Raw genomic sequence first — 69,536 nt, forward strand, 5'->3', positions numbered from 1 at the left:
TCTCCCCTCCCCCGTCCCTTCTCTCCCCTCCGCCGTCCCTTCTCTCCCCTCCCCGTCCCTTCTCTCCCCTCCCCCGTCCCTTCTCTCCCCTCCCCCGTCTGTCCCCTCCCCCCGTCTGTCCCATCCCCTCCCCCCGTCTGTCCCTCCTCTCCCCGTCCCTTCTCTCTCCTCCCCCCGTCCCTTCTCTCCCCCCGTACCTTCTCTCCCCCTGTCCCTTCTCTCCCCCGTCCCTTCTCTCCCCCCGTCCCTTCTCTCCCCCGTCCCTTCTCTCCCCCGTCCCTTCTCTCCCCCCGTCCCTTCTCTCCCCCGTCCCTTCTCTCCCCCCGTCCCTTCTCTCCCCCCGTCCCTTCTCTCCCCCCGTCCCTTCTCTCCCCCGTCCTTCTCTCCCCCCGTCCCTTCTCTCCCCCCGTCCCTTCTCTCCCCCCATCCCTTCTCTCCCCCCGTCCCTTCTCTCCCCCGTCCCTTCTCTCCCCTCACCTCGTTCCTTCTCTCCCCTCACCTCGTCCCTTTTCTCCCCTCTCCTCGTCCCTTTTCTCCCCTCCCCTCGTCCCTTTTCTCCCCTCCCCGTCCCTTCTCTCCCCCCGCCCCTTCTCTCCCCCCCGCCCCTTCTCTCCCCCCCGCCCCTTCTCTCCCCCCGCCCCTTCTCTCACCTCCCCCCGCCCCTTCTCTCACCTCCCCCCGTCCCTTCTCTCCCCTCCCCCCGTTCCTTCTCTCCCCTCCCCCGTCCCTTCTCTCCCCTCCCCCCGTCCCTTCTCTCCCCTCCCCCGTCCCTTCTCTCCCCTCCCCGTCCCTTCTCTCCCCTCCCCACCGTCCCTTTTCTCCCGTCTTTCATCCCCCCGTCTTTCATCCCCCCCATCCGCCCGTCTTTTTCCCCCCTGTTCGTCTTTCCCCCCCCCGACCATCTTTCCCCCCCCGACCATCTTTCCCCCCCCTGTCCGCCCGTCTTTCCCCCCCCCCCGTCTGTCTTTCCCCCCCCCCCCGTCCGTCTTTCCCCCCCCCCGTCCGTCTTTCCCCCCCCCCGTCCGTCTTTCCCCCCCCCGTCCGTCTTTCCCCCCCCCGTCCGTCTTTCCCCCCCCCGTCCGTCTTTCCCCCCCCGTCCGTCTTTCCCCCCCCCCGTCCGTCTTTCCCCCCCCCCGTCCGTCTTTCCCCCCCCCCGTCCGTCTTTCCCCCCCCCCCCGTCCGTCTTTCCCCCCCCGTCCGTCCGTCTTTCCCCCCCCCCCCCGTCCGTCTTTCCCCCCCCGTCCGTCTTTCCCCCCCCGTCCGTCTTTCCCCCCCCGTCCGTCTTTCCCCCCCCCGTCCGTCTTTCCCCCCCCGTCCGTCTTTCCCCCCCCGTCCGTCTTTCCCCCCCCGTCCGTCTTTCCCCCCCCGTCCGTCTTTCCCCCCCCGTCCGTCTTTCTTCCCCCACCCGTCCGTCTTTCCCCCCCCGTCCGTCTTTCCCCCCCCGTCCGTCTTTCCCCCCCCGTCCGTCTTTCCCCCCCCGTCCGTCTTTCCCCCCCCGTCCGTCTTTCCCCCCCCCGTCCGTCTTTCCCCCCCCCGTCCGTCTTTCCCCCCCCCGTCCGTCTTTCCCCCCCCCCGTCCGTCTTTCCCCCCCCCCGTCCGTCTTTCCCCCCCCCCCGTCCGTCTTTCCCCCCCCCCCGTCCGTCTTTCCCCCCCCCCCGTCCGTCTTTCCCCCCCCCCCCCCCCCGTCCGTCTTTCCCCCCCGTCCGTCTTTCCCCCCCGTCCGTCTTTCCCCCCCGTCCGTCTTTCCCCCCCGTCCGTCTTTCCCCCCGTCCGTCTTTCCCCCCCGTCCGTCTTTCCCCCCCCGTCCGTCTTTCCCCCCCGTCCGTCTTTCCCCCCCGTCCGTCTTTCCCCCCCGTCCGTCTTTCCCCCCCGTCCGTCTTTCCCCCCCCCCCGTCCGTCTTTCTCCCCCCCCGTCCGTCTTTCCCCCCCCGTCCGTCTTTCCCCCCCCGTCCGTCTTTCCCCCCCCCCGTCCGTCTTTCCCCCCCCCGTCCGTCTTTCCCCCCCCGTCCGTCTTTCCCCCCCCCGTCCGTCTTTCCCCCCCCCGTCCGTCTTTCCCCCCCCGTCCGTCTTTCCCCCCCCCGTCCGTCTTTCCCCCCCGTCCGTCTTTCCCCCCGTCCGTCTTTCCCCCCCGTCCGTCTTTCCCCCCCGTCCGTCTTTCCCCCCCCCGTCCGTCTTTCCCCCCCCGTCCGTCTTTCCCCCCCCCGTCCGTCTTTCCCCCCCCCGTCCGTCTTTCCCCCCCCCGTCCGTCTTTCCCCCCCCCCGTCCGTCTTTCCCCCCCCCGTCCGTCTTTCCCCCCCCCCGTCCGTCTTTCCCCCCCCCCGTCCGTCTTTCCCCCCCCCGTCCGTCTTTCCCCCCCCCCGTCCGTCTTTCCCCCCCCCGTCCGTCTTTCCCCCGTCCGTCCGTCTTTCCCCCCCCGTCCGTCTTTCCCCCCCCGTCCGTCTTTCCCCCCCCGTCCGTCTTTCCCCCCCGTCCGTCTTTCCCCCCCCGTCCGTCTTTCCCCCCCCGTCCGTCTTTCCCCCCCCGTCCGTCTTTCCCCCCCCGTCCGTCTTTCCCCCCCCGTCCGTCTTTCCCCCCCGTCCGTCTTTCCCCCCCCCGTCCGTCTTTCCCCCCCCCGTCCGTCTTTCCCCCCCCGTCCGTCTTTCCCCCCCCGTCCGTCTTTCCCCCCCCGTCCGTCTTTCCCCCCCGTCCGTCTTTCCCCCCGTCCGTCTTCCCCCCCCGTCCGTCTTCCCCCCCCCCGTCCGTCTTCCCCCCCCCCCGTCCGTCTTCCCCCCCCCCCCGTCCGTCTTCCCCCCCCCCCGTCCGTCTTCCCCCCCCCGTCCGTCTTCTCCCCCCCGTCCGTCTTTTCCCCCCCGTCCGTCTTTCCCCCCCGTCCGTCTTTCCCCCCCCCCCGTCCGTCTTTCCCCCCCCCGTCCGTCTTTCCCCCCCGTCCGTCTTCCCCCCCCCGTCCGTCTTCCCCCCCCCCCCCGTCCGTCTTTCCCCCCCCCCCCCGTCCGTCTTTCCCCCCCCCCCCCCGTCCGTCTTTCCCCCCCCCCCCCCCGTCCGTCTTTCCCCCCCCCCGTCCGTCTTTCCCCCCGTCCGTCCGTCTTTCCCCCCGTCCGTCCGTCTTTCCCCCCGTCCGTCCGTCTTTCCCCCCGTCCGTCCGTCTTTCCCCCGTCCGTCCGTCTTTCCCCCCCGTCCGTCCGTCTTTCCCCCCGTCCGTCCGTCTTTCCCCCCGTCCGTCCGTCTTTCCCCCCCGTCCGTCCGTCTTTCCCCCCCCGTCCGTCTTTCCCCCCCCCCGTCCGTCTTTCCCCCCCCCGTCCGTCTTTCCCCCCCCCCCGTCTGTCTTTCCCCCCCCGTCTGTCTTTCCCCCCCCGTCCGTCTTTCCCCCCGTCTGTCTTTCCCCCCGTCTGTCTTTCCCCCCCCGTCCGTCTTTCCCCCCCCCGTCCGTCTTTCCCGTCCGTCCGTCTTTCCCCGTCCGTCCGTCTTTCCCCCCCCCGTCCGTCTTTCCCCCCCCCGTCCGTCTTTCCCCGTCCGTCTTTCCCCGTCCGTCTTTCCCCGTCCGTCTTTCCCCGTCCGTCTTTCCCCGTCCGTCTTTCCCCGTCCGTCTTTCCCCGTCCGTCTTTCCCCGTCCGTCTTCCCCCCCCCCGTCTTTCTCCCCCCCCCCCGTCTTTCTCCCCCCCCCCCGTCTTTCTCCCACCCCCGTCCTTCTCCCCACCCCCGTCCGTCCGTCTTTCCCATCCGTCCGTTTCCCCCCCTCCCCGTCCGTTTCCCCCGTCCGTTTCCCCCCCCCCTCTGTTCCCCCCCCGTCTGTTTCCCCCCCCGTCTGTTTCCCCCCCCCTGTCTGTTCCCCCCGATCGCGTACGTCTTTGCCCCCCGGTCCGGTACGTCTTTGCCCCCCGGTCCGGTACGTCTTTCCCCCCCGTCCGGTACGTCTTTCCCCCCCGTCCGGTACGTCTTTCCCCCCCGTCCGGTACGTCTTTCCCCCCCGTCCGGTACGTCTTTCCCTTCCCCCCCGTCCGTCTTTCCCTTCCCCCCCGTCCGTCTTTCCCTTCCCCCCCGTCCGTCTTTCCCTTCCCCCCCGTCCGTCTTTCCCTTCCCCCCCGTCCGTCTTTCCCTTCCCCCCCGTCCGTCTTTCCCTTCCCCCCCGTCCGTCTTTCCCTTCCCCCCCCGTCCGTCTTTCCCTTCCCCCCCGTCCGTCTTTCCCTTCCCCCCCGTCCGTCTTTCCCTTCCCCCCCGTCCGTCTTTCCTTCCCCCCCGTCCGTCTTTCCCTTCCCCCCCGTCCGTCTTTCCCTTCCCCCCCGTCCGTCTTTCCCTTCCCCCCCGTCCGTCTTTCCCTTCCCCCCCGTCCGTCTTTCCCTTCCCCCCCGTCCGTCTTTCCCTTCCCCCCCGTCCGTCTTTCCCTTCCCCCCCGTCCGTCTTTCCCTTCCCCCCCGTCCGTCTTTCCCTTCCCCCCCGTCCGTCTTTCCCTTCCCCCCCGTCCGTCTTTCCCTTCCCCCCCGTCCGTCTTTCCCTTCCCCCCGTCCGTCTTTCCCTTCCCCCCGTCCGTCTTTCCCTTCCCCCCGTCCGTCTTTCCCTTCCCCCCCGTCCGTCTTTCCCTTCCCCCCCGTCCGTCTTTCCCTTCCCCCCCGTCCGTCTTTCCCTTCCCCCCCCCGTCCGTCTTTCCCTCCCCCCCCCCCGTCCGTCTTTCCCTTCCCCCCCGTCCGGTACGTCTTTCCCTTCCCCCCGTCCGGTACGTCTTTCCCTTCCCCCGTCCCTTCCCCCCGTCCGTCTTTCCCTTCCCCCCCGTCCGTCTTTCCCTTCCCCCCCGTCCGTCTTTCCTTCCCCCCCCGTCCGTCTTTCCTTCCCCCCCGTCCGTCTTTCCCTTCCCCCCCGTCCGTCTTTCCTTCCCCCCCGTCCGTCTTTCCCTTCCCCCCGTCCCTTCCCCCCCGTCCGTCTTTCCCTTCCCCCCCGTCCGTCTTTCCCTTCCCCCCCGTCCGTCTTTCCCTTCCCCCCCCGTCCGTCTTTCCCTTCCCCCCCGTCCGTCTTTCCCTTCCCCCCCGTCCGTCTTTCCCTTCCCCCCCGTCCGTCTTTCCCTTCCCCCCCCGTCCGTCTTTCCCTTCCCCCCGTCCGTCTTTCCCTTCCCCCCCGTCCGTCTTTCCCTTCCCCCCCGTCCGTCTTTCCCTTCCCCCCGTCCGTCTTTCCCTTCCCCCCCGTCCGTCTTTCCTTCCCCCCCGTCCGTCTTTCCCTTTCCCCCGTCCGTCTTTCCCTTCCCCCCGTCCGTCTTTCCTTCCCCCCCGTCCGTCTTTCCCTTCCCCCCCGTCCGTCTTTCACTTCCCCCCCGTCCGTCTTTCCCTTCCCCCCCCGTCCGTCTTTCCCTTCCCCCCGTCCGTCTTTCCCTTCCCCCCCGTCCGTCTTTCCCTTCCCCCCCGTCCGTCTTTCCCTTCCCCCCCGTCCGTCTTTCCCTTCCCCCCCGTCCGTCTTTCCCTTCCCCCCCCGTCCGTCTTTCCCTTCCCCCCCGTCCGTCTTTCCCTTCCCCCCCGTCCGTCTTTCCCTTCCCCCCCGTCCGTCTTTCCCTTCCCCCCCGTCCGTCTTTCCCTTCCCCCCCGTCCGTCTTTCCTTCCCCCCCCGTCCGTCTTTCCCTTCCCCCCCGTCCGTCTTTCCTTCCCCCCCGTCCGTCTTTCCCTTCCCCCCCGTCCGTCTTTCCCTTCCCCCCCGTCCGTCTTTCCCTTCCCCCCCGTCCGTCTTTCCCTTCCCCCCCCGTCCGTCTTTCCCTTCCCCCCGTCCGTCTTTCCCTTCCCCCCCGTCCGTCTTTCCCTTCCCCCCCCGTCCGTCTTTCCCTTCCCCCCCGTCCGTCTTTCCCTTCCCCCCCGTCCGTCTTTCCCTTCCCCCCCGTCCGTCTTTCCCTTCCCCCCCGTCCGTCTTTCCCTTCCCCCCCGTCCGTCTTTCCCTTCCCCCCCGTCCGTCTTTCCCTTCCCCCCCGTCCGTCTTTCCCTTCCCCCCCGTCCGTCTTTCCCTTCCCCCCCGTCCGTCTTTCCCTTCCCCCCCGTCCGTCTTTCCCTTCCCCCCCGTCCGTCTTTCCCTTCCCCCCCGTCCGTCTTTCCCTTCCCCCCCGTCCGTCTTTCCCTTCCCCCCCGTCCGTCTTTCCCTTCCCCCCCGTCCGTCTTTCCCTTCCCCCCCGTCCGTCTTTCCCTTCCCCCCCGTCCGTCTTTCCCTTCCCCCCGTCCGTCTTTCCCTTCCCCCCCGTCCGTCTTTCCCTTCCCCCCCGTCCGTCTTTCCCTTCCCCCCGTCCGTCTTTCCCTTCCCCCCCGTCCGTCTTTCCCTTCCCCCCCGTCCGTCTTTCCCTTCCCCCCCGTCCGTCTTTCCCTTCCCCCCCGTCCGTCTTTCCCTTCCCCCCGTCCGTCTTTCCCTTCCCCCCGTCCGTCTTTCCCTTTCCCCCCGTCCGTCTCTCCCCCCCCCCGGATGTCCGTCTTTCTCCCCTCCCCGGATGTCCGTCTTTCTCCCCCCCCCCCGTCCGTCTTTCCCTTTCCCCCCGTCCGTCTCTCCCCCCCCCCCCCGGATGTCCGTCTTTCTCCCCTCCCCGGATGTCCGTCTTTCTCCCCCCCCCCACCGTCTTTCCACCCCCCCCCCCCCACCGTCTTTTCGCTTCCCCCCACCTCGTCTTTCCGCCCCCCCCCCCCCCCCACCGTCTTTTCGCTTCCCCCCCACCTCGTCTTTCCGCCCCCCCCCCCCACCGTCTTTTCGCTTCCCCCCCACCTCGTCTTTCCGCCCCCCCCCCCCCCCACCGTCTTTTCGCTTCCCCCCACCTCGTCTTTCCGCCCCCCCCCCCCCCACCGTCTTTTCGCTTCCCCCCACCTCGGCTTTCCACCCCTTCTCTTTCCACCATTCAAACCCCCTCCGTACGAACCCCCCTCTCATATACTTAATATCCCCCAGGTGAGTCACCACCCCCCTGCGGCCGCTCACCACGCTGACTCGCGTTACGGCTGGACCCTGCGCCAGGAGATAAAGATTACCAGCAAGTTCCGGGGAAAATACCTCTCCATCATGCCGCTGGGTGAGAGCGCGGCGCTGGCGCGTGCAGGGAGAGAGCGCGGCGCTGGCGTGCGCAGGGGGAGAGCGCGGCGCTGGCGTGCGCAGGGGGAGAGCGCGGCGCTGGCGTGCGCAGGGGGAGAGCGCGGTGCTGGCGGTGCGCAGGGGGAGAGCGCGGCGCTGGCTGTGCGCAGGGGGAGAGCGCGGCGCTGGCGTGCGCAGGGGGAGCGGCGGCGCACGCAGGGAGAGAGCGCGGCGCTGGCGTGCGCAGGGAGAGAGCGCGGCGCACGCAGGGAGAGAGCGCAACGCTGGCGTGCGCAGGGGGGAGCGCGCGGCGCTGGCGTGCGCAGGGGGAGAGCGCGGCGCTGGCGCGTGCAGGGAGAGAGCGCGGCGCACGCAGGGAGAGAACGCGGCGCTGGCGTGCGCAGGGGGAGAGCGCGGTGCTGGCGTGCGCAGGGGGAGAGCGCGGCGCTGGCGTGCGCAGGGGGAGAGCGCGGCGCTGGCGTGCGCAGGGGGAGAGCGCGGCGCACGCAGGGAGAGAGCGCGGCGCTGGCGTGCGCAGGGAGAGAGCGCGGCGCACGCAGGGAGAGAGCGCAACGCTGGCGTGCGCAGGGGGAGCGCGCGGCGCTGGCGTGCGCAGGGGGAGAGCGCGGCGCTGGCGCGTGCAGGGAGAGAGCGCGGCGCACGCAGGGAGAGAACGCGGCGCACGCAGGGAGAGAACGCGGCGCTGGCGTGCGCAGGGGGAGAGCGCGGTGCTGGCGTGCGCAGGGGGGAGAGCGCGGCGTGCGCAGGGGGAGAGCGCGGCGCTGGCGTGCGCAGGGGGAGAGCGCGGCGCTGGCGTGCGCAGGGGGGAGAGCGCGGCGCTGGCGTGCGCAGGGGGAGAGCGCGGCGCTGGCGTGCGCAGGGGGAGAGCGCGGCGCTGGCGTGCGCAGGGAGAGAGCGCGGCGCTGGCGTGCGCAGGGGGAGAGCGCGGCGCTGGCGTGCGCAGGGGGAGAGCGCGGCGCTGGCGCGCGCAGGGGGAGAGCGCGGCGCTGGCGCGCGCAGGGGAGAGCGCGGCGCTGGCGCGCGCAGGGGGAGAGCGCGGCGCTGGCGCGCGCAGGGGGAGAGCGCAGCGCACGCAGGGAGAGAGCGCAGCGCACGCAGGGAGAGAGCGCGGCGCTGGCGCACTCAGGGAGAGAGCGCGGCGCTGGCGCACGCAGGGAGAGAGCGCGGCGCACGCAGGGAGAGAGCGCGGCGCTGGCGTGCTCAGGGAGAGAGCGCGGCGCTGGCGCGCTCAGGGAGAGAGCGCGGCGCTGGCGCGCGCAGGTGGAGAGCGCGGCGCTGGCGCGCGCAGGGGGAGAGCGCGGCGCTGGCGCGCGCAGGGGGAGAGCGCGGCGCTGGCGCGCGCAGGGAGAGAGCGCGGCGCTGGCGCGCGCAGGGAGAGAGCGCGGCGCGCGCAGGGAGAGAGCGCGGCGCACGCAGGGAGAGAGCGCGGCGCTGGCGCACTCAGGGAGAGAGCGCGGCGCTGGCGCACGCAGGGAGAGAGCGCGGCGCACGCAGGGAGAGAGCGCGGCGCTGGCGCACTCAAAGAGAGAGCGCGGCGCTGGCGTACGCAGGGAGAGAGCGCGGCGCTGGCGCACGCACGGAGAGAGCGCGGCGCTGGCGTACGCAGGGAGAGAGCGGGGCGCTGGCGTACGCAGGGAGAGAGCGCGGCGCTGGCGCACGCAGGGAGAGAGCGCGGCGCACGCAGGGAGAGAGCGCGGCGCTGGCGCACTCAGGGAGAGAGCGCGGCGCTGGCGCACGCAGGGAGAGAGCGCGGCGCACGCAGGGAGAGAGCGCGGCGCTGGCGCACTCAGGGAGAGAGCGCGGCGCTGGCGTACGCAGGGAGAGAGCGCGGCGCTGGCGTACGCAGGGAGAGAGCGCGGCGCTGGCGTACGCAGGGAGAGAGCGGGGCGCTGGCGTACGCAGGGAGAGAGCGCGGCGCTGGCGCGCGCAGGGGGAGAGCGCGGCGCTGGCGCGCGCAGGGGGAGAGCGCGGCGCTGGCGCGCGCAGGGAGAGAGCGCGGCGCTGGCGCGCGCAGGGAGAGAGCGCGGCGCGCGCAGGGAGAGAGCGCGGCGCACGCAGGGAGAGAGCGCGGCGCTGGCGCACTCAGGGAGAGAGCGCGGCGCTGGCGCACGCAGGGAGAGAGCGCGGCGCACGCAGGGAGAGAGCGCGGCGCTGGCGCACTCAGGGAGAGAGCGCGGCGCTGGCGTACGCAGGGAGAGAGCGCGGCGCTGGCGCACGCACGGAGAGAGCGCGGCGCTGGCGTACGCAGGGAGAGAGCGGGGCGCTGGCGTACGCAGGGAGAGAGCGCGGCGCTGGCGCACGCAGGGAGAGAGCGCGGCGCACGCAGGGAGAGAGCGCGGCGCTGGCGCACTCAGGGAGAGAGCGCGGCGCTGGCGCACGCAGGGGAGAGAGCGCGGCGCACGCAGGGAGAGAGCGCGGCGCTGGCGCACTCAGGGAGAGAGCGCGGCGCTGGCGTACGCAGGGAGAGAGCGCGGCGCTGGCGTACGCAGGGAGAGAGCGCGGCGCTGGCGTACGCAGGGAGAGAGCGGGGCGCTGGCGTACGCAGGGAGAGAGCGCGGCGCTGGCGTACGCAGGGAGAGAGCGGCGCTGGCGCACGCAGGGAGAGAGCGGCGCTGGCGTACGCAGGGAGAGAGCGGCGCTGGCGTACGCAGGGAGAGAGCGCGGCGCTGGCGTACGCAGGGAGAGAGCGGCGCTGGCGCACGCAGGGAGAGAGCGCGGCGCTGGCGTACGCAGGGAGAGAGCGGCGCTGGCGTACGCAGGGAGAGAGCGGCGCTGGCGTACGCAGGGAGAGAGGCGCGGCGCTGGCGTACGCAGGGAGAGAGCGGCGATGGCGTACGCAGGGAGAGAGCGGCGCTGGCGTACGCAGGGATAGAGCGCCGCTGGCGTACGCAGGGAGAGAGCGGCGCTGGCGTACGCAGGGAGAGAGCGCGGCGCTGGCGTACGCAGGGAGAGAGCGGCGCTGGCGCACGCAGGGAGAGAGAGCGGCGCTGGCGCACGCAGGGAGAGAGCGCGGCGCTGGCGCACGCAGGGAGAGAGCGCGGCGCTGGCGTACGCAGGGAGAGCGCGGCGATGGCGTACGCAGGGAGAGAGCCGGCGCTGGCGTACGCAGGGAGAGAGCGGCGCTGGCGTACGCAGGGAGAGAGTGCGGCGCTGGCGTACGCAGGAGAGAGCGCGGCGCTGGCGTACGCAGGGAGAGAGCGGCGCTGGCGCACGCAGGGAGAGAGCGGCGCTGGCGTACGCAGGGAGAGCGCGGCGATGGCGTACGCAGGGAGAGAGAGCGGCGCTGGCGCACGCAGGGAGAGAGCGCGGCGCTGGCGTACGCAGGGCGGAGAGCGCGGCGCTGGCTTACGCAGGGAGAGAGAGCGGCGCTGGCGTACGCAGGGAGAGCGCGGCGATGGCGTACGCAGGGAGAGAGCGCGGCGCTGGCGCACGCAGGGAGAGAGCGCGGCGCTGGCGTACGCAGGGAGAGAGCGCGGCGCTGGCATACGCAGGGAGAGAGCGCGGCGCTGGCGCACGCAGGGAGAGAGCGGCGCTGGCGTACGCAGGGAGAGAGCGCGGCGCTGGCGTACGCAGGGAGAGCGCGGCGCTGGCGCACGCAGGGAGAGAGCGCGGCGCTGGCGCACGCAGGGAGAGAGCGCGGCGCTGGCGCACGCAGGGAGAGAGCGCGGCGCTGGCGCACGCAGGGAGAGAGCGCGGCGCTGGCGCACGCAGGGAGAGAGCGCGGCGCTGGCGCACGCAGGGAGAGAGCGCGGCGCTGGCGTACGCAGGGAGAGAGCGGCGCTGGCGCACGCAGGGAGAGAGCGGCGCTGGCGTACGCAGGGAGAGCGCGGCGATGGCGTACGCAGAGAGAGAGAGCGGCGCTGGCGTACGCAGGGCGGAGAGCGCGGCGCTGGCTTACGCAGGGAGAGAGAGCGGCGCTGGCGTACGCAGGGAGAGCGCGGCGATGGCGTACGCAGGGAGAGAGCGCGGCGCTGGCGCACGCAGGGAGAGAGCGCGGCGCTGGCGTACGCAGGGAGAGCGCGGCGATGGCGTACGCAGGGAGAGAGCGCGGCGCTGGCGCACGCAGGGAGAGAGCGCGGCGCTGGCGTACGCAGGGAGAGAGCGCGGCGCTGGCGTACGCAGGGAGAGAGCGCGGCGCTGGCGCACGCAGGGAGAGAGCGGCGCTGGCGTACGCAGGGAGAGAGCGCGGCGCTGGCGTACGCAGGGAGAGCGCGGCGCTGGCGCACGCAGGGAGAGAGCGCGGCGCTGGCGCACGCAGGGAGAGAGCGCGGCGCTGGCGCACGCAGGGAGAGAGCGCGGCGCTGGCGCACGCAGGGAGAGAGCGCGGCGCTGGCGCACGCAGGGAGAGAGCGCGGCGCTGGCGCACGCAGGGAGAGAGCGCGGCGCTGGCGTACGCAGGGAGAGAGCGGCGCTGGCGCACGCAGGGAGAGAGCGGCGCTGGCGTACGCAGGGAGAGCGCGGCGATGGCGTACGCAGAGAGAGAGAGCGGCGCTGGCGTACGCAGGGCGGAGAGCGCGGCGCTGGCTTACGCAGGGAGAGAGAGCGGCGCTGGCGTACGCAGGGAGAGCGCGGCGATGGCGCACGCAGGGAGAGAGCGCGGCGCTGGCGCACGCAGGGAGAGAGCGCGGCGCTGGCGTACGCAGGGAGAGCGCGGCGATGGCGTACGCAGGGAGAGAGCGCGGCGCTGGCGCACGCAGGGAGAGAGCGCGGCGCTGGCGTACGCAGGGAGAGAGCGCGGCGCTGGCGCACGCAGGGAGAGAGCGGCGCTGGCGTACGCAGGGAGAGAGCGCGGCGCTGGCGTACGCAAGGGAGAGCGCGGCGCTGGCGCACGCAGGGAGAGAGCGCGCCGCTGGCGCACGCAGGGAGAGAGCGCGGCGCTGGCGCACGCAGGGAGAGAGCGCGGCGCTGGCGCACGCAGGGAGAGAGCGCGGCGCGGGCGTACGCAGGGAGAGAGAGGCGGGCGCGGGCGCACGCAGGGAGAGAGCGCGGCGCTGGCGTACGCAGGGAGAGAGCGCGGCGCGGGCGCACGCAGGGAGAGAGCGCGGCGCTGGCGCACGCAGGGAGAGAGCGCGGCGCTGGCGCACGCAGGGAGAGAGCGCGGCGCTGGCGTACGCAGGGAGAGCGCGGCGATGGCATACGCAGGGAGAGAGCGCGGCGCTGGCGCACGCAGGGAGAGAGCGCGGCGCTGGCGTACGCAGGGAGAGAGCGCGGCGCTGGCGCACGCAGGGAGAGAGCGGCGCTGGCGTACGCAGGGAGAGAGCGCGGCGCTGGCGTACGCAGGGAGAGCGCGGCGCTGGCGCACGCAGGGAGAGAGCGCGCCGCTGGCGCACGCAGGGAGAGAGCGCGGCGCTGGCGCACGCAGGGAGAGAGCGCGGCGCTGGCGCACGCAGGGAGAGAGCGCGGCGCGGGCGTACGCAGGGAGAGAGCGCGGCGCTGGCGCACGCAGGGAGAGAGCGCGGCGCTGGCGTACGCAGGGAGAGAGCGCGGCGCGGGCGCACGCAGGGAGAGAGCGCGGCGCTGGCGCACGCAGGGAGAGAGCGCGGCGCTGGCGCACGCAGGGAGAGAGCGCGGCGCTGGCGTACGCAGGGAGAGCGCGGCGATGGCGTACGCAGGGAGAGAGCGCGGCGCTGGCGCACGCAGGGAGAGAGCGCGGCGCTGGCATACGCAGGGAGAGAGCGCGGCGCTGGCGCACGCAGGGAGAGAGCGGCGCTGGCGTACGCAGGGAGAGAGCGCGGCGCTGGCGTACGCAGGGAGAGCGCGGCGCTGGCGCACGCAGGGAGAGAGCGCGCCGCTGGCGCACGCAGGGAGAGAGCGCGGGCGCTGGCGCACGCAGGGAGAGAGCGCGGCGCTGGCGCACGCAGGGAGAGAGCGCGGCGCGGGCGTACGCAGGGAGAGAGCGCGGCGCGGGCGCACGCAGGGAGAGAGCGCGGCGCTGGCGTACGCAGGGAGAGAGCGCGGCGCGGGCGCACGCAGGGAGAGAGCGCGGCGCTGGCGTACGCAGGGAGAGAGCGCGGCGCGGGCGCACGCAGGGAGAGAGCGCGGCGCTGGCGCACGCAGGGTGAGAGCGCGGCGCTGGCGCACGCAGGGAGAGAGCGCGGCGCTGGCGCACGCAGGGAGAGAGCGCGGCGCGGGCGCACGCAGGGAGAGAGCGCGGCGCTGGCGCACGCAGGGAGATAGCGCGGCGCGGGCGCACGCAGGGAGAGAGCGCGGCGCTGGCGCACGCAGGGAGAGAGCGCGGCGCGGGGCGCACGCAGGGAGAGAGCGCGGCGCTGGCGCACGCAGGGAGAGAGCGCGGCGCGGGCGCACGCAGGGAGAGAGCGCGGCGCTGGCGCACGCAGGGAGAGAGCGCGGCGCTGGCGCACGCAGGGAGAGAGCGCGGCGCTGGCGCACGCAGGGAGAGAGCGCGGCGCTGGCGTAAGGCTGCGGTCCCAGTGACTGCCACAGCACACAAGCACCGGCGCCCCAGTCCCTCAGGGCCGAGTTCACGCGTCGCACATTCGCAGCCGCGCTGCACTGCAAGATTCCCACACCCAAAAAATTGTGTGTGGAACTTGTGACGGAGCCGTGGCCACGCCCCCCGCCGGCGATTCAGCCAATGAGGGCGAACCAGCCGCGTGAGGTCATGGCCACGCCCCCGCCGGCGATTCAGCCAATGAGGGCGAACCAGCCGCGTGAGGTCATGGCCACGCCCCCGCCGGCGATTCAGCCAATGAGGGCGAACCAGCCGCGTGAGGTCATGGCCACGCCCCCGCCGGCGATTCAGCCAATGAGGGCGAACCAGCCGCGTGAGGTCATGGCCACGCCCCCGCCGGCGATTCAGCCAATGAGGGCGAACCAGCCGCGTGAGGTCATGGCCACGCCCCCGCCGGCGATTCAGCCAATGAGGGCGAACCAGCCGCGTGAGGTCATGGCCACGCCCCCCGCCGGCGATTCAGCCAATGAGGGCGAACCAGCCGCGTGAGGTCATGGCCACGCCCCCGCAAAACCCCAAAAATGCAGGGTGAGCGCAGCGCTGGCATACGCAGGGAGAGAGCGCAGCGCTGGCATACGCAGGGAGAGAGCGCAGCGCTGGCATACGCAGGGAGAGAGTGCAGCGCTGGCATACGCAGGGAAGAGAGCGCAGCGCTGGCATACGCAGGGAGAGAGCGCAGCGCTGGCATACGCAGGGAGAGAGTGCAGCGCTGGCATACGCAGGGAGAGAGTGCAGCGCTGGCATACGCAGGGAGAGAGCGCAGCGCTGGCATACGCAGGGAGAGAGTGCAGCGCTGGCATACGCAGGGAGAGAGCGCAGCGCTGGCATACGCAGGGAGAGAGCGCAGCGCTGGCATACGCAGGGAGAGAGCGCAGCGCTGGCATACGCAGGGAGAGAGCGCAGCGCTGGCATACGCAGGGAGAGAGTGCAGCGCTGGCATACGCAGGGAGAGAGTGCAGCGCTGGCATACGCAGGGAGAGAGCGCAGCGCTGGCATACGCAGGGAGAGAGTGCAGCGCTGGCATACGCAGGGAGAGAGTGCAGCGCTGGCATACGCAGGGAGAGAGCGCAGCGCTGGCATACGCAGGGAGAGAGCGCAGCGCTGGCATACGCAGGGAGAGAGCGCAGCGCTGGCATACGCAGGGAGATAGTGCAGCGCTGGCATACGCAGGGAGAGAGTGCAGCGCTGGCGTGCCAGGTGTGAGAGAGCGCAGCGCTGGCGGGCCGGGAGTGAGAGATGGCGGCGCTAGTCTGCTGGGAGAGCGCGGCGCGGGAGTGAGGGAGAGCATGGGGCTCTCGGCTAACACTGACCCCCCCTCCCCACTGTCCCCCCCCAGGCACCATACACTGCGTATATCACAGCTCCGGGAATCATTACACGTGGAAGAAAGTCACCACGACCGTTCACAACATCATCGTGGGCAAACTGTGGATCGACCAGGTCCTCCCTCCCCCCTCCCCTCTTCCTCCCCTCTTCCTCCCCCCCCTACCCCCCCCTCCCCTCTTCCTCCCCCCCTCCCCTCTTCTTCCCCCACCCTTCCTCTTCCCACTCCTCCCTTCCTCCCCCTTCCTCGCTCGCCCCCCCCCTGAGCCTCCCCTCACCCCCCCCACCCGTCTCCCTCCCCTACCCCCCCCTCTCCCCGACCCCCCCTCTCCTCCTCCCCCCACCTCCCTTCCTCCCCCCACCTCCTTTTCTCCCCCCTCTCTTCCTCTCCTCCCCCCCTCTCTTCCTCTCCCCCCTCTGTCTCCTTCCCCCCTCTTTCTCTCACCCCTCTCTCTCTCTCTTGCCCCCCTTCTTTCACTCTCTCTCTCTCTCCCTGACTCCCTCTCTCCCTGTCTCCCTCTCCCTCACTCTCTCATTCTCTCTCTGCAGTCGGGTGAGATTGAAATTGTGAATCACAAGACTGGGGATAAGTGTAAACTGAGGTTTGCTCCATACAGTTACTTCTCCCGAGACATCGCCCGCAAGGTTAGTGTGTCATCTCCCCTTCCCCCCCCCCCCCCCCCGCACTCCCCCACCCCCCCATCTCACCCGTCTCGTTTCTCAGGTGACGGGGGAGGTGATGGACGCTTCTGGCCGCACACATTACACCTTGATGGGGACCTGGGACGAGCGAATGGAGTGTGCCCCTGTATCCCCCACGGGGGGCAGCGGAGAGAATGGGGGGGACAAGGCCCCAGAGAGCAGGACTTTGCTGTGGAGGAGGAATCCTCTCCCGTTAGTATTTGTTTGCTCATATTCTTTCCCCACCCTCCCCCAAAACCAACCTCATGCTCACTTCCCTAACCCCTCCCCCCAACTCCGACCTCACGCTCCTTCAACCCCCCAACTCCGACCTCACGCACACCTTCTCCCCACCAACTCCGACCTCACGCTCCCCTTCTCCCCCCAACTCCGACCTCACGCTCCCCTTCTCCCCCCCAACTCCGACCTCACGCTCATCTTCTCCCCCCCAACTCCGACCTCACGCTCCCCTTCTCCCCCCCAACTCTGACCTCATGTTCACCTTCCCCCCAACTCTGACCTCATGTTCACCTTCCCCACAACTCCGACCTCACGCTCCCCTTCTCCCCACCAACTCCGACCTCACGCTCATCTTCTCCCCACCAACTCCGACCTCACGCTCCCCTTCTCCCCTCCAACTCTGACCTCATGTTCACTGTGACGGTAGCTTTGAGACAGGCTATAATAATACACACAAAAATATATCTGGGTTGAACTGGACGAGACTTAGATATGATAAAATATAATTTATTCCTTGAAAAAGGTAAACACACGAGATATACAAATAACAGACAAAATATGGACACTTACTTAAAGGTTAGGATAAGAAAGCATCAGGATACAGGATGGGCCATTTCTTCCATAATTCAGTTTCAGATGTTGACATCACAGCAATACATGAGGATCATACATGAAGACCCATGAAGACATTTGAGTAAGGGGTGACTCTGACTTATATACCATTTCAACCCTTCTCTTGCACTCACGATGCCGAGTTGGCTAGAAAAAATCTCTTTGAAGCAGATTTTGGCTTTCCCATTGTAAGTGTGAAGTATCACACTTAAAAACACTCAGTTCCTTGGTTCCTGCCCCCAGTATAAACAATTAGGGCAGTTACCTTTTGATCACCGGGCTATGTTAATTCTTGCAGGATGCTCTCCCTGCCCTATTAGCATAGCAGAGGGGGTCTGCATTTTTCAGAGCAGATCCAAAATTCCATATACACTGTAAATAACTTCATAACTTTAGTTCAGTAGTACGTACTGGCACGCGAGACATATTAATACATTCCGTCACGCATGACGCTCCCAATGAGACTAAATATTACCGTGTAATACTAAAATGAAGAGAGATATTAATATCTGTCTCTTAGGACCGGCTAAACATCAGGTGTCTGTAATCCTTATGTGCGAATCAGTCCCACGAATACACATGTAGCTTTTAGCATGTTCAGCCGAGGACATCTCATAATATTCTTATATTTAATAAGGTCACTCATTCTGTAGCCCCACTCCTAAATCAGGGCATTTGGCCAGTCTACCAAATGGGGTGTCTGGCAGGATACTATGGTTTGTACGTGTGAGTTTTAACACTCACAAACCACTCCAGCTTCCTAAACATTTGGTCGCATTCCTTAGTAGGCAGGCATCTTTGAGGGTAACTTAAACAAAGGGTTAGAATCACTATTCAACTATTAACCCTTGCCCTCCCGGATGGATCCCAGTGTTTGTGTGGTGCAGTCACTGGAACAGAAACAATACATTTTTACAGGGGAATAAACAGTTGGATGGCTGAAGCAAGGCAAAACCACATTACTGGACCCCAGTCCAGTTAACCCCTTGCTTCCCAGGTGAGAGTAGAGGGTGGCCAAATGGGGTGTAACCTTTTTAATCCTGGGCCAAATCCTCTCTATCATGACACCTCCCCTGCTCAATGGGTGCCTGGTGCCCCAGCTGCCTCCTCTGGCACTGGGGCACCACTGGCGCACTTGAAGCACTCAATAAGTCCTGAGGGGTTGGCCTGGCAAAATTGTCCTCCGGCATAGTCCAGTACATTGTCCTGGCCACAGTGGAAAGTGAAATCCAGATCCTGCTGAGCAGGGCTCCACCGTGGCCGCCGGGCATTCTCCTTTGCCTCCCTCTGCCCCCCACCCAGTGCCTAGTGAACCAAGTCCATGGTGAAGGGGCCCCTTTGCAGACCAGGCTGCACACTGCCCAGAGACTGGCATGTCTCTGCACCAGCAGGACCGTCGCTTTCCTGTCAACCAAGTCTGGGAAAGAGCTATGTCACTATCCTGTAGGGACCCTACCTGCCCTGGCCCTGTGCCCACCTGTAGCTGCTCTGCTATACCATTGACTCTCCTCCCTGGCTGCCTATCTACCCACAGCCCCTCCTCTGGGGAATCTGTCAGGGGGGTCACTCCTGGCCAGTCAGAACAAGGGACCTCCTGCCTACCTAGCTCATCCCTAGCTTCTGCCAGCTGCCTGACACCCCACTGACCTATCTCCCCCTGCTCCACAGTGTCTCCCTGCCTAGCCTCCCCTAGGCCCAGCACCTCAGCCCCTGCTGATGACTCCTGCTGCTTACCTCCCTTCAGCCCACCTGCACTCCTCTCCCCCTTGGGCAATCCTAACCCAGACCCTGGAACTACCTGAGTGCCCAGCAGAAAAGGAGACTGCGCTCGTCTGTTCTCTCCTGGATATCTCTGTTTATCCACCTCTCCCCCGCAGCTCCCAAATCCTCCGGCGATCACCCGGGACAACAGTCAGAAATACAATAAAGTTGGAGCGCAGAGAGAAAAGGGGGGTGTTAGACAAAATCACTTTAATGGGTAAAATAACATTTAAACGGTAACATGTGAACGGTATTAGAAACGCCAAACGCAATGTGGAACATGGCAAAAAAGTACACAATCTGTCCCTACATTTCTTACATTACCACAATGGGTTACCTGAAGGTCTGAGGTTTAGAGGTTTAGAGATAGTCCAAAAAGACATTAGAAAAGGGAATAGAGATTTAAAGTTACTCCAACGCGAACAATTTTGGATATACACACTCAAAAGTAAAATGCCTGATGGTCTGAATGATATGATAGAGTTAAATCCCTTCCTGAGATAGCTATATGGACACTAATTTTATAACAAGTAAAATAATGGTTTTTAATTTGAACAGTTTTTTAAAATTCTAGTTGGTACTTTTTAATTAATTTTTAAATAGGTGAAAGAGAATAAAGATATTTTATATATAAACTGTAATATAAAACATGTTTAGTGATCTATAACTAGATTAAGTTTTATTAGAGTAGGCAATTCCAACATGCTGACTAGCAGGTGAATGATCTAAGGCACTATGTGCAAGTTAGGGAGTATTTTAAGGAACATTTACAGTAATTTGAAAGTAAATTTTAGGGGAAAAGGTTTTAAATCGAATGTATAAGATAATAGTGATTTGTTGTTATGTATGTCATGTTGAGAGTATTTGTTTAATCACAGGATCATTAATTATTCATTGTAACAAGTATGCACAAGTGTATGAGATTTAGCATGATTAGGGGAGTGGTGGCCTATATAAGGCAGCCCCCTGAGATGTATACTACCTCCTGACGAAGCGCAAGATCGCGCGAAACGCGTTGAGGGGTTGCATAGAATATAGGGTACACACTCGGTCTTGGAGAGTGGTACCTATAGCCTATCGGGGGTTCATTTCTATTATCCAGCCAGAGCCAGCACTTCCTGAGTAGTGATCTCGCGAGAGAGCCCTGTATTGGACTTCTACTTCCGGGTTGTAGCAGGGCAGCGACTCGCAGTAGGACACTGCCGAGGGAGGCAGTGTTAGTGAGGACAGGCTTGGGAACCCCATGGGCGATGCAGCTTTACTAATTGTAAGTTTTAAATGTTATTTTACCCATTAAAGTGATTTTGTCTAACTACCTGAGTGCACCTACCTCCCTGACCTTGTCTCCCCCTTACCAGGGATGAGCTCAGGAGCACCTCTCCAGATGCAACCGCCTTAGCTCTTGGCTGGCAGGTATCCCTGGGGTGGCACAAGCTTGCCACTGCCCATGATACCCCCAGCCCATAGCCAGGCTGCAACAGGGGGTTACTGATCTGAGAAACCCCCTGAGGCTCTGCCAGGGTCATGGGGAACTCTAGCTGCCATACCTGCTGCTTTCTCTCCCCGGCTACCACTAGCCCTTCTCCTACTGAGACCTGATGCTGGCTACCTACCTGCAGCCTCCCCTCACTCCGCTTCTCCCTAGCTAATCCTAACCTGGATCCTAGGGACCCCTGAGTGAGGCCATCTCCCTGACACTGCCTCCCCATTACCGGGGATGAGCTCAGGGTTGCTGGTGCAGATGCACCCACCTTAGCTCCTGGCTGGCAGGAAATCTGGGGGTGGTCTAACTTTGCCACAACCCCTGTTACCTCCGGCCCATAGCAAGGCTGCAACAGTGGGGCTCTTAACTGAGAGTCCCCTTGCTGCTCTGCCAGGGTAATGGGGAAGCCTGGCTGCCCTACAAGCTGCCCTTCCTTCCCCTCCCCTGGTACCCCTATCTCCTGCCACCCCCCGGTCACCCCTATAGTGAAACAACGTGGTACAGTCAGGAAAAAATAAGTCAGGGTCAGTCTGCGACTTGGTCTGGCTTACCTCGCTGGTCCCCGCAGAGACCGCCGCCTTCGTTGGTCCCGATTGCAGGGGGACTGGAGTGGCCGCCGCCGGCATCATCTGGGCCGGCCAGCAACGGGCCGCTGCCGCGACAGCGCCCGGGTTTGGTTCAGGTACAACGGTGCAGGACAAGGGTCCCAGGTCTTTGTGGAGGAACACGGCTCCCGCCAAACCAGGTAAAAGAACCCCCTCCCGCAATCCCTGTCCCTCCCCCCACTCAGAAAGGGCTCCGGCACTTTGCCGGAATCACGTCTCTTCCGCCGCCGTCGCCGCCATGGGCGAGCCCCGGGTAGCTGATGGATGGCCGCCACTGTTGCCGATGCAGCCCGGCCAGGTTCTCCAGGACTCATCCCGTGAAGGATTGTCGCCCTGTCTGGGTGGGAGCCATCAGAGGATGCCGCTAACTGGGTCATCTTTTCCGCAGCTCGTGAGCGCTGGCCCTGAGGGGCTTCTTCGCCCGACCGGGCACCGGGAATTATTGTGGCCCGTTTGTTGGCAGTGCCGCAGCGCCTGCCGGAGCTTCTCCGCCACTGGTGGACTAACCCCAGCAAGGGGCAACGGAGTCCAGAGCGGAGTTGCTCAAGCGCCGGGCTCATTCCGGAGCTTCTCCGCTGCCGGTGGACTAACCCCAGCAAGGGGCAAAGGACTCCAGAGCGGAGTTGCTTGAGCATCGGCTCTGGGAGGGGGTAAGTGGGTCGGATCATCGCCAGCTTTAGGTGCTCGAGCCGCTCTGCCGGTGACATCTCTCCCTGCATAAACAGGGCCAGCAATTCTGGGTAAAACGGACTGGCCGCCGCGACAGCCAATACCCCTCCTGCTGCAAGACTCGTGGTCCCGGAGATCAACCGCTCCCTCCACAAGTCTGCCGTCCCGAAGCTGGGTCCCTTCCCTGCTCTCCGGGCGGTTCGATGGTTACAGCGGCTGCAGCTGTGTATCTTTGCTCAGCCTGCCGGGTTTCATGCTCACCGATCGCTGTCTCTCTCTCAGCCTTGCCGGCTGCTGATCCCCGCGCCGTCTTGATGCACTCCTCCGGTCTCGGTGCCCGGCTCCAGTCACACGGATGCCCGGCACTTTGGTTCTGGAGGCAATGCTTCTCACAAGTAGGGGAACAGTGAGGAGGTGCCATATCTTGTGTTATATGTTGTACACTGTATGTTCAATATCTTAAGTCCCAGGAACTCGCAATTACCATCGAGTTCCCACTATATTACAATATCCCGCAGAACACTAGTAATACAGGTCCAGTTCAATCCCGCCGCTGCCACCAGTTTTATCATAAGCCAGTGACGGGAGCTTTGAGACAGGCTATAATAATACACCAAATAAAGATATAACTGGGTTGAACTGGACGAGACTTAGATATGATAAAATATAATTTATTCCTTGAAAAAGGTGAACACACGAGATATATACAAATAACAGACAAAATATGGACACTTACTTAAAGGTTAGGACAAGAAAGCCATCAAGATACAGGATGGCCCATTTCTTCCATAATTCAGTTTCAGATGTTGACATCACAGCAATACATGAGGATTATACATGAAGACACATGAAGACATTTGAGTAAGGGGTGACTCTGACTTATATACCATTTCAACCCTTCTCTTGCACTCAAGATGCAGAGTTGGCTAGAAAAAATCTCTTTGAAGCAGATTTTGGCTTCCATTGTAAGTGTGAAGTATCACACTTAAAAACACTCAGTTCCTTGGTTCCTGCCCCCAGTATAAACAATTAGGGCAGTTACCTTTTGATCACTCTCCTATGCTAATTCTTGCAGGATGCTCTCCCTGCCCTATTAGCATAGCAGAGGGAGTGCATTTTTCAGAGCAGATCCAAAATTCCATATACACTAAATAACTTCATAACTTCAGTTCAGTAGTACGTACTGGCACGCGAGACATATTAATACATTCCGTCACGCATGACGCTCCCAATGAGACTAAATATTACCGTGTAATACTAAAATTAAGAGAGAGATTAATATCTGTCTCTTAGGACCGGCTAAACATCAGGTGTCTGTAATCCTTATGTGTGAATCAGTCCCACGAATACACACATGTAGCTTTTAGCACGTTCAGCCGAGGACATCTCATAATATTCTTATATTTAATAAGGTCACTCATTCTGTAGCCCCACTCCTAAATCAGGGGCGTTTGGCCAGTCTACCAAATGGAGTGTCTGGCAGGATACTATGATTTGTAAGTGTAAGTTTTAACACTCACAAACCACTCCAGCTTCCTAAACATTTGGTCGCATTCCTTAGTAGGCAGGCATCTTTGAGGGTAACTTAAACAAAGGGCTAGAATCACTATTCAACTATTAACCCTTGCCCTCCCGGATGGATCCCAGTGTTTGTGTGGTGCAGTCACTGGAACAGAAACAATACATTTTTACAGGGGAATAAACAGTTGGATGGCTGAAGCAAGGCAAAATCACATTACTGGACCCCAGTCCAGTTAACCCCTTGCTTCCCAGTTGAGAGTAGAGGGTGGCCAAATGGGGTGTAACCCCTTTAATCCTGGGCCAAATCCTCTCTATCATGACATTCACCTTCCCCCCTACTCCGACCTCACGCTCACCTCCCCACCAACTCCGACCTCACGCTCACCTTCTCCCCCCAACTCCGACCTCACGCTCACCTCCCCACCAACTCTGACCTCATGTTCCCCTTCCTCCCACCAACTCTGACCTCACGCTCACCTTCTCCCCACCAACTCTGACCTCATGTTCACCTTCTCCCCACCAACTCTGACCTCACGCTCACCTTCTCCCCACCAACTCTGACCTCATGTTCACCTTCTCCCCCCCAACTCCGACCTCATGCTCACCTTCTCCCCACCAACCCTGACCTCACACTCCCCTTCTCCCCCCCAACTCCGACCTCACGCTCACCTTCTCCCCACCAACTCCGACCTCACGCTCACCTTCTCCCCACCAACTCTGACCTCATGTTCACCTTCTCCCCCCCAACTCCGACCTCATGTTCACCTTCTCCCCACCAACTCTGACCTCGCGCTCACCTTCTCCCCACCAACTCTGACCTCATGTTCACCTTCTCCCCCAACTCCAACCTCACGCTCACCTTCTCCCCACCAACCCTGACCTCACACTCCCCTTCTCCCCCCCAACTCCGACCTCACGCTCACCTTCTCCCCACCAACTCCAACCTCACGCTCACCTCCCCACCAACTCCGACCTCACGCTCACCTCCCCACCAACTCTGACCTCATGTTCCCCTTCCTCCCACCAACTCTTACCTCACGCTCACCTTCTCCCCACCAACTCTGACCTCATGTTCACCTTCTCCCCTCCAACTCTGACCTCACGCTCACCTTCTCCCCACCAACTCTGACCTCATGTTCACCTTCTCCCCCCCAACTCCGACCTCACGCTCACCTTCTCCCCACCAACCCTGACCTCACACTCCCCTTCTCCCCCCCAACTCCGACCTCACGCTCACCTCCCCACCAACTCCGACCTCACGCTCATCTTCTCATCCCAACTCTGACCTCACGCTCACCTTCTCCCCACCAACTCTGACCTTACGCTCATCTTCTCCCCCCCCAACTCCGACCTCACGCTCACCTTCTCCCCACCAACTCTGACCTCACGCTCCCCTTCTCCCCCCCAATTCCGACCTCACGCTCATCTTCTCCCCCCAACTCTGACCTCACGCTCACCTTCTCCCCACCAACTCCGACCTCACGCTCATCTTCTCCCCCCCAACTCCGACCTCACGCTCACCTCCCCACCAACTCCGACCTCACGCTCCCCTTCTCTCCCCCAATTCCGACCTCACGCTCATCTTCTCCCCCCCAACTCTGACCTCACGCTCCCCTTCTCCCCACCAACTCTGACCTCACGCTCCCCTTCTCCCCCCCAACTCTGACCTCATGCTCCCCTTCTCCCCACCAACTCTGACTTCATGTTCACCTTCCCCCCAACTCTGACCTCACGCTCCCCTTCTCCCCACCAACTCTGACCTCACGCTCGCTCCCCTTCTCCCCACCAACTCTGACCTCATGTTCACCTTCCCCCCCCAACTCCGACCTCACGCTCATCTTCTCCCCCCCAAACTCTGACCTCATGCTCCGCTTCTCCCCCCCCCCCAACTCTCATCCCACACTCCTCTTCTCCCGCCCCCAACTCTGACCTCTGGCTCCCCTTCTCCCCCCCAACTCTGACCTCATGCTCCCCTTCTACCCCCCCCCCCCCAACTCTGACCTCACGCTCATCTTCTCCCCCCAGCTCTGGCCTCACGCTCCCCTTCTCCCCCCCCACCTCTGTCTTCACGCTCCCTGCCCCAACTCTGACCCCTTGCCCCCCCCTCAACTCTGACCTCACGCTCCCCTATCGCCCCCCTTAACTGTGACCTCACGCTCCCCCTCTCTCCCCTCAGTAAGAACGCAGAATACATGTACTATTTCTCGGAGCTGGCGCTCTCTCTGAACGCCCCTGAGGAGGGCATGGCCCCCACGGACAGCCGCCGGCGGCCAGACCAGCGGCTCATGGAGCGCGGAAACTGGGACGAAGCCAACGCCGAGAAGCAGAGACTGGAGGAGAAGCAGCGGAGCACGCGGCGGAGGAAAGAGGCCGAGAGAGATAAAGGCGGAGAGGAAGGTGAGCGCGGGGGGGACAGAGGGATCGTGGGGGGGAGGGAGAGAGGTCGCCAGCTGGGTAGGGCGAGAGGCTAGAAACTGGAAGAGGGAACAGTGAGAGAGAACATGGTAGGGGAAGGAGAGAGGGGTGAGCAGTCTCCTCTAACGCCTCTCCATCCCCCAGTTTCCCTCCCTTATCGAATGCCCCTCCCTCCCTATCTTTAACTCCTCACCCTCCCTTCCCAGTCTCCCCCATCTCTAACGCCTCTCCCTCCCCCCCCCAGTCTCCCCCCCCATCTCCATCCCTAACGCCTCTCCCTCCCCCCCCCAGTCTCCCCACACCAATCTCCCCCCCCGTCCCCATCCCTAACGCCTCTCCCTCCCCCCCAGTCTCCCCCCCCCTCCCATCCCCATCTCTAACGCCTCTCCCTCCCGCCAGGCCCCCCCGTGGACACATACAGGCCCATGTGGTTTGAACGGAAGATGGATCCCGTGAGCAAGGAGATGACGCATATTTGCCGCGGCACATACTGGGAGTGCAAAGAACGGCAGGAATGGGGGGGCTGCTCCGACATATACTGAGGGGCCCCCGGGAGAGCCCCCCGCCCCGCTCCCTATACTTTACCTTCGGCGATGCCTTACTGACCCTAATCCAGCCCCCTCCAGGGAGGAAGGGGTTAATGGAGCGACGCTCTGCAAGTCTCTGGCAGGGGAGGGGTTAGTAGAGCGATGCTCTGCAAGTCTCTGGCAGGGGAGGGGTTAATGGAGCGAAGCTCTGCAAGTTTCTGGCAGGGGAGGGGTTAATGGAGCGATGCTCTGCAAGTTTCTGGCAGGGGAGGGGTTAATGGAGCGATGCTCTGCAAGTTTCTGGCAGGGGAGGGGTTAATGGAGCGATGCTCTGCAAGTTTCTGGCAGGGGACGGGGATAACAAAGATTAGTCCTCTTGGATCTGCATGGGGGGTGGGGGGGTACCCCCAAAGGGGAGGTGGAAAACCCTGCTCCAGCGCCTGGGAGGGTAATAGTAAAGGGTGTGATAATGAGCCCCAAATTATTTATAAAGGGTGGTGCCGGCAGGGAATCGGTTAATTGAGTAGCTGAAGAAAGAAAGACCCCCTCGGAGCTGCCCTGAAAGACCCCCTCGGAGCTGCGCTGAGACCCCCTCGGAGCTGCGCTGAGAGACCCCCTCGGAGCTGCGCTGAGAGACCCCCTCGGAGCTGCCCTGAGAGACCCCCTCGGAGCTGCGCTGAGAGACCCCCTCGGAGCTGCGCTGAGACCCCCTCGAAGCTGCGCTGAGACCCCCTCGGAGCGGCGCTGAGACCCCCTCGGAGCTGCGCTGAGAGACCCCCTCGGAGCTGCGCTGAGAGACCCCCTCGGAGCTGCGCTGAGAGACCCCCTCGGAGCTGCGCTGAGACCCCCTCGGAGCGGCGCTGAGACCCCCTCGGAGCTGCCCTGAGAGACCCCCTCGGAGCTGCACTGAGAGACCCCCTCGGAGCTGCGCTGAGACCCCCTCGAAGCTGCGCTGAGACCCCCTCGGAGCTGCGCTGAGACCCCCTCGGAGCTGCGCTGAGAGACCCCCTCGGAGCTGCGCTGAGAGACCCCCTCGGAGCTGCGCTGAGAGACCCCCTCGGAGCTGCGCTGAGAGACCCCCTCGGAGCTGCGCTGAGACCCCCTCGGAGCTGCGCTGAGAGACCCCCTCGGAGCCGCGCTGAGAGACCCCCTCGGAGCCGCGCTGAGAGACCCCCTCGGAGCCGCGCTGAGAGACCCCCTCGGAGCCGCGCTGAGACCCCCTAGGAGCTGCCCTGAGACCCCCTCGGAGCCGCGCTGAGAGACCCCCTGTCCGTGTTTTTATTTGGTTCATTTCTTCGCCGTTCCACTGACGCCTCAACTATAATATTTTATTTTTGATCAATTACAGTTTAACTCTTTAAACACTGCCAGGGGGTCTCAGCGCAGCTCCGAGGGGGTCTCTCAGTGCAGCTCCGAGGGGGTCTCAGCGCAGCTCCGAGGGGGTCTCAGCGCAGCTCCAAGGGGGTCTCAGTGCAGCTCCGAGGGGGTCTCAGCGCAGCTCCGAGGGGGTTTCAGCGCAGCTACGAGGGTCTCTCAGCGCAGCTACGAGGGTCTCTCAGCGCAGCTCCGAGGGGGTCTTCAGCTATTCTCTTCGATCTGCAGTACTCGCACCCATAGGTAATATACCCCGCCATATACACACTCAGTGACCGCGGGGTGTCACTGATACCCATAGGGAACATACCCCGCCATATACACACACAGTGACCGCGGGGTGTCACTAATACCCATAGGGAATATACCCCGCCATATACACACACAGTGGCCGCGGGGTGTCACTAATACCCATAGGGAATATACCCCGCCATATACACACACAGTGAACGCGGGGTGTCACTGATACCCATAGGGACTATACAGTGACCGTGAGGTTCATATTTTTACTTGTGTCCCACAGCATGGAAAGGGTTAAGTGAAAGGCCTGCAGAGCATTGCTTTCTTACCCCTTTGCTTGTAGACTGGACTGCAGATCATTGCTCCTGTGAGTTCTCCCCTCGATTGCTGAAGCATCTCACAGCCCCCCGCCCCCCCTGAGCACCGGGGGAGCACTGTCTGCCTTATGTTTGAGTTGATTTCTCGGTGTTTTGGGTGTGTTGTGTGAATACATTTTCTTTATCTGTTTTTTTTGCGGGGGGGGGGGGGGGCATTGCATTTTAATATATATTTTTTGGGGTGGGAGGGGGGTGGAATGTCTCAGACCTCTTATATGATTTTTGGGTTTACAATTGAGGGTTGCTCCGTCAGTCCTGTCCCCGTCCCGTATATAAATATATATATATATGTATATTTTTCATTCTCTTCCCATCGCGTCTCCCCCCTTTTCTCTCTCGCCTCTCTGTGTCCCCTCCCTCTCGCCTCTCTGTGTCCCCTCCCTCTCTCTGTACCCCCTCTCTCTCTCCCTCTGGGCAAATACTAAATTAAATAAAGATCAGACGACGCCTCTTGCATTTCCGTGTATCTCTTCCGTACTTGCCCCATGCTCACCACAGCGATAAATCCCCCAAACCTTTTATATGTGACCATGTGGGAATCCGAAAGTGGACGATCTCTGGTCACTTGCTCAGGTATCTGTCTTGGCTACTGGCGGTTGTACCGTAAGATGTGACTCTGCTACCGGCGGCTGTACCGTGAGATGTCTCTGCTACCGGCGGCTGTACCGCGAGAGGTGACTCGGCTACAGGCAGCAGTACCGCGAGAGGTGACCGGCTACAGGCAGCAGTACCGCGAGAGGTGACCGGCTACCGGCGGCAGTCCCGCAAGAGGTGACTTGGTTACCGGCGGCAGTGCCACACGAGGTGACTCGTCTACAGGCAGCAGTACCGCGAGAGGTGACCCGGCCACCGGAGGCAGTACCGCAAGAGGTGACTCAGCTACCGGCGGCAGTACCGTGAGATGGGGTTCGGGTACCTACTCCCTTGCTTACACTTATACATCTGAGCCATACCTAGGCAAAAAAGAAACAAAGTTTCAATGATCAGCTTCCAGATTGCTGAATACAACGTTACCGTTTCTTTACTGATAAGAAAAGTATCCACTTTAGCTCTCGGTTGCAGAGAGATGTATTGGAGTTTTACCCGGGGTCGCTGGCACCCAGGGGTATTAATACCGATTGGGAGCGCAAGCATTTTTTGCTGTGAGTTCTGGCTTGTTATTCACATTAACGCCATTTATAATATTATTGTGTGAAGGTTCTGCTGTTCTGATGTAATGTCACAGACATCCGGACATAACATGTCTCCATTCATGTACAGTAACTACAACCCGAGTGATACGGTGGCACCAGCGGTTCTGCTGTATTGTCAGATTGTTCTAGGCTTATTGTTCTGTTTACCATGTAGCAGTAGGATAGATTTCTGCTGTTCATTATAATGCCACTGCCTCTGTCCGGCACATGAACTCGCAGTGTGCCTGCTTTGGTTTCCACATACCAGGCAGGTTATGTAATAATAAAAGAAGCTGAGCTGCGAGCACCCGGATTTACAGATAAGTATACTATATATTTATATGTTCATATGTTTGTGTGCACCCAGCGTTCCTTTTTGTGTATGTGTGTATATATATATATATAATATATATATATATATATATATATATATATACTCGGCTTAATTTGTCTTGTTCCACAGTAAGCCCTTGTCACGGGAGACCCGTGAGTAACTCAAGCATATCTTAAGTGCAGACTTCTAAGACATCACGTTGAGACTGTCACGGGAGACCAGTACTTTTAACACAAAAATACCTGGATCCTTTGATTGAACAAAGCGTGAGATAAAATAAATTGTAATTTATTTACACAAGAAACACACACAGCTTAATTTACAAAACTAAATAAAATGTCCACGGAACGAAATCCTCAGAAATCAAGTCTCTAGGCATCAATTCCCAGGAGCGGGGTTGATGCGCAAATAGAGCTGTGTAATAGTCCTTGGCTACGGACGCCGCTCGCAACCCCTGTATCTTCGCCAAAAGGAATATTTTCGTTCTGTCCTTGCAGGCTTCGTTTTCCAATCCTTCGTTCTAACGAACTTTTGAAGCAGGGTGCAATCCTTAGTTACGATGTTATGACCTTTGCACCGCACGCTGTAGCTCAGATGAATCTTGTTACATGATGGAACTAACTCCTGACTGGCTGCACCAGACTTTTTAAAAACACCAAAAGCCTATCTATCATGTGTAGCCAATCTTTTGTGTGGGAACCAATCATCCCACCTATAGCAGAGTTCTGCCAAGCTCTACAGAACCTGGCAGGGAGCTTCAGTATAGCAACTGAGCATGTGCGATGAATGCCATTTTCCCCCATTTGTCATGCTAGCCCCCCTGCCGGCTCAGTGCCTGAAAGTCTGCCATTTGCCAGGATGCTTATTGAGATTCTCTTCATCTCTCTTTGCTAACAAAAGGTTTAACACGTCCATATCTTGGCCTTTGAAGCTGAGAGGTGGAGTAGCTCCCTATGCAAATGGGTTTTTATCCGTACTAAACGACTTCCTTACTGTAATAAAAATATAACCCCTTGGGATTGTTGAAAACCATTTTCTTTTCCCCTTATTCAGAAAAACATTGTTACAGTAACCCATACCTTTAAAACATATGATCCTCGCCACCTTATCCCTGGTGGGAGGCACACAGACAGTTCTGACACATTTTACAGGACTGCAGCGCTTAGTGGGCTGCAGAGCTTACACTCTACATTTACCCACTATGACTCAGGGGACCCTGTTACATGGCTTATACAGTTGATACATGGTATTAATCTCAACCTCTTATCCCTGAGGGGAGAGAGACAGGCATTTTGAATACATTTGCAGTATTATTAACCTGGTTAGGTTGCAGAGCTGACACTCTACAATTCCCAATCTGGCTCAGGGGCACCCAGCCGGGCCAAATACCTTTATTAATGGCCTGGGTACCCCCTCGCCGTCACAGCTCTATTGTCTTTTTTATGTTTGTTGATACAACTAACGGTTCACACTATCTTTATTATGAAGTGAACCGCTTTTTACTGTGTGATTAATGGGTCACTTGCTCCTCCGTCCGGGAGGGTGCCACTGGTGGTCACTGACGGACATTTGACTCGTGAGGCTGAGTCTTGTTGATATTATCTCGCATGGCACCCGGCGTAACGTCTCTTTCGGTTGGGGGAAAAAAGGTATTTAAACCTCCGTTTGCAATAGAGGTGCATACTCTCTGACCAAGCGCTGAAGCATGTGTGAAACGCGTTAGAGTTGCTTGCTTACTACATCTGGCCATGTTGTCACTTATTCATTAAAAGATTTTTAATTTAGCTTCAGTATTGTAGCGCTCCGATTGTTGCAGCTGTGCTCCGTTGTCTCCATACCCCTGGATCCTTCATACTCCTGTGCCATGCTGACTTTCTGGGGTACACAGAGAGAGAGCTCAGCTGCCGGTCTCTCACACAGGGCATCACAGAGCACTCAGTGCCCACCCAGGCCGGACTGTGGGTGGTTGAGCCTGTCTCCCCTCCCTGGTGCATGAAGTGAACTGTCTCTTCTCAAACACGAAGGGGAATTTACACTCTGGTCACAGGATCTCCCCTGAGACCTAGAGAGAGATGTTGGGATCCTACATCCATACCGCTGGGTGTTTACTGTTTGAAGATTTGTCAATCTGGAATCCGGGTTCAGCATATAAAATAATCCTGTTGGGAATAGAAGGTATCTGAGAAGGCAGTGAGTGCCTTCTGCTTTGTTACAGCTCAATTCTTTATACTCTCAGAACAAAGAGATAACTCGCTTGTCAAGAGATCAGTGTATTGCGAAAGCTCGCACAAATAAAAGCATTTAGTTAGCCACAGAACGGTATTGACTATCTGTTTTTGATTTTATATATATATCTCCCACTTAATATAGAAAATATCTAGGTATATAATAATATATATCATATAGAACTACACCAAGAACACATTGGATGAGCATTCAGAGAAGACACAAGAAGTCCGCGGACACTGTTACATGTGCAAACTAGCGCTGCGTTTCACGCCCCAGCCTGACGGGGCGGCCGGCGGCCTGGAAGCGTCTGCTGATTAACTTTGCCTTGGGCGCTCTTATATATTTTTTTAATTATTGCTGAGTTTTAATATATTAAGATATTTGGTGGGACCAAAAGAAACATCCGTTTATCATTTTCTTATTTACATGAGTTGTTTTGAGTGCTGATCCAATGCAAGATACGTGCTGTACAAGTGAAGAAGAGACCTGTGAGGTTTGGGAAGCTGTGTTACTTATTATTTATCTAATGTTTTACCAGGAAGTATGCATTGAATTGTTACCTCTTGTTTTCAGGCATGGTTACAAATACCCGGTTACATTAAGTGAGCCGGGTATACATTATATACAAGACATTGCATGCACAGTAAGAGATAATACATATTATAGGCGTGTGTAACAGTTACAGATAATATATATTATAGGCGTGTGTAACAGTTACAGGTAATATATATTATAGGCATATGTAGCAGTTACAGATAATATATATTATAGGCGTATGTAACAGTTACAGATAATATATATTATAGGCATATGTAACAGTTACAGATAATATATATTATAGGCGTGTGTAACAGTTACAGATAATATATATTATAGGCGTGTGTAACAGATACAGATAATATATATTATAGGCGTGTGTAACAGTTACAGATAATATATATTATAGGCGTGTGTAACAGTTACAGATAATATATATTATAGGCGTGTGTAACAGTTACAGATAATATATATTATAGGCGCGTGTAACAGTTACAGGTAATATATATTATAGGCGTATGTAACAGTTACAGATAATATATATTATAGGCGTGTGTAACAGTTACAGATAATATATATTATAGGCGTATGTAACAGTTACAGATAATATATATTATAGGCGCATGTAACAGTTACAGATAATATATATTATAGGCGTATGTAACAGTTACAGATAATATATATTATAGGCGTATGTAACAGTTACAGATAATATATATTATAGGCATATGTAACAGTTACAGATAATATATATTATAGGCGTATGTAACAGTTACAGATAATATATATTATAGGCGTATGTAACAGTTACAGATAATATATATTATGGGCGTGTGTAACAGTTACAGATAATATATATTATAGGCGTATGTAACAGTTACAGATAATATATATTATAGGCGTGTGTAACAGTTACAGATAATATATATTATAGGCGTGTGTAACAGTTACAGATAATATATATTATAGGCGTATGTAACAGTTACAGATAATATATATTATAGGCGTGTGTAACAGTTACAGATAATATATATTATAGGCGTATGTAACAGTTACAGATAATATATATTATAGGCGTATGTAACAGTTACAGATAATATATATTATAGGCGTATGTAACAGTTACAGATAATATATATTATAGGAGTATGTAACAGTTACAGATAATATATATTATAGGCGTATGTAACAGTTACAGACCAGATTAAAATGTGAGACAGCTTTAGTTTTGAAAGAACTTAGACTGGTGGCGGCTGTGAGAGTCTCCGGTAGGTTGTTCCAGTTTTGGGGTGCACGGTAAGAGGAGGAGGAGCGGCCGGATACTTTGTTGAACCTTGGGACCATGAAAAGTCCCTTGGAGTCAGATCTCAGATGACAATGGCTGCATGTGGTAGGGGTGAGGAGCTTGTTCAGATATGCGGGGAGCTTGCCCAGAAAGTATTTGAAGACAGGAAAAATGTACTTTGCACCTGGACTCAACTTACAACGGTTTCACTATCCAACGCTACTTCCAGAGCGGGTTCCGGTGGGTAACCGGAGCCTGCAGGAGGTTGCAATACATAGAATATAACACGCATCAGCAAATAAAGGGGGGTGGGTGAGGGGGTATGAATAAGTTTCTTTTAAACTTGCACGAAGTTCAGTTATAGTCCGTGCGTGCCGATAACGTTATTTTGGTTGGTACAGGGAACTCTCCCTAGTATGAAAAGCCTGCGCCGGATCAGGAGTGGGGGTCGGGTCAGCCACTTGTCCTGGCTAAATAACCCCCAGGTGGATCCGCATCCCTGGAGATAAAGGGATCTCCACGTTGAGGCTGCTTCTTCCCCCACGCTGGTGCACCGCCATGGCCCTTTCCTGCCTCCTCCATCCCGCTGATGGAGCGGGTAGGAGGGACTTCAGGGGAGTGATGTGGCCGGCGGTGACATTGGGCAGTGAGGATGGGCTTTTGCTGCCCATCTTGAGTGGTCTGTGTCGTCCGCCGGTGCTGTGCGCTATTCCCCCTCCTCTCCGCACAAGAAGTAGGGAGTAACCGGACGCGCGCACCGGCGGTGATCTGGAGCGGAGAGTGCGAGGGAGCAGGTAAGGGGAGCGGGGGAGGGGGGGGGGGAGGAAGGTGCGGGGTAACCAGATATTTAAAACTAATGACCGGGGTGGGTACAGTTCTTTCTGATCTGTAGCCTTGCCATTGGCAGTGTTCAAAATGTACAACAAAAGACAAAAGACCCCAATGCTAACATCCGATCTGACACGTGATATAGTTACATACTATCTGTTCTCTTCTCATAAGTGAGGGTCGTTTAATTAAATTATTTTGCCAAAGCGTTATAGACCTGTAACCCACCAAGGTAATCCCTCTCTGCAGGAGGCCTGTAACCCCACCAAGGTAATCCCTCTCTGCAGGAGGCCTGTAACCACACCAAGGTAATCCCTCTCTGCAGGAGGCCTGTAACCCACCAAGGTAATCCCTCTCTGCAGGAGGCCTGTAACCCCACCAAGGTAATCCCTCTCTGCAGGAGGCCTGTAACCACACCAAGGTAATCCCTCTCTGCAGGAGGCCTGTAACCCACCAAGGTAATCCCTCTCTGCAGGAGGCCTGTAACCACACCAAGGTAATCCCTCTCTGCAGGAGGCCTGTAACCCCACCAAGGTAATCCCTCTCTGCAGGAGGCCTGTAACCCACCAAGGTAATCCCTCTCTGCAGGAGGCCTGTAACCCACCAAGGTAATCCCTCTCTGCAGGAGGCCTGTAACCCACCAAGGTAATCCCTCTCTGCAGGAGGCCTGTAACCCCACCAAGGTAATCCCTCTCTGCAGGAGGCCTGTAACCCCACCAAGGTAATCCCTCTCTGCAGGAGGCCTGTAACCCACCAAGGTAATCCCTCTCTGCAGGAGGCCTGTAACCCACCAAGGTAATCCCTCTCTGCAGGAGGCCTGTAACCCACCAAGGTAATCCCTCTCTGCAGGAGGCCTGTAACCCACCAAGGTAATCCCTCTCTGCAGGAGGCCTGTAACCCACCAAGGTAATCCCTCTCTGCAGGAGGCCTGTAACCCACCAAGGTAATCCCTCTCTGCAGGAGGCCTGTAACCCACCAAGGTAATCCCTCTCTGCAGGAGGCCTGTAACCCCACCAAGGTAATCCCTCTCTGCAGGAGGCCTGTAACCCCACCAAGGTAATCCCTCTCTGCAGGAGGCCTGTAACCCACCAAGGTAATCCCTCTCTGCAGGAGGCCTGTAACCCACCAAGGTAATCCCTCTCTGCAGGAGGCCTGTAACCCCACCAAGGTAATCCCTCTCTGCAGGAGGCCTGTAACCCCACCAAGGTAATCCCTCTCTGCAGGAGGCCTGTAACCCACCAAGGTAATCCCTCTCTGCAGGAGGCCTGTAACCCTACCAAGGTAATCCCTCTCTGCAGGAGGCCTGTAACCCTACCAAGGTAATCCCTCTCTGCAGGAGGCCTGTAACCCACCAAGGTAATCCCTCTCTGCAGGAGGCCTGTAACCCACCAAGGTAATCCCTCTCTGCAGGAGGCCTGTAACCCACCAAGGTAATCCCTCTCTGCAGGAGGCCTGTAACCCACCAAGGTAATCCCTCTCTGCAGGAGGCCTGTAACCCACCAAGGTAATCCCTCTCTGCAGGAGGCCTGTAACCCACCAAGGTAATCCCTCTCTGCAGGAGGCCTGTAACCCACCAAGGTAATCCCTCTCTGCAGGAGGCCTGTAACCCACCAAGGTAATCCCTCTCTGCAGGAGGCCTGTAACCCACCACGGTAATCCCTCTCTGCGGGAGGCCTGTAACCCACCAAGGTAATCCCTCTCTGCAGGAGGCCTGTAACCCACCAAGGTAATCCCTCTCTGCAGGAGGCCTGTAACCACACCAAGGTAATCCCTCTCTGCAGGAGGCCTGTAACCCACCAAGGTAATCCCTCTCTGCAGGAGCCTGTAACCCCACCAAGGTAATCCCTCTCTGCAGGAGGCCTGTAACCCACCAAGGTAATCCCTCTCTGCAGGAGCCTGTAACCCACCAAGGTAATCCCTCTCTGCAGGAGGCCTGTAACCCACCAAGGTAATCCCTCTCTGCAGGAGGCCTGTAACCCACCAAGGTAATCCCTCTCTGCAGGAGCCTGTAACCCACCAAGGTAATCCCTCTCTGCAGGAGGCCTGTAACCCCACCAAGGTAATCCCTCTCTGCAGGAGGCCTGTAACCCACCAAGGTAATCCCTCTCTGCAGGAGGCCTGTAACCCACCAAGGTAATCCCTCTCTGCAGGAGGCCTGTAACACACCAAGGTAATCCCTCTCTGCAGGAGGCCTGTAACCCACCAAGGTAATCCCTCTCTGCAGGAGGCCTGTAACACACCAAGGTAATCCCTCTCTGCAGGAGGCCTGTAACCCACCAAGGTAATCCCTCTCTGCAGGAGGCCTGTAACCCACCAAGGTAATCCCTCTCTGCAGGAGGCCTGTAACCCACCAAGGTAATCCCTCTCTGCGGGAGGCCTGTAACCCACCAAGGTAATCCCTCTCTGCAGGAGGCCTGTAACCCACCAAGGTAATCCCTCTCTGCAGGAGGCCTGTAACCCCACCAAGGTAATCCCTCTCTGCAGGAGGCCTGTAACCCACCAAGGTAATCCCTCTCTGCGGGAGGCCTGTAACCCACCAAGGTAATCCCTCTCTGCAGGAGGCCTGTAACCCACCAAGGTAATCCCTCTCTGCAGGAGGCCTGTAACCCACCAAGGTAATCCCTCTCTGCAGGAGGCCTGTAACCCACCAAGGTAATCCCTCTCTGCAGGAGGCCTGTAACACACCAAGGTAATCCCTCTCTGCAGGAGGCCTGTAACCCACCAAGGTAATCCCTCTCTGCAGGAGGCCTGTAACCCACCAAGGTAATCCCTCTCTGCAGGAGGCCTGTAACCCACCAAGGTAATCCCTCTCTGCAGGAGGCCTGTAACCCACCAAGGTAATCCCTCTCTGCAGGAGGCCTGTAACCCACCAAGGTAATCCCTCTCTGCAGGAGCCTGTAACCCCACCAAGGTAATCCCTCTCTGCAGGAGGCCTGTAACCCCACCAAGGTAATCCCTCTCTGCAGGAGGCCTGTAACCCACCAAGGTAATCCCTCTCTGCAGGAGCCTGTAACCACACCAAGGTAATCCCTCTCTGCAGGAGGCCTGTAACCCACCAAGGTAATCCCTCTCTGCAGGAGGCCTGTAACCCACCAAGGTAATCCCTCTCTGCAGGAGGCCTGTAACCCCACCAAGGTAATCCCTCTCTGCAGGAGGCCTGTAACCCACCAAGGTAATCCCTCTCTGCAGGAGGCCTGTAACCCACCAAGGTAATCCCTCTCTGCAGGAGGCCTGTAACCCCACCAAAGTAATCCCTCTCTGCAGGAGGCCTGTAACCCACCAAGGTAATCCCTCTCTGCAGGAGGCCTGTAACCCACCAAGGTAATCCCTCTCTGCAGGAGGCCTGTAACCCCACCAAGGTAATCCCTCTCTGCAGGAGGCCTGTAACCCACCAAGGTAATCCCTCTCTGCAGGAGGCCTGTAACCCACCAAGGTAATCCCTCTCTGCAGGAGGCCTGTAACCCCACCAAGGTAATCCCTCTCTGCAGGAGGCCTGTAACCCACCAAGGTAATCCCTCTCTGCAGGAGGCCTGTAACCACACCAAGGTAATCCCTCTCTGCAGGAGGCCTGTAACCCACCAAGGTAATCCCTCTCTGCAGGAGGCCTGTAACCACACCAAGGTAATCCCTCTCTGCAGGAGGCCTGTAACCCCACCAAGGTAATCCCTCTCTGCAGGAGGCCTGTAACCCACCAAGGTAATCCCTCTCTGCAGGAGGCCTGTAACCCACCAAGGTAATCCCTCTCTGCAGGAGGCCTGTAACCCCACCAAGGTAATCCCTCTCTGCAGGAGGCCTGTAACCCACCAAGGTAATCCCTCTCTGCAGGAGGCCTGTAACCCCACCAAGGTAATCCCTCTCTGCAGGAGGCCTGTAACCCACCAAGGTAATCCCTCTCTGCAGGAGGCCTGTAACCCCACCAAGGTAATCCCTCTCTGCAGGAGGCCTGTAACCCACCAAGGTAATCCCTCTCTGCAGGAGGCCTGTAACCCACCAAGGTAATCCCTCTCTGCAGGAGGCCTGTAACCCACCAAGGTAATCCCTCTCTGCAGGAGGCCTGTAACCCACCAAGGTAATCCCTCTCTGCAGGAGGCCTGTAACCCACCAAGGTAATCCCTCTCTGCAGGAGGCCTGTAACCCCACCAAGGTAATCCCTCTCTGCAGGAGGCCTGTAACCCACCAAGGTAATCCCTCTCTGCAGGAGGCCTGTAACCCACCAAGGTAATCCCTCTCTGCAGGAGGCCTGTAACCCCACCAAGGTAATCCCTCTCTGCAGGAGGCCTGTAACCCCACCAAGGTAATCCCTCTCTGCGGGAGGCCTGTAACCCACCAAGGTAATCCCTCTCTGCGGGAGGCCTGTAACCCACCAAGGTAATCCCTCTCTGCAGGAGGCCTGTAACCCCACCAAGGTAATCCCTCTCTGCAGGAGGCCTGTAACCCCACCAAGGTAATCCCTCTCTGCAGGAGGCCTGTAACCCCACCAAGGTAATCCCTCTCTGCAGGAGGCCTGTAACCCACCAAGGTAATCCCTCTCTGCAGGAGGCCTGTAACCCACCAAGGTAATCCCTCTCTGCAGGAGGCCTGTAACCCACCAAGGTAATCCCTCTCTGCAGGAGGCCTGTAACCCACCAAGGTAATCCCTCTCTGCAGGAGGCCTGTAACCCACCAAGGTAATCCCTCTCTGCAGGAGGCCTGTAACCCACCAAGGTAATCCCTCTCTGCAGGAGGCCTGTAACACACCAAGGTAATCCCTCTCTGCAGGAGGCCTGTAACCCACCAAGGTAATCCCTCTCTGCAGGAGGCCTGTAACCCACCAAGGTAATCCCTCTCTGCAGGAGGCCTGTAACCCACCAAGGTAATCCCTCTCTGCAGGAGGCCTGTAACCCACCAAGGTAATCCCTCTCTGCAGGAGGCCTGTAACCCACCAAGGTAATCCCTCTCTGCAGGAGGCCTGTAACCCACCAAGGTAATCCCTCTCTGCAGGAGGCCTGTAACCCACCAAGGTAATCCCTCTCTGCAGGAGGCCTGTAACCCACCAAGGTAATCCCTCTCTGCAGGAGGCCTGTAACCCCACTAAGGTAATCCCTCTCTGCAGGAGGCCTGTAACCACACCAAGGTAATCCCTCTCTGCAGGAGGCCTGTAACCCCACCAAGGTAATCCCTCTCTGCAGGAGGCCTGTAACCCACCAAGGTAATCCCTCTCTGCAGGAGGCCTGTAACCCACCAAGGTAATCCCTCTCTGCGGGAGGCCTGTAACCCACCAAGGTAATCCCTCTCTGCAGGAGGCCTGTAACCACACCAAGGTAATCCCTCTCTGCAGGAGGCCTGTAACCCCACCAAGGTAATCCCTCTCTGCGGGAGGCCTGTAACCCACCAAGGTAATCCCTCTCTGCAGGAGGCCTGTAACCCACCAAGGTAATCCCTCTCTGCAGGAGGCCTGTAACCCCACCAAGGTAATCCCTCTCTGCAGGAGGCCTGTAACCCCACCAAGGTAATCCCTCTCTGCAGGAGGCCTGTAACCCCACCAAGGTAATCCCTCTCTGCAGGAGGCCTGTAACCCACCAAGGTAATCCCTCTCTGCAGGAGGCCTGTAACCCTACCAAGGTAATCCCTCTCTGCAGGAGGCCTGTAACCCACCAAGGTAATCCCTCTCTGCAGGAGGCCTGTAACCCACCAAGGTAATCCCTCTCTGCAGGAGGCCTGTAACCCACCAAGGTAATCCCTCTCTGCAGGAGGCCTGTAACCCACCAAGGTAATCCCTCTCTGCAGGAGGCCTGTAACCCACCAAGGTAATCCCTCTCTGCAGGAGGCCTGTAACCCCACCAAGGTAATCCCTCTCTGCAGGAGGCCTGTAACCCACCAAGGTAATCCCTCTCTGCAGGAGGCCTGTAACCCCACCAAGGTAATCCCTCTCTGCAGGAGGCCTGTAACCCCACCAAGGTAATCCCTCTCTGCAGGAGGCCTGTAACCCCACCAAGGTAATCCCTCTCTGCAGGTGCTGCAATACCTGGAAACATTCTCTTCACCTCTCTAGCCCTTTTGACACAAGTATATACAGTATCTTGAGCTGCGCATGTATCTTCCTCTGATGTCGCTGGATCAATAAAGGATATTTTTTTACTAATGCCAGGTTCGTAGCCCCTCTCACTTGTTCTCATAGGAAATCCAGTATTCAAGTCTTTAAGTATGTGTTGAAGGTCGGAGAGGCTATGGCTGTGTGCATACAGGATTGTGTCATCTGCATACATGTGTATTGAGGCTTCCTTACAAGCTGTGGGAAGATCATTAATGAACACTGAGAAGAGTAGGGGCCCCAGAACAGAGCCTTGCGGGACACCACAGGTGATATCCAGGGGGTTGGAGTTCGAGCCTGAGATGGACACATGTTGGGATCTTCCTGATAGGTAGGACTGAAACCAGTTTAAAGCATTCTTCCCTATTCCAGAGCTCTGGAGTTTGTTAAGCAGGATAGCATGATCAACTGTGTCAAAAGCCTTTGCAAAATCTAGGAATACTGCACCAGATTGGAATTGGCTAGGGAAATTTGTCTTGGTATAGAAATCGCTTATTTGGGAGTGAACACGTTTCCATGACTTTGGATAGAATTGGGAGAAATGAGATTGGCCTGTAGTTTGAGACAGTGTTTTTGTCCCCACTTTTGAAGATTAGGATAACTCTGGCAGTTTTCCAGGTCTTAGCGATATGGCCTGCAGACAGGATAGAGTTGACTATGGACGCAATTGGTTTGGCAATGGCTGGGGCACCAAGTCGTAGGAACCTAGATTGTAGTAAATCAGGACCACATTGGCTGCTTAGTTTTAGTTTGAGGAGCGCTTGTGTAATCTCCTCTTCAGATACTGGGACAAATTGTAAGCACTGTTGGCAGGAGGTAGAACTATAGGGGTGCTCCCAGGAGGTGGAACTATAGGGGTGCTCCCAGGTTGGGCTTCATTTGTGTAGTTCGGGTTGCGCTTTGATAATAGGGAAGTAGCACACCCCACAAAGAATTAATTGAATACATTTGCAATGTCAGTGGGGTTTGTCAGAGTAATATCCCCCTTAGTGATATTACTTGGTTGTTGATGGTTAGGAGGCTGGAATATATTGTTGATAACCTTCCGGAAGTTAGCTGGGTTTGATGTATTCTGGAGGAGATTGTCAGAGTAATATTGTGCTTTTGCGCGCCTTGTTTGCCTTGTGCACACGTTCCGCAGGCATCTGTAGTGATTGAGATCCTTGGTAGTGCCAGTTACTTTGTAGCTTTCCACAACCCATCCCTAAGACGGTAGAGCGATATAAGGTCAGCTGTAACCCATGGAAGGTGGGCCCCCCGTACCCTTATTCTGCGTAGGGGAGCATGAGTATCGCTTTTAAGAACTCTGTTCGGAAATAATCGAGCGCAGAATCGAGGTCCGGTATTAGGTTGATTCTGTGCCAAGGGCAGTTGGTAAGGTCAGTCAGAAACTGCTGTGGGTTAAAGTTTCTAAATGTTCTAGTGAGGAGAACTTTAGGGCCTGATTGGGGTGGTCTGATTTTCCTTGCACAGTACACTATTGCATGGTCACTGAAAATGTCAGGAAGGTGCCAGAGGATTGGATTCTTCCCACTCAGACAGGAAACTGTGCCAAGAGAGTGATATCAGCCAGGGGTTGTAGTGGGGTTTAGGGGGGCCCAGGATATCAGCCAGGGGTTGTAGTGGGGTTTAGGGGGGCCCACGATATCAGCCAGGGGTTGTAGTGGGGTTTAGGGGGGCCCACGATATCAGCCAGGGGTTGTAGTGGGGTTTAGGGGGGCCCAGGATATCAGCCAGGGGATGTAGTGGGGTTTAGGGGGGCCCACGATATCAGCCAGGGGTTGTAGTGGGGTTTAGGGGGGCCCAGGATATCAGCCAGGGGTTGTAGTGGGGTTTAGGGGGGCCCACGATATCAGCCAGGGGTTGTAGTGGGGTTTAGGGGGGCCCAGGATATCAGCCAGGGGTTGTAGTGGGGTTTAGGGGGGCCCAGGATATCAGCCAGGGGATGTAGTGGGGTTTAGGGGAGCCCAGGATATCAGCCAGGGGATGTAGTGGGGTTTAGGGGGGCCCAGGATATCAGCCAGGGGTTGTAGTGGGGTTTAGGGGGGCCCAGGATATCAGCCAGGGGTTGTAGTGGGGTTTAGGGGGGCCCAGGATATCAGCCAGGGGATGTAGTGGGGTTTAGGGGGGCCCAGGATATCAGCCAGGGGTTGTAGTGGGGTTTAGGGGGGCCCAGGATATCAGCCAGGGGTTGTAGTGGGGTTTAGGGGGGCCCAGGATATCAGCCAGGGGATGTAGTGGGGTTTAGGGGGGCCCAGGATATCAGCCAGGGGATGTAGTGGGGTTTAGGGGGGCCCAGGATATCAGCCAGGGGTTGTAGTGGGGTTTAGGGGGGCCCAGGATATCAGCCAGGGGTTGTAGTGGGGTTTAGGGGGGCCCAGGATATCAGCCAGGGGATGTAGTGGGGTTTAGGGGAGCCCAGGATATCAGCCAGGGGATGTAGTGGGGTTTAGGGGGGCCCAGGATATCAGCCAGGGGTTGTAGTGGGGTTTAGGGGGGCCCAGGATATCAGCCAGGGGTTGTAGTGGGGTTTAGGGGAGCCCAGGATATCAGCCAGGGGTTGTAGTGGGGTTTAGGGGAGCCCAGGATATCAGCCAGGGGTTGTAGTGGGGTTTAGGGGGGCCCAGGATATCAGCCAGGGGTTGTAGTGGGGTTTAGGGGGGCCCAGGATATCAGCCAGGGGTTGTAGTGGGGTTTAGGGGAGCCCAGGATATCAGCCAGGGGTTGTAGTGGGGTTTAGGGGAGCCCAGGATATCAGCCAGGGGATGTAGTGGGGTTTAGGGGAGCCCAGGATATCAGCCAGGGGTTGTAGTGGGGTTTAGGGGGGCCCAGGATATCAGCAATAAGAATGGATTTAGAGAAGGCAAATTTTACCAAGTAGGATTTCAACACTGACAAACGGCTAACAAGCAAATGAAAGGTGTGACCAGATAAACATCAAACATGAGATGAGCAACATTTAGGGGAGAGCTATGTAATCAGACCAATTTAAGTCATTTTCATTACCTGCAAGTAGAGACCTGTGAGGTTTGGGACAGCTGTGTACACGTGAAGAAGAGACCTGTGAGGTTTGGGACAGCTGTGTACACGTGAAGAAGAGACCTGTGAGGTTTGGGACAGCTGTGTACACGTGAAGAAGAGACCTGTGAGGTTTGGGAAGCTCTGTACATGTGAAGAAGAGACCTGTGAGGTTTGGGAAAACACTGTACATGTGAAGAAGAGACCTGTGAGGTTTGGGAAGCTCTGTACATGTGAAGAGACCTGTGAGGTTTGGGAAGCTCTGTACATGTGAAGAGACCTGTGAGGTTTGGGAAGCTCTGTACATGTGAAGAAGAGACCTGTGAGGTTTGGGAAGCTCTGTACATGTGAAGAGACCTGTGAGGTTTGGGAAAACACTGTACATGTGAAGAAGAGACCTGTGAGGTTTGGGAAGCTCTGTACATGTGAAGAGACCTGTGAGGTTTGGGAAGCTCTGTGCATGTGAAGAGACCTGTGAGGTTTGGGAAGCTCTGTACATGTGAAGAGATCTGTGAGGTTTGGGAAAACACTGTACATGTGAAGAAGAGACCTGTGAGGTTTGGGACAGCTGTGTACACGTGAAGAAGAGACCTGTGAGGTTTGGGAAGCTCTGTACATGTGAAGAAGAGACCTGTGAGGTTTGGGAAGCTCTGTACATGCGAAGAGACCTGTGAGGTTTGGGAAGCTCTGTACATGTGAAGAGACCTGTGAGGTTTGGGAAGCTCTGTACATGTGAAGAAGAGACCTGTGAGGTTTGGGAAGCTCTGTACATGTGAAGAGACCTGTGAGGTTTGGGAAGCTCTGTACATGTGAAGAGACCTGTGAGGTTTGGGAAGCTCTGTACATGTGAAGAAGAGACCTGTGAGGTTTGGGAAGCTCTGTACATATGAAGAAGAGACCTGTGAGGTTTGGGAAGCTCTGTACATGTGAAGAAGAGACCTGTGAGGTTTGGGAAGCTCTGTACATATGAAGAAGAGACCTGTGAGGTTTGGGAAGCTCTGTACATGTGAAGAAGAGACCTGTGAGGTTTGGGAAGCTCTGTACATGTGAAGAAGAGACCTGTGAGGTTTGGGAAGCTCTGTACATGTGAAGAAGAGACCTGTGAGGTTTGGGAAGCTCTGTACATGTGAAGAAGAGACCTGTGAGGTTTGGGAAGCTCTGTACATGTGAAGAGACCTGTGAGGTTTGGGAAGCTCTGTACATGTGAAGAGACCTGTGAGGTTTGGGAAGCTCTGTACATGTGAAGAAGAGACCTGTGAGGTTTGGGAAGCTCTGTACATGTGAAGAGACCTGTGAGGTTTGGGAAGCTCTGTACATGTGAAAAAGAGACCTGTGAGGTTTGGGAAGCTCTGTACATGTGAAGAGACCTGTGAGGTTTGGGAAGCTCTGTACATGTGAAGAGACCTGTGAGGTTTGGGAAGCTCTGTACATATGAAGAAGAGACCTGTGAGGTTTGGGAAGCTCTGTACATATGAAGAAGAGACCTGTGAGGTTTGGGAAGCTCTGTACATATGAAGAAGAGACCTGTGAGGTTTGGGAAGCTCTGTACATATGAAGAAGAGACCTGTAGCTACAAATCATCGGCAAATAAGATTTGTAAATAAAATGTGTTTAAATATTTAGTAAAAGGAGTCGGTATATACAACTTTCCAGAGACCTGCAGAGCGTCGCTCCATTACCCCCTCTCCTGCCGGAGACCTGCAGAGCGTCGCTTAATTACCCCCTCCCTTGCCGGAGACTTGCAGAGCGTCGCTCCATTACGCCCCATCCCTGCCGGAGACCTGCAGAGCGTTGCTCCATTACCCCCTTCCCTGCTGGAGACCTGCAGAGCATCGCTTCGTTACCCCCTCCCTTGCCGGAGACCTGCAGAGCGTCGCTCCATTACGCCCCTCCCCTGCCGGAGACCTGCAGAGCGTTGCTCCATTACCCCCTTCCCTGCTGGAGACCTGCAGAGCATCGCTTAATTACCCCCTCCCTTGCCGGAGACTTGCAGAGCATCGCTCCATTACGCCCCATCCCTGCCGGAGACCTGCAGAGCGTTGCTCCATTACCCCCTTCCCTGCTGGAGACCTGCAGAGCATCGCTTCGTTACCCCCTCCCTTGCCGGAGACCTGCAGAGCGTCGCTCCATTACGCCCCTCCCCTGCCGGAGACCTGCAGAGCGTTGCTCCATTACCCCCTTCCCTGCTGGAGACCTGCAGAGCATCGCTTAATTACCCCCTCCCTTGCCGGAGACTTGCAGAGCATCGCTCCATTACGCCCCATCCCTGCCGGAGACCTGCAGAGCGTTGCTCCATTACCCCCTTCCCTGCTGGAGACCTGCAGAGCATCGCTTCGTTACCCCCTCCCTTGCCGGAGACCTGCAGAGCGTCGCTCCATTACGCCCCTCCCCTGCCGGAGACCTGCAGAGCGTTGCTCCATTACCCCCTTCCCTGCCGGAGACATGCAGAGCATCGCTTAATTACCCCCTCCCTTGCCGGAGACCTGCAGAGCGTCGCTCCATTACGCCCCATCCCTGCCGGAGACCTGCAGAGCGTTGCTCCATTACCCCCTTCCCTGCCGGAGACATGCAGAGCATCGCTTAATTACCCCCTCCCTTGCCGGAGACTTGCAGAGCGTCGCTCCATTACCCCCTTCCCTGCCGGAGACCTGCAGAGCATCGCTTCGTTACCCCCTCCCTTGACAGAGACCTGCAGAGCGTCGCTCCGTTACCACTTCTGCTGGAGACATGCAGAGCGTCGCTCCATTACCCACTCTACAGTCAGATACCTGCAGAGCGTCGCTCCATTACCCCCTCCCCTGGCGGAGACCTGCAGAGCGTCGCTCCATTACCCCCTCCCTTGCCGGAGACCTGCAGAACATTGCTCCGTTACCCCTCCCCTGTCGGAGACTGCAGAGCGTCGCTCCAGTAACCCCTCCGTTCCTCGCAGCGCCCCCCTGCTCTTTGCCTGTGATTGGGATCCCCGTTATCCTGACGAGAATCGGAAATGACTTTATCTGCTCAGTGAGTTTAACACGTGAGACGGGAGGAAGCTGCAGCTTTTATTCATGTCGCACACACAGGTTATAGCGCAGCACGATATCACAGCCAGTGGGGCGATAAGGCACGAGACGCCGTGAGTCATACAGCTCCCTCATCACCTCCTCTCTCTCCTTTTCTCCTCCTCTCTCCCCCTTTTCTCCTCCTCTCTCCCCCTTTTCTCCTCCTCTCTCTCCTTTTCTCCTCCTCTCCCCCCTTTTCTCCTCCTCTCTCCCCCCTTTTCTCCTCCTCTCTCCTCCCCTCCCCCCTTTTCTCCTCCTCTCTCCTTCTCTCCCCCCTTTTCTCCTCCTCCCCATTTCTCCTCCTCTCTCCCCCCTTTTCTCCTCCTCTCTCCCCCCTTTTCTCCTCCTCTCTCCCCCCTTTTCTCCTCCTCTCTCCTTTTCTCCTCCTCTCTCCCCCCTTTTCTCCTCCTCTCTCTCCTTTTCTCCTCCTCTCTCTCCTTTTCTCCTCCTCTCTCCCCCTTTTCTCCTCCTCTCTCATTTTCTCCTCCTCTCCCCCCTTTTCTCCTCCTCTCTCCTTTTCTCCTCCTCTCTCCCCTTTTCTCCTCCTCTCTCCCCCCTTTTCTCCTCCTCTCTCCCCCCTTTTCTCCTCCTCTCTCCTTTTCTCCTCCTCTCTCTCCTTTTCTCCTCCTCTCTCTCCTTTTCTCCTCCTCTCTCTCATTTTCTCCTCCTCTCTCCTTTTCTCCTCCTCTCTCCCCCCTTTTCTCCTCCTCTCTCTCCTTTTCTCCTCCTCTCCCTCCTTTTCTCCTCCTCTCTCCCCCCTTTTCTCCTCCTCTCTCCTTTTCTCCTCCTCTCTCTTCTCCTCCTCTCTCCCCCCTTTTCTCCTCCTCTCTCATTTTCTCCTCCTCTCCCTTTTCTCCTCCTCTCCTTTTCTACTCCTCTCTCCCCCCTTTTCTCCTCCTCTCTCCCCCCTTTCTCCTCCTCTCCCCCCTTTTCTCCTCCTCTCTCCCCCCTTTTCTCCTCCTCTCTCCCCCTTTTCTCCTCCTCTCTCTCCCTTTTCTCCTCCTCTCTCCCCCCTTTTCTCCTCCTCTCTCCCCCCTTTACCCATCTGACACAGGCCTTTCCTCGCACTGTCACAGCAGAGCGTGTTTCTCACTGGGAAAGGCGTCCCCTTTGAATTGGATAATCAGATCCGTGATCCACCGGGCAGATTTATAGTCATCTCTGGGAAACTCAGAGGTTTGTGTTCTCTTTCTGGTTAACTAGCACCCTTAGCCACGGATTACCAGATTATCGGGGGAGGGGGCGATTTTAATATAGTGGAAAACCCAATTTTGGATAAATCGACATCCTCCATATCTAAATCCAAAAGAACACGATACAAAAGCGGAAGCTGCTCGGATATTCATCTTCTCAAAACCAACTCAATCTGGTAAATCCCCGGAGGTTGTTCCACCCTCTCGAGCGAGATTATACCGGTGTTTCGCGGGCGCACAACTCAATGTCGTGTTGTGACTACTTGTTGGTCTCAACCTGTTTCATAAAGTCTCCAAGGCTTGGATCCAGAATGCATGTATGTCAGACCAGTCCACCATTGACCTCCGATTGCTACTGGAGCCGGAGATGAAGGTCTCGAGAACATGGTCCTTCCCCTCAAAGCTGCGGGCTCAGGCAGAACAAATGGGAGCGGTATAAAGAAAATAACGCAGAACACATGGGGGACCCGTTCTTCTTTTGGGAAATGGCTAAAGTGGTTCAAAGAGGTGACACTATACCGTATGTATCTCATCAGAGAACAAAGCACAATGAGAAATATTCACGAGATGATCAGAAATGAACCGAAGCGTATTCTAAATATAAGAAATTCCCAACGTTACCAAATGAGGAGGAACATCTCTGAGGGAAAAGGGGATTAGAGGCCCTATTACACGAGTGAGAGCTGCAGAGTCAGAGCTATAACAATGCAAGGTTTATGCGATATGGGAATAAAGCAGGGAAAAGGCTGGCTAATTTAGTAGCAAATAACCGATCCACTGCTCATATTGCGACCCATCTCCCCCCTCCTCTCCTCTCTCCATCTCCCCCTCCTCTCCTCTCTCCCCTCCTCTACCATCTCCCCCCTTCTCTCCTCTCTCCATCTCCTCCCTTCTCTCCTCTCTATCTCCCCCTTCTCTCCTCTCTCCATCTCCCCCCTTCTCTATCCATCTCCCCCTCCCCTCCTCTCTCCATCTCCCCCTCCCCTCCTCTCTCCATCTCCCCCTTCTCTCCTCTCTCCATCTCCCCCTTCTCTCCTCTCTCCCCCTTCTCTCCTCTCTCCATCTCCCCCTACTCTTCTCCCTCCTCTCCTCTACCATCTCTCCCCTTCTCTCCTCTCTCCATCTCCCCCTTCTCTCCATCTCCCCCTACTCTTCTCCCTCCCCTCCTCACTCCATCCCCCCCTACTCTTCTCCCTCCTCTCCTCTACCATCTCCCCCCTTTTCTCCTCTTTCCATCTCCCCCTTCTCTCCTCTCTCCATCTCCCCTACTCTTCTCCCTCCCCACCTCTCTCCATCTCCCCCTACTCTTCTCCCTCCCCTCTTCTCTCCATCTCCCCCTTCTCCCCTCTCCATCTCCCACCTTCTCTCTCCCCCATTTCCCACTCTCTACTCCTCTCCCTCCTTTTCTCCTCTCTCCCCATCTTCCTTCTCTCTCCCTCCTTTTCTCCTCCTCTCCCACCTCCATCCCTTTCCATGTTTCTCCTCCTCACCCATCTCCATCCTTTTCTCCACCCTCTCAGTCTCTCTCCATTTCTCCTGCTCTCTTCCACTCCCTTTTCTTATTTTCCATCACTTCCGTCCTGCTATCTCTCACTATCTCATCCTCTTCATCACATTTCCCCCTTTCTCACATTCTCTCCCCCTTCTCTCCCCCCTTCTCACATTCTTTCCCCCCCCCTCTCACATTATCTCCCCCCTTCTCACATTCTCTCCCCCCCTTCTCACATTCTCTCTCTCTTTATTTTCCTCAGGTCTCTCACGCCTCTTACTGCCCACCCTGAGAGCTCTCTCAGCACTCTGTACCCCCTCACCTTCCTCTCAAACACGCTCTCCTCCTCTCCCTCCCCAATCTCCAATTTCCACCCTTCTCTCAGCCCCAGAGTTGCCCCCAGCTGCTCCAGCTGCCCTCTGAGCGCGGACACCTGCCCCAGCATGTCTCGTAGCCCCACATGCAAGGCTCGCTCTCCTGGGGTCAGGCGCTCTGTCTGCTCCTCTGACACTCTCTCCAGCTGTATCTCCAATGCCAGGAAGGCAGTGAGATTGGCGAGCAGTCTCTCTCCCGCTGCCATCTCTCTCCAGCTGTGTATGTCCACGGATACGCTCTCTCCGGGGATGTCAGAGAGTGTTAGGGTGTCAAATCCCTGCGCCAGCACCTGGAGGGGGGGATGGGGGTGAGAGGAGAGAAAGGGGGGATGAGAGAGAGAGAGAGAGAGACAGAGAGACAGAGAGAGAGACAGAGACAGAGAGACGGAGAGAGAGAGAGAGTCAGGCCTCAAATACCCAACTCCATAGCTTTATGTTCCAATAAATGACTGTATTTGTTACTTAGAAAGTGTAATATCTCCGTGGCGCTGAGACCAGGGCGCCCTAATGTCAGGGACGTGTGAAAGGGGATAAAGGGTCAGTCCCACGTCGGAGCAGAGCGCCCTAATGTCAGGGACGTGTGAAAGGGGATAAAGGGTCAGTCCCACGTCGGAGCAGAGCGCCCTAATGTCAGGGACGCGTGTAAGGGGATAAAGGGTCAGTCCCACGTCGGAGCAGAGCGCCCTAATGTGAGGGACGTGTGTAAGGGGATAAAGGGTCAGTCCCACGTCGGAGCAGAGCGCCCTAATGTCAGGGACGTGTGTAATGGGATAAAGGGTCAGTCCCACGTCGGAGCAGAGCGCCCTAATGACAGGGACGTGTGAAAGGGGATAAAGGGTCAGTCCCACGTCGGAGCAGAGCGCCCTAATGTCAGGGACGTGTGAAAGGGGATAAAGGGTCAGTCCCACGTCGGAGCAGAGCGCCCTAATGTCAGGGACGTGTGAAAGGGGATAAAGGGTCAGTCCCACGTCGGAGCAGAGCGCCCTAATGTCAGGGACGTGTGAAAGGGGATAAAGGGTCAGTCCCACGTCGGAGCAGAGCGCCCTAATGTCAGGGACGTGTGAAAGGGGATAAAGGGTCAGTCCCACGTCGGAGCAGAGCGCCCTAATGACAGGGACGTGTGTAAGGGGATAAAGTGTCAGTCCCACGTCGGAGCAGAGCGCCCTAATGTCAGGGACGTGTGTAATGGGATAAAGGGTCAGTCCCACGTCGGAGCAGAGCGCCCTAATGTCAGGGACGTGTGAAAGGGGATAAAGGGTCAGTCCCACGTCGGAGCAGAGCGCCCTAATGTCAGGGACGTGTGAAAGGGGATAAAGGGTCAGTCCCACGTCGGAGCAGAGCGCCCTAATGTCAGGGACGTGTGAAAGGGGATAAAGGGCCAGTCCCACGTCGGAGCAGAGCGCCCTAATGTCAGGGACGTGTGTAATGGGATAAAGGGTCAGTCCCACGTCGGAGCAGAGCGCCCTAATGTCAGGGACGTGTGAAAGGGGATAAAGGGTCAGTCCCACGTCGGAGCAGAGCGCCCTAATGTCAGGGACGTGTGAAAGGGGATAAAGGGTCAGTCCCACGTCGGAGCAGAGCGCCCTAATGTCAGGGACGCGTGAAAGGGGATAAAGGGTCAGTCCCACGTCGGAGCAGAGCGCCCTAATGTCAGGGACGCGTGTAATGGGATAAAGGGTCAGTCCCACGTCGGAGCAGAGCGCCCTAATGTCAGGGACGTGTGAAAGGGGATAAAGGGTCAGTCCCACGTCGGAGCAGAGCGCCCTAATGACAGGGACGTGTGTAATGGGATAAAGGGTCAGTCCCACGTCGGAGCAGAGCGCCCTAATGTCAGGGACGTGTGAAAGGGGATAAAGGGTCAGTCCCACGTCGGAGCAGAGCGCCCTAATGTCAGGGACGCGTGTAATGGGATAAAGGGTCAGTCCCACGTCGGAGCAGAGCGCCCTAATGTCAGGGACGCGTGTAATGGGATAAAGGGTCAGTCCCACGTCGGAGCAGAGCGCCCTATTGTCAGGGACGTGTGAAAGGGGATAAAGGGTCAGTCCCACGTCGGAGCAGAGCGCCCTAATGTCAGGGACGTGTGAAAGGGGATAAAGGGTCAGTCCCACGTCGGAGCAGAGCGCCCTAATGTCAGGGACGCGTGAAAGGGGATAAAGGGTCAGTCCCACGTCGGAGCAGAGCGCCCTAATGACAGGGACGTGTGTAATGGGATAAAGGGTCAGTCCCACGTCGGAGCAGAGCGCCCTAATGTCAGGGACGCGTGAAAGGGGATAAAGGGTCAGTCCCACGTCGGAGCAGGGCGCCCTAATGTCAGGGACGTGTGAAAGGGGATAAAGGGTCAGTCCCACGTCGGAGCAGGGCGCCCTAATGACAGGGACGTGTGAAAGGGGATAAAGGGTCAGTCCCACGTCGGAGCAGAGCGCCCTAATGTCAGGGACGTGTGAAAGGGGATAAAGGGTCAGTCCCACGTCGGAGCAGAGCGCCCTAATGTCAGGGACGTGTGTAATGGGATAAAGGGTCAGTCCCACGTCGGAGCAGAGCGCCCTAATGTCAGGGACGTGTGAAAGGGGATAAAGGGTCAGTCCCACGTCGGAGCAGAGCGCCCTAATGTCAGGGACGTGTGAAAGGGGATAAAGGGTCAGTCCCACGTCGGAGCAGAGCGCCCTAATGTCAGGGACGTGTGAAAGGGGATAAAGGGTCAGTCCCACGTCGGAGCAGAGCGCCCTAATGTCAGGGACGCGTGTAATGGGATAAAGGGTCAGTCCCACGTCGGAGCAGAGCGCCCTAATGTCAGGGACGTGTGAAAGGGGATAAAGGGTCAGTCCCACGTCGGAGCAGAGCGCCCTAATGACAGGGACGTGTGTAATGGGATAAAGGGTCAGTCCCACGTCGGAGCAGAGCGCCCTAATGTCAGGGACGTGTGAAAGGGGATAAAGGGTCAGTCCCACGTCGGAGCAGAGCGCCCTAATGTCAGGGACGCGTGTAATGGGATAAAGGGTCAGTCCCACGTCGGAGCAGAGCGCCCTAATGTCAGGGACGCGTGTAATGGGATAAAGGGTCAGTCCCACGTCGGAGCAGAGCGCCCTATTGTCAGGGACGTGTGAAAGGGGATAAAGGGTCAGTCCCACGTCGGAGCAGAGCGCCCTAATGTCAGGGACGTGTGAAAGGGGATAAAGGGTCAGTCCCACGTCGGAGCAGAGCGCCCTAATGTCAGGGACGCGTGAAAAGGGATAAAGGGTCAGTCCCACGTCGGAGCAGGGCGCCCTAATGTCAGGGACGTGTGAAAGGGGATAAAGGGTCAGTCCCACGTCGGAGCAGGGCGCCCTAATGACAGGGACGTGTGAAAGGGGATAAAGGGTCAGTCCCACGTCGGAGCAGAGCGCCCTAATGTCAGGGACGTGTGAAAGGGGATAAAGGGTCAGTCCCACGTCGGAGCAGAGCGCCCTAATGTCAGGGACGTGTGAAAGGGGATAAAGGGTCAGTCCCACGTCGGAGCAGAGCGCCCTAATGTCAGGGACGTGTGAAAGGGGATAAAGGGTCAGTCCCACGTCGGAGCAGAGCGCCCTAATGACAGGGACGTGTGAAAGGGGATAAAGGGTCAGTCCCACGTCGGAGCAGAGCGCCCTAATGTCAGGGACGTGTGAAAGGGGATAAAGGGTCAGTCCCACGTCGGAGCAGAGCGCCCTAATGTCAGGGACGCGTGAAAGGGGATAAAGGGTCAGTCCCACGTCGGAGCAGAGCGCCCTAATGTCAGGGACGCGTGTAATGGGATAAAGGGTCAGTCCCACGTCGGAGCAGAGCGCCCTAATGACAGGGACGTGTGTAATGGGATAAAGGGTCAGTCCCACGTCGGAGCAGAGCGCCCTAATGTCAGGGACGTGTGAAAGGGGATAAAGGGTCAGTCCCACGTCGGAGCAGAGCGCCCTAATGTCAGGGACGTGTGAAAGGGGATAAAGGGTCAGTCCCACGTCGGAGCAGAGCGCCCTAATGTCAGGGACGTGTGAAAGGGGATAAAGGGTCAGTCCCACGTCGGAGCAGAGCGCCCTAATGACAGGGACGTGTGAAAGGGGATAAAGGGTCAGTCCCACGTCGGAGCAGAGCGCCCTAATGTCAGGGACGCGTGAAAGGGGATAAAGGGTCAGTCCCACGTCGGAGCAGAGCGCCCTAATGACAGGGACGTGTGTAATGGGATAAAGGGTCAGTCCCACGTCGGAGCAGAGCGCCCTAATGTCAGGGACGTGTGAAAGGGGATAAAGGGTCAGTCCCACGTCGGAGCAGAGCGCCCTAATGTCAGGGACGTGTGAAAGGGGATAAAGGGTCAGTCCCACGTCGGAGCAGAGCGCCCTAATGTCAGGGACGTGTGTAATGGGATAAAGGGTCAGTCCCACGTCGGAGCAGAGCGCCCTAATGACAGGGACGTGTGAAAGGGGATAAAGGGTCAGTCCCATGTCGGAGCAGAGCGCCCTAATGTCAGGGACGTGTGAAAGGGGATAAAGGGTCAGTCCCACGTCGGAGCAGAGCGCCCTAATGTCAGGGACGTGTGTAATGGGATAAAGGGTCAGTCCCACGTCGGAGCAGAGCGCCCTAATGTCAGGGACGTGTGAAAGGGGATAAAGGGTCAGTCCCACGTCGGAGCAGAGCGCCCTAATGTCAGGGACGTGTGAAAGGGGATAAAGGGTCAGTCCCACGTCGGAGCAGAGCGCCCTAATGTCAGGGACGTGTGAAAGGGGATAAAGGGTCAGTCCCACGTCGGAGCAGAGCGCCCTAATGTCAGGGACGTGTGAAAGGGGATAAAGGGTCAGTCCCACGTCGGAGCAGAGCGCCCTAATGTCAGGGACGTGTGAAAGGGGATAAAGGGTCAGTCCCACGTCGGAGCAGAGCGCCCTAATGTCAGGGACGTGTGAAAGGGGATAAAGGGTCAGTCCCACGTCGGAGCAGAGCGCCCTAATGTCAGGGACGCGTGTAATGGGATAAAGGGTCAGTCCCACGTCGGAGCAGAGCGCCCTAATGTCAGGGACGCGTGAAAGGGGATAAAGGGTCAGTCCCACGTCGGAGCAGAGCGCCCTAATGACAGGGACGTGTGTAATGGGATAAAGGGTCAGTCCCACGTCGGAGCAGAGCGCCCTAATGTCAGGGACGTGTGAAAGGGGATAAAGGGTCAGTCCCACGTCGGAGCAGAGCGCCCTAATGTCAGGGACGTGTGAAAGGGGATAAAGGGTCAGTCCCACGTCGGAGCAGAGCGCCCTAATGTCAGGGACGTGTGTAATGGGATAAAGGGTCAGTCCCACGTCGGAGCAGAGCGCCCTAATGACAGGGACGTGTGAAAGGGGATAAAGGGTCAGTCCCATGTCGGAGCAGAGCGCCCTAATGTCAGGGACGTGTGAAAGGGGATAAAGGGTCAGTCCCACGTCGGAGCAGAGCGCCCTAATGTCAGGGACGTGTGTAATGGGATAAAGGGTCAGTCCCACGTCGGAGCAGAGCGCCCTAATGTCAGGGACGTGTGAAAGGGGATAAAGGGTCAGTCCCACGTCGGAGCAGAGCGCCCTAATGTCAGGGACGTGTGAAAGGGGATAAAGGGTCAGTCCCACGTCGGAGCAGAGCGCCCTAATGTCAGGGACGTGTGAAAGGGGATAAAGGGTCAGTCCCACGTCGGAGCAGAGCGCCCTAATGTCAGGGACGTGTGAAAGGGGATAAAGGGTCAGTCCCACGTCGGAGCAGAGCGCCCTAATGTCAGGGACGTGTGAAAGGGGATAAAGGGTCAGTCCCACGTCGGAGCAGAGCGCCCTAATGTCAGGGACGTGTGAAAGGGGATAAAGGGTCAGTCCCACGTCGGAGCAGAGCGCCCTAATGTCAGGGACGCGTGTAATGGGATAAAGGGTCAGTCCCACGTCGGAGCAGAGCGCCCTAATGACAGGGACGTGTGAAAGGGGATAAAGGGTCAGTCCCACGTCGGAGCAGAGCGCCCTAATGTCAGGGACGTGTGAAAGGGGATAAAGGGTCAGTCCCACGTCGGAGCAGAGCGCCCTAATGACAGGGACGTGTGTAATGGGATAAAGGGTCAGTCCCACGTCGGAGCAGAGTGCCCTAATGTCAGGGACGTGTGTAATGGGATAAAGGGTCAGTCCCACGTCGGAGCAGAGCGCCCTAATGTCAGGGACGTGTGAAAGGGGATAAAGGGTCAGTCCCACGTCGGAGCAGAGCGCCCTAATGTCAGGGACGTGTGTAATGGGATAAAGGGTCAGTCCCACGTCGGAGCAGAGCGCCCTAATGTCAGGGACGTGTGAAAGGGGATAAAGGGTCAGTCCCACGTCGGAGCAGAGCGCCCTAATGACAGGGACGTGTGAAAGGGGATAAAGGGTCAGTCCCACGTTGGAGCAGAGCGCCCTAATGTCAGGGACGTGTGTAATGGGATAAAGGGTCAGTCCCACGTCGGAGCAGAGCGCCCTAATGTCAGGGACGTGTGTAATGGGATAAAGGGTCAGTCCCACGTCGGAGCAGAGCGCCCTAATGTCAGGGACGTGTGAAAGGGGATAAAGGGTCAGTCCCACGTCGGAGCAGAGCGCCCTAATGTCAGGGACGTGTGTAATGGGATAAAGGGTCAGTCCCACGTCGGAGCAGAGCGCCCTAATGTCAGGGACGTGTGTAATGGGATAAAGGGTCAGTCCCACGTCGGAGCAGAGCGCCCTAATGTCAGAGACGTGTGTAATGGGATAAAGGGTCAGTCCCACGTCGGAGCAGAGCGCCCTAATGTCAGGGACGCGTGAAAGGGGATAAAGGGTCAGTCCCACGTCGGAGCAGAGCGCCCTAATGTCAGGGACGTGTGTAATGGGATAAAGGGTCAGTCCCACGTCGGAGCAGAGCGCCCTAATGTCAGGGACGTGTGTAATGGGATAAAGGGTCAGTCCCACGTCGGAGCAGAGCGCCCTAATGTCAGGGACGTGTGAAAGGGGATAAAGGGTCAGTCCCACGTCGGAGCAGAGCGCCCTAATGTCAGGGACGTGTGTAATGGGATAAAGGGTCAGTCCCACGTCGGAGCAGAGCGACCTAATGTCAGGGACGTGTGTAATGGGATAAAGGGTCAGTCCCACGTCGGAGCAGAGCGCCCTAATGTCAGGGACGTGTGTAATGGGATAAAGGGTCAGTCCCACGTCGGAGCAGAGCATCCTAATGTCAGGGACGTGTGAAAGGGGATAAAGGGTCAGTCCCACGTCGGAGCAGAGCGCCCTAATGACAGGGACGTGTGAAAGGGGATAAAGGGTCAGTCCCACGTCGGAGCAGAGCGCCCTAATGACAGGGACGTGTGTAATGGGATAAAGGGTCAGTCCCACGTCGGAGCAGAGCGCCCTAATGACAGGGACGTGTGTAAGGGGATAAAGTGTCAGTCCCACGTCGGAGCAGAGCGCCCTAATGTCAGGGACGCGTGAAAGGGGATAACTGTGTTTCTTACCGTTTCTTTAAAACCTTAAGTATTTTTAAACTTGCAGGGTCGTACTGTGCCGGTGGCTTATGGAATAGCAGTGCTTAGTAAACCTGCCCCTTAATGTGTCTGCAGTATCAGACTAAGGGGAGTTGACGGTATTTATCGGCTTTAATCGCCATTATATACAGCGAGGGAACGTGCAGATCTTCCCTTTTCGGTTTTGTATAAACTAATTACACTGCTATCTCCCAAACAGATAAGGGGGAAGGGCAATAAATATTAGATTCGATTTACAGGCACCTGGACATGCCCGTTCTTATAGGGTACCCCTGTTATAAGAACACACCGCTTCCTCACAGCCCCGACGTGCCTCGTTCCTGGGGGGGGGGGACCCCTGTTATAAGATCACCCTCTCATAAGATTCCTCTCCCCCTGTTATAATCACACACAGTGACGAGTTTCTTGTGATGTACCCTTCCTAGGGGGGAAGCCCTGTTATAAGATCCCCCCTGTTATATAAGATTCCCGTTATATAAGATCCCCCCTGTTATATAAGATCCCCCGTTATACAAGATCCCCCCTGTTATATAAGATCCCCCGTTATATAAGATCCCCTGTTATATAAGATCCCCCGTTATACAAGATCCCCCGTTATATAAGATCCCCCTGTTATATAAGATCCCCATTATATAAGATCCCCCTGTTATATAAGATCCCCCTGTTATATAAGATCCCCCGTTATATAAGATCCCCTGTTATATAAGATCCCCCTGTTATATAAGATCCCTCGTTATATAAGATCCCCCTGTTATATAAGATCCCCCCTGTTATACAAGACCCCCCCTGTTATATAAGATCCCCCGTTATATAAGATCCCCTGTTATATAAGATCCCCCTGTTATATAAGATCCCCCTGTTATATAAGATCCCCGTTATATAAGATCCCCCTGTTATATAAGATCCCCCTGTTATATAAGATCCCCCGTTATATAAGATCCCCCCTGTTATATAAGATCCCCCGTTATATAAGATCCCCCTGTTAGATAAGATCCCCCCTGTTATACAAGATCCCCCTGGTATATAAGATCCCCCGTTATATAAGATCCCCCTGTTATATAAGATCCCCCGTTATATAAGATCCCCCTGTTATGTAAGATCCCCCGTTATATAAGATCCCCCTGTTATATAAGATCCCCCGTTATATAAGATCCCCCTGTTATATAAGATCCCCCGTTATATAAGATCCCCCTGTTATATAAGATCCCCCGTTATATAAGATCCCCCTGTTATATAAGATCCCCCGTTATATAAGATCCCCCTGTTATATAAGATCCCCCGTTATATAAGATCCCCCCGTTATATAAGATCCCCCTGTTATATAAGATCCCCCTGTTATATAAGATCCCCCTGTTATAAATCACACGCAGTGACAGGTTTCTCACGTAGTTCTCGGTCAGCGGTATGAGATCCACCCGGATTTTGCGCAGCTGATAAATTGCACGTGAGCAGAGATCCTGGAACTGCGTGTCGGGATCCATCACAGAGGTTAGCGTGTGCTTAGCGTGAGATGGTAAATGCGCACCCGAGCGCCCGGGCAGTTACAAAGACAGCGATAGAGTGTCTGATAAACAGTGCGTGGGGTGAGAGAGACAGCGTGGGGGACAGAGAGACATGCTGAGTGACAGAGAGAGATGTCCGAGAGACACGAGCGGCACAAAGAGTTTAATCCCAGAGATTATCAGAGGAATGTTCCCACTGACAGTGACCTCAGAACGAGAGACAGCTCCGGTGGGACAGAGAGAGGACAGATAACGAGACAGGCAGAGAAACACTCAGAGACAGACCATATGGAAGACAGCCCAGCCACCCACGAGAGTGCTCAGACACTGCGGCGTGACAGGGTATAAGGCCTCCATTGTAGTAAAGAGATGTAGGAAGAAAGAATGAGACACTAGAGAGACATCCAGAGAGAAAAGAGACATCCAGAGAATGCAACAGGGAAGGGAGGAAAAGAGACAGTCACGCAGGATCGGTGGCAAGGACTGTGATGTCAGGTGTCTCGGTGACATCATTATGAAACACAATGTAAGGGACGGGTCAGGGTGCGGGCTGGGCTCCCCGTCACTTTGTCAGCACGGCACTGTGCGTCTCGTTATCTCTAATAATATTAATGACTCCCTCCTAATTACAGAGTCCTAATGACGGTCTCATTAATCAAATCAACCAATTATGTAACAATAATTAATCATTAAAATCCTCAGCTGTCATTAATATAAATAATCAGCTGTCATTCATATAATCAGCTGTCATTAATATAATCACCTGTCATTAATATAATCACCTGTCATTAATATAATCACCTGTCATTAATATAATCACCTGTCATTAATATAAACAATCAGCTGTCATTAATATAAATAATCAGCTGTCATTAATATAATCACCTGTCATTAATATAATCACCTGTCATTAATATAAATAATCACCTGTCATTAATATAAATAATCACCTGTCATTAATATAATCGCCTGTCATTAATATAATCACCTGTCATTAATATAAATAATCACCTGTCATTAATATAATCACCTGTCATTAATATAATCACCTGTTATTAATATAATCACCTGTCATTAATATAAATAATCACCTGTCATTAATATAATCACCTGTCATTAATATAAATAATCAGCTGTCATTAATATAAATAATCACCTGTCATTAATATAATCACCTGTCATTAATATAAATAATCAGCTGTCATTAATATAAATAATCAGCTGTCATTAATATAAACAATCACCTGTCATTAATATAATCACCTGTCATTAATATAATCACCTGTCATTAATATAAATAATCAGCTGTCATTAATATAAATAATCAGCTGTCATTAATATAATCACCTGTCATTAATATAATCACCTGTCATTAATATAATCAGCTGTCATTAATATAATCAGCTGTCATTAATATAAATAATCACCTGTCATTAATATAAATAATCAGCTGTCATTAATATAAATAATCAGCTGTCATTAATATAAATAATCAGCTGTCATTAATATAAATAATCAGCTGTCATTAATATAAACAATCACCTGTCATTAATATAATCACCTGTCATTAATATAATCACCTGTCATTAATATAAATAATCAGCTGTCATTAATATAAATAATCAGCTGTCATTAATATAATCACCTGTCATTAATATAATCACCTGTCATTAATATAATCAGCTGTCATTAATATAATCAGCTGTCATTAATATAAATAATCACCTGTCATTAATATAAATAATCAGCTGTCATTAATATAAATAATCAGCTGTCATTAATATAATTAGTGATGGAATAATTACCTGTCATTAGTGGGATCTGAGCAGACAGATGGCACATGTAGTAATAATAATAATATAATTAATGACTGATTCGGGATATAATCATTTGACTAATTACAGGGATCAGTGACGTCACGTGCCGAACTGTCAATCACTCCGGGCCCACGTGACCAGCGCGGCCTCAGCACATGACGTCACCTGAAAGGCGCGGCTCCCAGCGGCGCCTTTTTAGGGACGTCACAGTCTCCACCGTCGCCTCGCGATGACGAAGGGATAAGGAAGAAGACGAGAAGGTAAAAAATAGCGACAAGAAAAAGAGGAAAGCGACAAAGGGTCGCGAACCGGAACAGGAAGTGGGACACAACCGGAACCGGAAGTGGTAACAAAAGAAACATAAAGAACCGAAGTACTGACACATTATAACCGAGGTTTTATCTCATTCTATTTATACCGCACACTCACACTGACACAAACACACATACACACAGTCAGAGTGACACACACACACACACACACACTCACTCACACTGACACAAACACACATACACAGTCAGAGTGACACACACACACACTGACACAAACACATATACACACAGTCAGTGTGACACACACACACAATCACAGTGACACATACTAACACACACACAATCACAGTGACGTAGACACATAAACACAGTTACAGTGACACACACAGTCACAGTGACACACACACACACACCCAGTGTCACACTGTGTATGTATAACTTAACTAAGTGTGGTGAAACCAACCTATCCCTGCTTAATTTGGGAAAGCCAGTATAACCAATCCCACACTGAGGAGACCCATTAAGGTCGAAACAGCTGTCTGTGGGTCGGTTTACTGGCTATGCATCTTAACCCTGGCTGTGCTCAAAGCTGTAAAATGCAGCAAGCTTAAGCTTATAGGGAACCATTTAAATGGTTTTGAAGCAAAAGGTGGCACTGCGTGCTCATTTGCATGTCATTTCCCAGAATCCCTTGCTGCTATATATGAGAGAGAGAGAGTGAGTTACCAGATAGACGTCCGATAGTCAGAGACAGCACACTGTAAGTTGAAATCCGAGCAAAAACTGTATTGAAAACAGGGTGTGTGTATATATATATATATATATATATATATATATATATATATGTGTGTATATATATATATATATATATATATATATATATGCAAATATAACTGTATGCTCATCTGCACGTCTTAGGCAGGTCTGCAACCCCGCCTTATATATATAACACTTTGTGTCTCTGCAGGTTGTCTCGCTGAGCCACACTTGGCCGTTGCTGTGGATGCACCATGGAATCCACTCCCTCATCTCTGGGGATGCTCACGGGATATGACTCCTCGGGGTCGGAGGACGAAGGGAGGAGGTTGGTCGGATAAATACTATTTTTTTTTTTGTTACCCCATAAGAAGGTCCCAGTGCCCGTGTCACGAAACCTCAGGATCCACTCTGACCCACATTACTCTTCTTACTCCATCAAAAATCAAAAGCGCAAACTTCACACAAGGAACATGTAAAAATAGTATAGACAACAATAGTACAGCTAAATCAACATGTGAACTGATCCAACACAATATCCCTTTCCCACTCACGTGAGAAATCAAGTGTTTCAGGTTTGTGTTGTGCTCGCTGACGTATTGCAGGTTCAAGTCGTAAATAGATAGAAAAGAGAGAGAACCATAGTTGGAATATAGCTTTTATATTTAAAAAGAAGCTGGTTCAGCAGTGACGATGCACTCGCATGCTGACAGACAAGGCATTGCGACCACTCTGGGTCGGAACGAGACGCCGACCGAGGCTTCACCCCCACAGCCACCGGGTCCTCCAGTCTGTATGCGCAGCCACGCCGGCGATAACATCACCGAAGACGGGCAGGACGAGTCGTGCACTGGCTCCGGTGCAGGAGACACAGAAAGGGAAGCGAGCACCTCACAGCTGCTTGGTCTCACATCCCAAATCCACCCTACGTGGTTCACTCAGATTTTGAGCTTCCTCAGGGGTTAAGGTTGGAGGAGAGGAGATTTCACCAGCAACAAAGGAAAGGGTTCTTTACAGTAAGGGCAGTTAGTGTGGGATTCATTACCCGTGGAGACTGTGATGGCAGATACAATAGATTTGTTCAGAAAAAGGTTGGACATCTTTTTAGATGGGAAAGGTATACAGGGATATACCAAATAAATATACATGGGAAGGATGTTGATCCAGGGATTAATCCGATTGCCAATTCTTGGAGTCAGGAAGGAATTAAGTTTTCCCCTTAATGGGGTTTTTTGTTTGCCTTCCTCTGGATCAATAAGTAAGTATAGATATAAGATAAATTATCTGTTGTCTAAATTTAGCATAGGTTGTACTTGATGGACGGAAGTCTTTTTTCAACCTCATCTACTATGTAACTATGTTAATGATATCTCCAAGAAGCCTGGATGTCATATAGTGTCCATAATAAGGTCAATGACGCAATACACCCCTCCCTCCCTCGACCCTCACCCGTTCTCTCTCCCCCGCCCTCTCTCCCGTTCTCACGCCCCGCCCTCTCTCCCCCGCCCTCTCCCGTTCTCACGCCCCGCCCTCTCCCCCTTTCCTACGCCCCCGCGTTCTCACGCCCCCGCCCTCTCTCCCGTTCTCACGCCCCCGCCCTCTCCCGTTCTCACGCCCCCACCCTCTCCCGTTCTCACGCCCCCACCCTCTCCCGTTCTCACGCCCCCGCCCTCTCTCCTGTTCTCACGCCCCCGCCCTCTCTCCCGTTCTCTCTCAGGCCTCCTCCCTCTGCAATGAATTTTTTCGCTGACTCTGCCTCCAGCAGTGATGAGGAGGGTCCAGACAAGAAGCAAATGCCCGGGAGGAACCCTGCACCGTCCAGCTCCCGCCTCCCGGCACCTCTCCTGGGGTCCCACACTGGCTCTGGGGGGGTCTTCTCAGACCCATTCCGTGAGAAGCAGCGAGCGCACCTGCATGTCCTGGAGCAGCACGTGAAGCTGAGTGACAGCGACTGGGCCAGAGGGGGAAGAGGGGTTTGTCTGGCGTACCAGAGGGACGAGCGCTGCCGCTACGGGACCAGCTGCAAATACAGCCATGGGAGCGACCTGCCCCAGGGGGAGGCAGGGGGGGCAGAGAAGGGGGGGAGGCAGGTAACAAAGGAAGGGAGAGGTGGGGGGACGCAGAGAGCAAGGCGGAGAGGGGGGAGCCAGGTAAAGGAAGATGGTGGGAGCATGGGAAGAGGAAGGGGGGAAGAGGAGGAGAAGGAGAAGAGAAAGAGGAAGAAGCCTGGACTGACGAACACTCTGATTCCCCCCAAAAGGTCACTGAAAAATTACAAGGAGCAGCTGGCAAAGGAGCGGCCCTGGGTCGTGTGACCCTGCACTGTGCGGCCCCGCCCCGCCCCGGCGTGGCCCCGCCCCTCCCCGGCGTGGCCCTGCCCCTCCCTGGCGTGGCCCTGCCCCTGCGCTGTGTGGCCCGGCCCGGCCTTGCCTGTCCCGGCCCAATCCCTTGCGTGACCCTGCGCTGTGTGGCCTGTTATGTGGAATAGTTAGTACACAGATTTTGTAGGGACCTTTTCTACACCCCTATCAAGGACTGCAATATTACATAGGGGTGACCCTTTATAAGGACTGCAATATTACATAGGGGTGACCCTTTATAAGGACTGCAATATTACATAGGGGTGACCCTTTATAAGGACTGCAATATTACATAGGGGTGACCCTTTATAAGGACCACCCTGTATATAGGGAGCGTGTGGGTATTGATCCTGTATATAGGGAGCGTGTGGGTATTGATCCTGTATGTAGGGAGCGTGTGGGTATTGATCCTGTATATAGGGAGCGTGTGGGTATTGATCCTGTATATAGGGAGCGTGTGGGTATTGATCCTGTATATAGGGAGCGTGTGGGTATTGATCCTGTATATAGGGAGCGTGTGGGTATTTGTCCTGTATATAGGGAGCGTGTGGGTATTGATCCTGTATATAGGGAGCGTGTGGGTATCAGAACTGACATTACATCCGAGATCACGGAAGCCTGCTTTGCAGTAACTCATAGTCTCTGCTGTGACAGTATTGCCTGTGTATATGAGGCCTTGTAGAAAAGAGGTCCTATACGCCTGTATATAGGGATGGAGTAGGTTCTTCGTGTGAAGATTTGACCTCAATAAAACCAGGATTCTGCTTTTCAAAACCTTTTTTATATCATTGTTTAAATTCCTCCTCACAACGGAGCTCTCGGCAAAACGCACGGGGGTGGGGGCTCTCGGCAAAACGCACGGGGGTGGGGGCTCTCGGCAAAACGCACAGGGGTGGGGGCTCTCGGCAAAACGCACGGGGGTGGGGGCCCTCGGCAAAACGCACGGGGGGGTGGGGGCCCTCGGCAAAACGCACGGGGGTGGGGGCTCTCGGCAAAACGCACGGGGGTGGGGGCTCTCGGCAAAACGCACGGGGGTGGGGGCTCTCGGCAAAACGCACGGGGGTGGGGGCTCTCGGCAAAACGCACGGGGGTGGGGGCCCTCGGCAAAACGCACGGGGGTGGGGGCCCTCGGCAAAATGCACGGGGGTTCACTCGGCAAAACGCACAGGGTGAGGCACTCGGCAAAATGCTTTGGGGTGGGGGATCGAGAAGACGCACAGGGGTGGGGGCTCTCGGCAAAATGCACAGGGGTGGGGGCTCTCGGCAAAAAGCACAGGGGTGGGGGCTCGGCAAAAAGCACAGGGATGGGGGTACATGGCAAAACGCACAGGGTTGGGGCTCTGCAAAATGCACGGGGGTGGAGTCACTTGGCAAAAATGCACAGGGATGGGGCACTCAGCAAAACGCACGGGGATGGGGGCACTCAGCAAAACACACGGGGCACTCAGAAAATACATGGGGCACTCAGAAAAATACATGGGGGCACTCAGAAAAACACACGGGGCACTCAGAAAATACATGGGGCACTCAGAAAAATACATGGGGGCACTCAGAAAAACACACGGGGCACTCAGAAAATACATGGGGCACTCAGAAAAATACATGGGGGCACTCAGAAAAACACACGGGGCACTCAGAAAATACATGGGGCACTCAGAAAAATACATGGGGGCACTCAGAAAAACACACGGGGCACTCAGAAAATACACGGGGCACTCAGAAAATACATGGGGGCACTCAGCAAAACACACGGGGCACTCAGAAAATACACGGGGCACTCAGAAAATACATGGGGGCACTCAGCAAAACACACGGGGCACTCAGAAAATACACGGGGCACTCAGAAAATACATGGGGGCACTCAGCAAAACGCACGGGGATGGGGGCACTCAGCAAAACACACGGGGCACTCAGAAAATACATGGGGGCACTCAGAAAATACGGGTGAGGGCACTCAGAAAAATACATGGGGGCACTCAGCAAAACACACAGGTGGCGGCATGCAACAGACCGCAAGTGTCAAAATGCACAGGGGTGGGGGCTCAGCAAAATGCACAGGGGTGGGGGCTCAGCAAAATGCACAGGGGTGGGGGCAATTGGCCCCCTCACAATACAGTCATCAGGGACACATACCTCTCACTACGTTCTAATACACAGGCAGCAGGGACATGTACCTCTCACTACGTTCTAATACACAGGCAGCAGGGACATGTACCTCTCACTACGTTCTAATACACAGGCAGCAGGGACATGTACCTCTCACTACGTTCTAATACACAGGCAGCAGGGACATGTACCTCTCACTACGTTCTAATACACAGGCAGCAGGGACATGTACCTCTCACTACGTTCTAATACACAGGCAGCAGGGACATGTACCTCTCACCCCCTCCTAAAAACACAGACAGGGACACATACTTCTCACCCCCTTCTAATATACAGACATCAGGGACACGTACCTCTCACCTACTTCTAATACAGGCATCAGAGACATATTGTATATAAATGGGGGGGCTGTGATTAGTGCAGGACGCTGTGTGTACGGGGGGGGACGGTGATTAGTATAGGATACTGTGTGTATGGGGGGGGCTGTGATTAGTATAGGATACTGTGTGTATGGGGGGGGCTGTGATTAGTACAGGACGCTGTGTGTATGGGGGGGGCTGTGATTAGGACAGGACGCTCTGTGTATGGGGGGGGCTGTGATTAGTACAGGACGCTGTGTGTATGGGTGGGCTGTGATTAGGACAGGACGCTGTGTGTATGGGGGGGCTGTGATTAGGACAGGACGCTGTGTGTATGGGGGGGGCTGTGATTAGTACAGGACGCTGTGTGTATGGGGGGGCTGTGATTAGGACATTACGCTGTGTGTATGGGGGGCTGTGATTAGTACAGGACGCTGTGTGTATGGGGGGCTGTGATTAGTACAGGACGCTGTGTGTATGGGGGGGCTGTGATTAGTACAGGACGCTGTGTGTATGGGGGGGCTGTGATTAGGACAGGACGCTGTGTGTATGGGGGGGCTGTGATTAGTACAGGACGCTGTGTGTATGGGGGGCTGTGATTAGTACAGGACGCTGTGTGTATGGGGGGGCTGTGATTAGTACAGGACGCTGTGTGTATGGGGGGCTGTGATTAGTGCAGGACGCTGTGTGTACGGGGGGGACGGTGATTAGTGCAGGACGCAGTGTGTATGGGGGGGCTGTGATTAGTACAGGACGCTGTGTGTATGGGGGGGCTGTGATTAGTACAGGACGCTGTGTGTATGGGGGGGGCTGTGATTAGTACAGGACGCTGTGTGTATGGGGGGGCTGTGATTAGTACAGGACGCTGTGTGTATGGGGGGCTGTGATTAGTACAGGACGCTGTGTGTATGGGGGGCTGTGATTAGTACAGGACGCTGTGTGTATGGGGGGGCTGTGATTAGTACAGGACGCTGTGTGTATGGGGGGGGCTGTGATTAGTGCAGGACGCTGTGTGTATGGGGGGGCTGTGATTAGTACAGGACGCTGTGTGTATGGGGGGCTGTGATTAGGACAGGACGCTGTGTGTATGGGGGGCTGTGATTAGTACAGGACGCTGTGTGTATGGGGGGGCTGTGATTAGTACAGGACGCTGTGTGTATGGGGGGGCTGTGATTAGTACAGGACGCTGTGTGTATGGGGGGGGGCTGTGATTAGTACAGGACGCTGTGTGTATGGGGGGGGGCTGTGATTAGTACAGGACGCTGTGTGTATGGGGGGGGCTGTGATTAGTACAGGACGCTGTGTGTATGGGGGGGGCTGTGATTAGTACAGGACGCTGTGTGTATGGGGGGGCTGTGATTAGGACAGGACGCTGTGTGTATGGGGGGCTGTGATTAGTACAGGACGCTGTGTGTATGGGGGGGCTGTGATTAGTACAGGACGCTGTGTGTATGGGGGGCTGTGATTAGTGCAGGACGCTGTGTGTACGGGGGGACGGTGATTAGTGCAGGACGCAGTGTGTATGGGGGGCTGTGATTAGTACAGGACGCTGTGTGTATGGGGGGGCTGTGATTAGTACAGGACGCTGTGTGTATGGGGGGGGCTGTGATTAGTACAGGACGCTGTGTGTATGGGGGGGCTGTGATTAGTACAGGACGCTGTGTGTATGGGGGGCTGTGATTAGTACAGGACGCTGTGTGTATGGGGGGCTGTGATTAGTACAGGACGCTGTGTGTATGGGGGGGCTGTGATTAGTACAGGACGCTGTGTGTATGGGGGGGGCTGTGATTAGTGCAGGACGCTGTGTGTATGGGGGGGCTGTGATTAGTACAGGACGCTGTGTGTATGGGGGGGCTGTGATTAGTACAGGACGCTGTGTGTATGGGGGGGGGCTGTGATTAGTACAGGATGCTGTGTGTATGGGGGGGCTGTGATTAGTACAGGACGCTGTGTGTATGGGGGGGGGCTGTGATTAGTACAGGATGCTGTGTATGGGGGGGCTGTGATTAGTACAGGACGCTGTGTGTATGGGGGGCTGTGATTAGTACAGGACGCTGTGTGTATGGGGGGGGCTGTGATTAGTACAGGACGCTGTGTGTATGGGGGGGCTGTGATTAGTACAGGACGCTGTGTGTATGGGGGGGCTGTGATTAGTACAGGACGCTGTGTGTATGGGGGGCTGTGATTAGTACAGGACGCTGTGTGTATGGGGGGCTGTGATTAGGACAGGACGCTGTGTGTATGGGGGGGTCTGTGATTAGTACAGGACGCTGTGTGTATGGGGGGGCTGTGATTAGTACAGGACGCTGTGTGTATGGGGGGGGGCTGTGATTAGTGCAGGACGCTGTGTGTATGGGGAGGGCTGTGATTAGTACAGGACGCTGTGTGTATGGGGGGGCTGTGATTAGTACAGGACGCTGTGTGTATGGGGGGGCTGTGATTAGTACAGGACGCTGTGTGTATGGGGGGGAGGCTGTGATTAGGACAGGACGCTGTGTGTATGGGGGGGCTGTGATTAGTACAGGACGCTGTGTGTATGGGGGGCTGTGATTAGTACAGGACGCTGTGTGTATGGGGGGGGGCTGTGATTAGGACAGGACGCTGTGTGTATGGGGGGGGCTGTGATTAGGACAGGACGCTGTATGTATGGGGGGGGCTGTGATTAGGACAGGACGCTGTGTGTATGGGGGGCTGTGATTAGGACATTACGCTGTGTGTATGGGGGGGGCTGTGATTAGTACAGGACGCTGTGTGTATGGGGGGCTGTGATTAGGACATTACGCTGTGTGTATGGGGGCGGCTGTGATTAGTACAGGACGCTGTGTGTATGGGGGGCTGTGGTTAGGACAGGACGCTGTGTGTATGGGGGGGCTGTGATTAGGACAGGACGCTGTGTGTATGGGGGGGCTGTGATTAGTACAGGACGCTGTGTGTACGGGGGGGGGGGGGGCTGTGATTAGTACAGGACGTTGTGTGTATGGGGGGGCTGTGATTAGTACAGGACGCTGTGTGTATGGGGGGCTGTGGTTAGTACAGGACGCTGTGTGTATGGGGGGCTGTGATTAGTACAGGACGCTGTGTGTATGGGGGGGCTGTGATTAGGACAGGACGCTGTGTGTATGGGGGGGGGGGCTGTGATTAGGACAGGACGCTGTGTGTATGGGGGGGCTGTGATTAGGACAGGATGCTGTGTGTATGGGGGGGACGGTGATTAGTATAGGATACTGTGTACGGGTGGGGGGGGCTGTGATTAGGACAGGACGCTGTGTGTATGGGGGGGGCTGTGATTAGTACAGGACGCTGTGTGTATGGGGGAGGCTGTGATTAGTACAGGACGCTGTGTGTATGGGGGGCTGTGATTAGTACAGGACCCTGTGTGTATGGGGGGGCTGTGATTAGGACAGGACGCTGTGTGTATGGGGTGGCTGTGATTAGGACAGGACGCTGTGTGTATGGGGGGGCTGTGATTAGGACATTACGCTGTGTGTATGGGGGGGGCTGTGATTAGTACAGGACGCTGTGTGTATGGGGGGCTGTGGTTAGGACAGGACGCTGTGTGTATGGGGGGGCTGTGATTAGGACAGGACGCTGTGTGTATGGGGGGGGCTGTGATTAGTACAGGACGCTGTGTGTATGGGGCGCTGTGATTAGTACAGGACGCTGTGTGTATGGGGGGGGCTGTGATTAGTACAGGACGCTGTGTGTATGGGGGGGGGGGGGCTGTGATTAGGACAGGACGCTGTGTGCACGGGTGGCTGTGATTAGTACAGGACGCTGTGTGTATGGGGGGGGGGGGCTGTGATTAGGACAGGACGCTGTGTGCACGGGTGGCTGTGATTAGGACAGGACGCTGTGTGTATGGGGGGGGCTGTGATTAGCACAGGACGCTGTGTGTACGGGGGGGGGCTGTGATTAGTACAGGACGTTGTGTGTATGGGGGGGCTGTGATTAGTACAGGACGCTGTGTGTATGGGGGGCTGTGGTT

General features: G+C 56.8%; 3 protein-coding genes across 6 annotated transcripts; 2 read left to right on the plus strand and 1 right to left on the minus strand.

Moving 5' to 3' along the window:
- Window positions 1-6,891: 6,891 nt before the first annotated feature.
- LOC142475013 (oxysterol-binding protein 1-like) lies at window positions 6,892-27,788 on the plus strand (the record flags this gene model as incomplete). Its single annotated transcript, XM_075581109.1, has 6 exons — window positions 6,892-7,012; window positions 14,841-14,944; window positions 15,377-15,472; window positions 15,552-15,721; window positions 24,576-24,796; window positions 25,214-27,788. Coding segments are annotated over 6 exons (855 nt in total), but the record flags the coding sequence as incomplete, so codon positions are not given.
- A 20,950-nt stretch (window positions 27,789-48,738) lies between these two features.
- CNTF (ciliary neurotrophic factor) lies at window positions 48,739-58,536 on the minus strand. The gene is made up of 2 exons (XM_075581115.1): window positions 57,765-58,536; window positions 48,739-49,192 (listed from the first exon to the last, which is right to left on the minus strand). Exons 1-2 carry the CDS (start codon window positions 57,858-57,860, stop codon window positions 48,761-48,763), a joined length of 528 nt encoding a protein of 175 aa, XP_075437230.1. The 5' UTR covers window positions 57,861-58,536; the 3' UTR covers window positions 48,739-48,760.
- A 1,267-nt stretch (window positions 58,537-59,803) lies between these two features.
- On the plus strand, window positions 59,804-63,860 carry LOC142475014 (uncharacterized). 4 transcript variants are annotated; one of them, XM_075581110.1, is made up of 4 exons: window positions 59,805-60,093; window positions 60,656-60,730; window positions 60,938-61,054; window positions 62,444-63,860. In XM_075581110.1, the coding sequence occupies exons 3-4, from the start codon at window positions 60,981-60,983 to the stop codon at window positions 63,039-63,041; spliced, it is 672 nt and encodes a 223-aa protein (XP_075437225.1). In that variant the 5' UTR covers window positions 59,805-60,093; window positions 60,656-60,730; window positions 60,938-60,980; the 3' UTR covers window positions 63,042-63,860. The 4 variants fall into 4 exon arrangements, with proteins under 4 accessions (XP_075437227.1, XP_075437229.1, XP_075437225.1 ...); XM_075581111.1 differs by having other exon boundaries at window positions 59,805-60,071; XM_075581112.1 differs by lacking the exon at window positions 60,656-60,730 and having other exon boundaries at window positions 59,804-60,093.
- Window positions 63,861-69,536: the final 5,676 nt, after the last annotated feature.

Source organism: Ascaphus truei, unplaced genomic scaffold (genome assembly GCF_040206685.1).
Source record: "Ascaphus truei isolate aAscTru1 unplaced genomic scaffold, aAscTru1.hap1 HAP1_SCAFFOLD_1054, whole genome shotgun sequence".
NCBI classification, from domain to species: Eukaryota; Metazoa; Chordata; class Amphibia; order Anura; family Ascaphidae; genus Ascaphus; species Ascaphus truei.

Coding starts and splice junctions, on each gene's coding strand:
- CNTF (XM_075581115.1), bottom strand. CDS start 57,860: ATGGATCCCGACACGCAGTTCCAGGATCTCTGCTCACGTGCAATTTAT. Junction 49,193..57,764: donor TACCGCTGACCGAGAACTAC/GTGAGAAACCTG, acceptor CCCCCCCTCCAG/GTGCTGGCGCAGGGATTTGA.
- LOC142475014 (XM_075581112.1), top strand. CDS start 60,981: ATGGAATCCACTCCCTCATCTCTGGGGATGCTCACGGGATATGACTCC. Junction 61,055..62,443: donor TCGGAGGACGAAGGGAGGAG/GTTGGTCGGATA, acceptor GTTCTCTCTCAG/GCCTCCTCCCTCTGCAATGA.